This window comes from Corylus avellana, chromosome ca8 (assembly GCF_901000735.1).
Source record: "Corylus avellana chromosome ca8, CavTom2PMs-1.0".
Taxonomy (NCBI): Eukaryota; Viridiplantae; Streptophyta; class Magnoliopsida; order Fagales; family Betulaceae; genus Corylus; species Corylus avellana.
The window spans coordinates 21,755,749-21,816,194 of NC_081548.1; the positions used below are offsets into that span (position 1 = coordinate 21,755,749).

Genomic DNA, 60,446 nt, shown 5'->3' on the forward strand with positions numbered 1-60,446 from the left:
GCCGTTATGTGCGGGTTTTCATGAACAATTCTTCATGATTTCTACTTTTATTAATCAATACTAATTAAAGAGCAAAAGCTCTACAGTTTATGCTTTAATCTCCATTTTCTTTCTTTCTTTTTCCTTTTTCTTGTTGGTGCATGCAATTAAAAGCTGCTAAACAACAGCTCCTACAAACCTTTTTTATTTTTTATTATTATTATTATTATTTTTTAAATTTTTGTGTAGCCTTAGCTTCTTTAGAGCATCTACAATTGCTCCAACAGTCATTGTAAAATAGCATTTTTCTGTACAATTGCTACAGTTGAAAGTTTACTGTAGCAACTCTAAGTATTATATCATTTCCAAGGGTTTCATTTTCTTATTTTACTCTCTTCTTTCTCTCTCCCTCTTTTTCTTTCTCTTTGGTTCATCTCCAAGACTCCACCGAATTAAACACCATTCTTAGCATCCAAAATATTTTTTCCTCTTCTTCTCTTTCTCTCCCACTTTCTCTTCTTCTCTCTTCTCTGTCATTCTCGAGGGATACCTTTGTCTTTGAAACTCTGGAAGCAGTACTCTCTGGGAAATTAATTAGTCTAAATGTATGTTTTAGTTTTTTTTTTTTTTTTTTTTTTTTTTTAAGAAATTTTCATTTCGTTTGACGTTTTTATTGCTTTGGTAAACTTTTAGATTTTATGATTGATTTCATATATATGTTTATTTTCACTTTGATTGAGTGTTGGCAAAAATATATAATAAAAAAAATGATAAATAATATTTAAAAGGAAGTAAACTGTAAACTATAAAATCCGTTGAAGTGTATAGTAAAAAAGCAATAGATAAAGTTGTACTTTTTCAAAAGCTAAACTAACAACTATTTTTGGTATATATATTGCTAGCTAGGCAAAGGCCATATATATAATATATGCCACTATTACCTGTTGCTCGTTAAGTATATACATCAAAGATGGCAAGAAAAAATACATAGCAAAGAGATTTAATAAAAGGGTGGCTTTCCAAGTCGTGACATGTATATGGATAATGGCACAGAGATTTACAAGTACCATCCCTAGGAAAATCTAGTGAAAACATTCATAAGACAATACAACAAAATATAATTAATTAATTAATTAATACCATATTTCTTCTATTTTTTTTTTTTTTTTTAATAAGGTTTTAAGAATGATGTAAAGAGTCGGGAAGTGTCGAATTTGGATGAGTATTAGATCAAAACCCCAAATGACATATATTGTAGCTAGCACTTGTCTTCGTGGATTTGTTTCCGAAAATTATGGGGAAAAAAACCTAGTGAGAGAACCTTTGTGCCGGGACCCGGACATGAGTAGTCCTACTGACGAGATATTTGGACAGATTAAATCAACCCAACTTTGTTTGTCTTCATAACTCCTATACCTGATAGGGTCTTGTTAATGAGAGATAAAAAGACTTGTGCGGATGCCATTTTAGACAGTTTGCAGATAAGTCAGAGACTGGGCCACCGGCCCCCCCCCCCAATGCCAGCCATGGCATATTCATTGTGAAAACAACCCTTTGAGAAAGAAAGGTTTTCATTATATATATATATATATATATATTCGTACACTACAATTGCTTGTGGAGGCAAAGGTTTGTATAGGGCTTTAATTGGTTTGATGAGTCATTGGTCTTATCTTATCTACACTTTTTGATTCTTTCTTTATGCTCCATGTAGTTTAGCACCCATATTCTCAACGTTGTCTAGATTATAGTGGTAGCTGACAGAGAGACACAGACAGAGACGGAGACAGAGAGAGAGAGACGTAAAACTAATATATATGGCCTTTTTTTTTTTCCTGGGCAACTAATATGGATTTTACATGCTGTAAACTTGATTATATTAATTGTACTGGTTATTTGATTAAAACAAAAGTTTGATTGGAGTGAATTAATGGTAACCCTTAAAAAGAAATATGGAGCAAATCAAATTCATTAGTTGAAAACAAAAGTTACATCATATTATATATGTGGTAATTAACTCAGTTTACAGTTGGTTGACTTAATTGAGCATTAATTTTGATAGATTCCATAGAGAATCTAGGTTTCCAATTTAGTTAATCATAAGTAAGACCTAATGTGTGAATGCATTCATGTGTTTCCAAATATATATGGGATGCTCAAATCAAATTCTGTCATATGGTGTCATTTCCTAAATTTGTTCCATTTTTTTCTTATGATTGAACCATAATTAATATATATATAAGAACAGGGGCGGAACTAGACTTTTAGTTTTGGGGGAGGGGCAAAACTATATATATATTTTTTAAATTGGGGGGGGCGGTGCAAAAAAACATGATTTTAAGGGTATATTTAAAAAAAAATTAAAAATTAGGTGAGGGTTTTAAAATTTTGGGGGACCACCTAGGTCCGCTCCAGTATAAGAAAGAAGATAAGAGTTTCCAAAATGCTCGTCTCTCGATCTCCCCCTCTCTAGTGAGTTTTATCTCTTTATGAGTGCATTGATTACTCATAGTGAGCGCCAATCGGAGAGAAGGGAAGAGTTTTGCAACTTGAAAGCAAATCTACCTTGTATATATTTGCTTCCTCCGCCACCAAAGCACCACCTCATTGTCTTCATTGGCCTTTCCTCCACTTGTAGTCAACCTCATCCAACACCGAGTGTGTTTTGCAAGCATCGTCCCCCGCCTCTTTTTTTTTTTTTTTTTTCATGACAATTTCTTGGCTCCTCTACTCATTCTCTTATTGATCTCCATGCATGGTTGGTACCTTACTTTTGTATATGGAGACATCCTAATCTAGTTATAGATCCAAATCCAGTGTCCTCACTCCTCTACCCTTTCATCACTGATCGAGTACGTCATTTATCAGACATCACAATGGTGCTTTCCTATTTGGCCACTTCGGTCTAGCCACTACAAGTGCTCGCTTCCTTGTAATTGTCGTGATTCTCAAGTTTGCTTATTAATTATTACAGTAAAGGTTATTTAAGACATATTCGTCTTTGAATTGTCCCTACAAACAGGTATTTTAGGCAACTATTTATTGGTCAATGAGTCAGTAATCAAATGTGTTGGCCTATTCATTTAACCTATTCCAAGTAAATGAATAGGTTCAGAACCCATTCATTTAATTGTTGAGCTAGAAACTTTGTTGGGCTTTCCCACCCATCTTGTGTTTGTCTTTGATGTTTTTATTCCCCTTCCTTGTTCCTTGTACTTGCTTAAAATATTTTTTTTTGGAAAAAAAGTGGAAGAAACATGTTATCTATTTATTTGAAGGAAATTATGGTCCAAGTTCTTGAGATTTTTCCACATTTCTGGAAAAGGGCAAAAAAAAAAAAAAAAAAAAAAAAAAGAAGAAAAAAAAAACGTGGCTATTGTTATAAACTGAGCAAATGTTAAAGGAGAGCGTTTACTTTTCGTATTAAAATATGGTTTTTATTGAATCCCAACCCACCTGAAAAGGAAGGGGGGAGAGGAGGAATGATTTCCCTTGTATCATTACCTGGGAGATTATTTTTTATCCTTTTCGACATAATCATCTCCACTATTAATTAATTATATATATAATAAAAAATCAGATTTAATTTTTCTCATATTGTCAAAATATATCCCCATCTCGTAGGAATTAAGATCATTTTCATTTCACTTTAATTTGAAAATATTCTGTAGTGTAAGGGTATTTTTATCATTTCACTGGATATGATAATTGTAGTGGAAGAATATTTTTGTCATTTCAAAAAATGAAAATGATAAAAATACACTTTCACTATAACTAACTGAATATTCTCCAATTCATTTAAACGAAAAATGATTATTTTTCATCTCGTTATCATTTCCATGAGGAGATGATAGATTTAGATAAAGAAAGTGTAGGTTTTCTTTTTCCATGCATGCGCGTAGAAGCTAACTCCCCACTCCAATGTGGGGTCTTATGTTAGGAGGTGACCTTTTTGCACATATTCGATTTTTGCCTAGATTTGCCCTACTTGGATAAGGTGGGAGTGGGATATTTAATTATACATGTGACCAGCTTCTTCTCCTCTCCTGCACACAGGTGGCATTCCACAAATTCATCGTGGAACCTGCTTATCATTGACAAAGTGAATCTTACAAAGGATCTCGAGGTGGCCGAACTACCACCTCAACTTTTTTTCTTTTTAAAGGATAAATTAAATATTTCGAGTAAAATATTTGTACGTTAACGTCAATGCATAAGTTTCCATTTATTTTAATGCTAAACACTAATAAAGTGTGTCAATGGAAAAGAAATGATAATTTAAGGGAATTAAATATCATAAATGATAACGTCAAGAAGCTGGAGCTGGTTTGATTGGTAAATTACTTGACGTTGGTATCTTATGAAGTATCGGGTATAAGGTTCAACCATTTTTAAGTACAAACAATTTACTGGGACACGCCTGCGAGCAGAAACCTCAACTTTACCTAACCTGTGTGGAGAAAGGTATTTACATGGTGTCTTTGAAACTCTAGATACCCTGGTTATCAATAATTTTTTTTTAAAAAAAAAAAAATCACAAAAATTAGTTTTGAGAGCTATTTACAAATGACCTATCAATTCAAGGAACAATAGATTTTTGTAGTAGCTGTTTAAAACTTGAAGGGAGTATAGATAAAACGTAGATTGAGTCATTGACTTTGAAATCATTAAGATCATAATAATGTATAGATAAGGTTTTAAAGGTAATCAAATCACCTGGTCAAGTCAATAGAATGGTTCAATCATCTCAAAAAAATACAAATGAGGGCGGCTGATCATCCCTACAACTCTAAAATTAGTTCGGCCATTTTCGAAATGATTTTAAGAGTGTGTGAACCACCTCCTTGACCCTTTGTTTTTTTTTTTTTTTTAAAAAAATAAAAATAAAAATTATTGAAGGGTAATTAGATAATTGAACAAAACATTTGCGGGTGAGAGTTAGGTGCACAAGTTTCCCTTCGTGTTTTAATGTAAAAAACTAATAAAGGGAGTCAATAGAAAATAAGTGATAATTTGAGAGGTAGGTTACACAATCATATTTTAACCATATTTTTTTATAAATTTAATATATCGACCATTAAATTTACTTAATTCATCTATTCACTGTATAAAGATAATTCAAAAAAATTTATTTGAGGGGTCAAATATTAAAAATGATAGTTTTGACTTTTGAGAGCTATATACAAACCACCTGTCAATTCATAAGGATAGATATATACGGTCCCAATTTTTTTTGTATTAATTGTTTAGAACAACAAAGAAGTATATTAAAAAAAACGTAGATTCTATCATTGACTTTGAAATCACGAATGAAGATAAGGTTTCATATAATATTATATTAAAAACCAAAACGTAAGATGAGACTTTTGTGCACAAACAATCTTGTACAATTACCACTGTCGTGTCCAATAATACACACAGTGGGGTGCCCTACAGTGAGGGTGTCTTTTCAACCCAATGTCACAGGTAAGTTAATCAAGGGAAACAGAAAGAAAGAAAAAAAAAAAAAAAACTCAGTGGAAAATCAAATCTCCACCTTTTTATGGTATGGTAAGTATTGTCAAAACACAGATTCTCCTGAGCTTTATATAGCATTACCTCAAGCAGCCAATTAACTCCAAAAATGAACTCAAATCAAGTACCAAAAAAAAATCTAAGGATAAGAAGACAAGAGATAATCTGTAATTTTGCAAGGAATTTGATTTTTGATTAGATTGCGCCTGCACGCGTCCATTAACGTAAAGTTCCCATAATTAAACTCCCTATGTGGTGGGGTCCCCATCATGTCATCCTTTTTTATTTTATTTTATTTTTAATTATTTTAATTATTTTTTTAAGTTTTTACTTTTAGTCTTTAGATCGATGTCACTCGGAGCTGAATACCGTTCCATCACACTTTTCGGTGGGAAGCTTATTTGGTTGAAGTATATTCTTTCAAATCTTTGCACCGCTCATCCTTATTTCATTGATTTATATTGTGATAAAATACCTGTCTTGTAAGTTGCTGACTTGTTGTCGATCCACTCAATTGTTTACTAGCACTGTCGTAAAATATGAGTGGCCGTTAAATGCTTTTTATAAATTGATATGACAGTTCACATGACACTTTTCATATTAAATCATAAATTTAAATTTATTCGTAAAATTTATTGTTTAATGTTTTCATTATGTTATGCCACGTGGCATTCATGAAGATTGTCTCACATAAGTTTGTAAACAAATAGTAGTGTTAAACTTGTAATATTCTAAGCATTTTCCAAACTTTTAATCCTTGTATTGTAATTTTTTTTGTTTTTATAAGATTGCCCCTAAGCTCACCATATAATTTCGATTTTAGGATTTTACTACTTTTGATTTTAGAGTAAATTTTGTACCATTTAAAGTTTGTAGGATGTCCTTGGAGGGAAATTTAACTAATTAATCCGGAATATAAAAATTAAGCTCAAATTCGATAATAAAATAAACAAAATCAAACTTAAAAGGAGTTGGGCCACGTGTTTTCTGTGCCTGTCTACCGAAGCCACCAAGACTGCCCATGCACCTGAGCTGGGCCTCCTGGACTCCATCGAAAAAGGGCTTCACTGCCTCGACTTTGGTTGGGCCGTCTTCTTCTTTATTTCTTACAACACAACAATCACGCTACAAACTCCTTTCTCAATTGAAGTAAGCTGTGCAGTGAAAGTTCCATTTCTTCTAATTCCTCTTCATCCAAAGACCTAAAACCTAGGGTTTCTCATTCTCTCTAACTCACACTCACTCTCTCAGCGAACCGCTAAATGGCCGGCCCTGATATTCTCGGCGAGCGCCAGTCCGGCCAAGACGTTCGCACTCAAAACGGTACTCTCTCTCTCTCTCGGTCTCTCACAGCCGCCACTGAAAAACCTGCTTTTACTTTTTCTTTTTTTTTTCTTGATTTTGTGTAAATTTAATGTCGATTTTTTTGTTTGGTTTGTGACGGTGGTGCGTTTGGAATAGTGATGGCGTGCGGAGCGGTCGCTAACATTGTGAAATCCTCGCTAGGTCCTGTTGGACTCGACAAGGTATTGAAGCTGTTTTTGTGGTTGCAATGTTGGTTGTTCCTGATAGGATTTGCTTTACTTTGTTCGCGGCATTTGTAGTAGCTTGAAATCGTTGATTGTAGAGGTTTCCTGGTGGCATCACCAAGTGTTAGACATGGTGTTCCTATAATCCCTATGCTCGCAAAGATTAAGGACTATTTCATCTAAATGTTCAAAGTTTAGTTTTACATGCTATAAGAATATGCGAAATGCAGGGGTTTATGGACTTGATAATAAATGATAACTGATTGAGATGAGATGTGGTGTGTGTGTTTGGTACAGAGAACATGTAACCTAATGGAGGGATTGTCAAAATATTAGTTAGATTAAAGTTTTTGAGTGGTGTAACATTAGCAAAAGTTACACCACGTGTAAGTCTGTAGACTGTTGAATTTAAATGTGTAGGATTACGAACAAAGCGATGTATTTCGTATTGCATAAGTGGTGTGAAACTGAGCATATTGCTTGTTCTCAATGGCGGGTGTTGTTCCTATGTACGTGCATTTGTTTGTTGAGTTGTAGGTTGGACACTTGCATGTGTTGGAGTTAAATTCATGTAATGCAGTGGAGACTGAAGATAGAAGGACAGTTTGGGAAAGGAAAGAAGAGGATTTTCTTTTTGTTCATTTGTTTACTTGTGTGTTTTTTATTTGAGAGGGGCACCAATCCATGAAGACTATTTAACATAATTATAGTGATACAGTTAAAATGATGATCTGCATGTCAAAGTCTTACCTTGTTTTTGGATGTCATTTCAGAGAGGCATTGCTGACATACCTTTTCCCCAAAGCTTTATATTGGTCTGTGTAGTTCTATGGTAAGGGTTTAACTTGCTTCTTCATTGATTTATTGTTTCAGATGCTTGTTGATGATATTGGTGATGTGACAATTACTAATGATGGTGCAACAATACTCAAGATGTTGGAAGTTGAGCACCCTGCTGCCAAGGTTGATAAAGAGTCACATCTTGCCTTTTGCTTTGTTTTACTGTTATGTATGTGTGCGTTGTCCCACAGATTTTTCCACTTTGTTACATGTTTAATTTTATTTTTTGTGGTCTGTAGGTTCTTGTGGAGTTGGCTGAGCTTCAAGACAGAGAAGTTGGAGATGGGACAACTTCGGTAGTCATCATAGCTGCGGAATTGCTTAAGGTAAGTGTAGGCAGCCTGATCATTTAAGTTCTTATGGGTTTTAAAGGAATTCCCTTATGTTTTGATGAATGATGACTTAATTAATCATAATCCTTGCTGAGAGCAAATGATATTATGGTGAGGAATCATATTTATGCCACATCTATGATATGTGCAGCTAGTGTGTTCCTTTGAGATTTCATATTGGTTATAGAGGAGTTCCCTCAGGGTTGGAGCCAGAATTTTCCCCCAGTGGAGGCAATTAACAAAACATTAGTAATACAAATTATTCACTCAGTAAATGGAAAACCAACTTAACAAAACAACTAATTTAAAATGTTTTGTTTTTTATAACATCAAATTATTCACCCAGTAAATGGAAAACCAACTTAACAAAACAACTAATTTAAAATGTTTTGTTTTTTATAATATTGACGAGCACTGTTCAAGTTTTTTAAAATAATGGGTAGGAAGTAAATTTCTACCGAGCAGTTAGTTTTATAATGGCAGAATAGTATATTGAAGTAATACCAAACAAATCATTATAACCATAGCATAAAGTAAATCATTAAATTGATGGTTGATTGATGCAAATTAAGAAATTCATTCCATTTTAAATTATGTTTTTGTCAAATGGAATCAATTGTTTAATCATTGAAACTGTTTTAATTAGTTTATAAAAATCCTACCTTTTCATGAAATTTTAGCAGGCACAATCTTCTCCAGTGGGGCAACTTTGAAAACTTGACAAAAAATTTAACTTATCCTCACGAGCCTATGAAACTTAAGTGGGAGAAGTCACCCCCACTCACTTGAACATGGCTTCGCCTATGTACTTCCTTATGTTTTGATGGATGATGACTTAACAGAGCATTTAATCATAATTTTGCAGAGAGCAAATGATTTGGTGAGGAATAACATTCACCCTACGTCTATAATCAGTGGATACAGAGTGAGTGATTCTCTCTCTCTCTACCCCCCCAACCTTTTTGTTTTTATTTTAAGTTCCAACACTACATTACTTGGTGAGTTGCCTTATGGTTTTATTCTCTATATTTGCATATGTTCTTGATGTGAACAGCTTGCTATGAGGGAGGCATGCAAATATGTGGAGGAAAAATTGGCTGTGAAAGTAAGTCTCCTGTGAATTTTTCTTTGTATAGCCGTTGAAAACTAGATGCGTATGCTTGCGTGTGACGATGACAGATGTGGTTCATAACCATAGTAGGCATGAATGGCAGTTTGGTATGGATCATACAGTTGCCATGAAAGACCATATTCTGAGTTTTTCAGTTTTATCATTTGTGCTAAAAATGGGAGAGAGGGTTCGGTGTGCAATGTTGTTGTCCCAACTTAAGATGAACATATTGAATTGTGGTATTATAGGCTTTGCTAAGTTCTTTTGCTCCCATGAAATTTTAGGACATATATGTGATCTGTTGAAAGAAGTTTTTAATATCCTACATTAGATTGACTTGTCCTTAGAAGATCATTTTTATTTTTCTTTTGCAAAAGTAGCAAACTCGTTAAAAAACAATAGTACAATAGGTACAAGATCACCTAATATTATAATCTAAGATTAAAGGGATCAATAAAATCTGAAAACAAAGAGCACCGTGAATTGCCTGATGTATTCATCGAGTCAATAAAAAGATCTTAAGAAACAACATAGATTTAAGGGGATTTAAACGGAACTCAACATTGTTAAAAGTGTGATCATTCCATTCTCTCCCATGTAATTGACATAATGTGTGAAGGGACTGCACTTCAAATTTTGCTTCTTGTAGGACTACCGAATTTCCCTTTTCAGCAATTAGTACCTCAATAACCATTCTAGGTCATCAACAGGTGCACCCCAGAAAGAGAGAACACCAGAGCCCGCAACTGCATTGCTGTTGTACAATGTAGTAATAAATGTTCTACTAACGCTTCACTAGATATACACACACAACAACAGTCTACGATGAACATCTAAGTACTCTTCCAGGGGAACATAATGCTGGAGGACTCTCCCAAAGCACAATTTTACATCACATCTTCCATTGCCAGTTGACCTCCAGCCGATTATGTCGTGTCTTTGCTTGAAGGATAATTAGAGTACAACAACTCAAACCGGGAATCCACGGACTCTTAGCTGTCAATCTTGGATGGCTCTCACAAAGTGAAAATTCCAATCTTTGCCTTATTATCCTGAGTACACAAATATGAGCCTATAGAAACATTCCTTTTCTCAGCTAGCAAAACCAAATCTGGAAAAAAATCCTCCAATCCCATACTACATTCCATGCCAAGAATGAACTTTGATACCATCGCCTAGCACAAATTTAAACACTTCGTACTTAGAAAATGGTCCCTATTCATTTTGTGCTGTATGCCAATGCTTTGACTAAGCTGTAACATATTTGATGTATAATACTCTTGATAAGATTGTTTCCTTGATTTGTCTAGGTTGAAAAGCTTGGAAAAGATTCTCTAATAAACTGTGCCAAGACAAGCATGTCCTCAAAGTTGATAGCTGGTGACAGTGACTTCTTTGCAAATCTGGTACGCTTATTTGTCGTTAAGTAATATAGAACTATTTGATTCCAATAATCTGGATATTAGTGAAATTGGTACTTGTTTCTCTACGTTGTTACCAAGCCGTTTGTGCTTGTTGTGCCTTTGATGAGCGTTTTGTGTGTTTTATTTATACATATATTTGATTTGTATTTCTAGGTTGTGGATGCTGTACAATCTGTTAAAATGACAAATGCACGGGGAGAAGTCAGATACCCAATCAAGGTGGGTTGTGTATTCTACATATCTCATCAGTGAAAGGTTATGCAGTGTGCACGTATATCTGGAGGAAATTTGATATCTGTTTTAGTATTAGTATTTATTATAAGTTCCTTTTACAACTACTGGCAGAAGAATCATTAGCCTGATATGGCCCAAGCTCCTTTTCATGGTTTTTGTGATGTGCTAACATTTGTGGATGTGAAATTTGTAATGCCCTAGTTGCTCTTATCATACTCCAGGGAATTAATATTTTGAAAGCTCATGGCCAAAGTGCAAAGGATAGCTATCTTTTGAATGGGTATGCTCTAAATATGGGTCGTGCTGCCCAAGGAATGCCAATGAGGGTTGCCCCTGCCAGGATTGCCTGTCTTGACTTTAATCTTCAGAAGACAAAGATGCAATTGGGCGTCCAGGTCTTAGTCTCTGATCCCAGGGAGCTTGAAAAAATTCGTGAAAGGTGACAGATAATAGCAAAGTATTTCTTTGATATAAATAGTTGTAATTTACTTGATTGCTAATCAGCTTTGCACACCATTGGAACAATCAATACCGTTTTACTTTTCACTTCCACATGCTCTTTTCTTTGAAGTAATTGATTTAGTATCCAATTACCTATTTAGAGCAACCTGGTAAGGGCACAACATGGTTTACGTACTTACATTCGAATAAAATTGTGTGTTTGTGTACCTAGTCCAAATTCTTCTCACATGTTGTTTTATAAATCTAAGTGGAGATCTTATCATTTTTTTTTAAAGATGAGAAAGTCCATTTACAAATAAATTAGTCAGGAGAAAAAACAGGAAGGTAATTTATTTCCAATACCCTTTAAAATGAATCTACAAGTATCTTAAAATATATGTTTGCCATGCTACTGGTTCTTAGACATCATCTAGTCTTGAAAATGGATTTCATGGGAAGCAATTAATTGAAACCTTAGTATATAATTATGTTTAGTTGGGTTGTGAAGATTAGTGTTTTGCGTTGATGTTACTATCGGTTATGAGAAGAATGCAAATGCTGAACTGCCTTTTTTTTAAAAAAATATTTTGCTTCCTTAAAATTTGTACGCTAAGAGTATTAAAGTTATAGGCATATTGCTAGTGCTGCAATTTGGAGAAGAAATTGAAATATTTTCTTCTAACATATATGAAAAGAAAATTAGCTAGAGAAGAAAAGATAGCTGGATATTACAACAATTCTTGGTATCTTGGTGAATTGAAACAACTCAAGTTATATAATCTTTAATGGCAATCCACCTTGAATTGTTGATGGGAAGTGATAAAACTACTAATTTGGTCATACATATTAGAAGAGTTGCTTGTCTTGATCCTATTGACACAATGTACGTGTTATTAGCTGAACTCTGCAGCTGTACATGCTAGAGATCTATGATGGTGCCGTGGTTGTGCTCTTAGGGAAATGGTCACAAAAACAGAGATCTATAAGTGGAACATGTAGGACAAAAAAGTACAAATGTGCTTGTGGACTATGAAAACTGCTAGGGTGCCTCAAATATATTGATACTTATTTCCTTCATTTAGAATCATGTTGTGTGAAGGATGACCCTTAAGGAAGCATTCCCGAATTTATATAGCATTGCTTGTGTGAAGGATGCTTCTGTTGCAGTTCATTTTGATTATTTTAGTGGTTCCCTTTAGTAGAATGTAAGCTTTATTTAGATCGGCTCAGAGGTGGATGTTTTAGCTTCTTTCTTCACTTTGTTGTATTCTCATAGAGTTAGACGGGAAGGGGAAGACAAGCTTTGGTGGGCCCCTTAACACAAAGGGGTGTTCGATGTTAGCTCCTTTTACAAGGTCCTTGCATGTAAAGATTACTTTCATTTTCCTTGGAAGAGTATTTGGTAGACCAAGGTTCTTTCGAGAGTGGCGTTTCACTTGATTGGCAGCCCTAGGAAAGATTCTTACCATGGACAATCTTAGGAAGTAGCAAGTTATTGTGATCGATAGGTGCTGTATGTGCAAGAGGAATGAGGAGTTGGTGGACCATCTTCTTCTCCATTGTGAGGTTGTTTGCGCCTTATGGAATGCTTTATTCAATCGCTTTGGGTTGTTCTGGGTTATGCCTAGTCGGATGGTTGATTTGTTTGCTAGCTGGTGAAGGGGCCGGCTCTCGGAGTGTTGTTGTGTAGAAAATGGTGCCCTCTTTCGTTTTGTGGTGCCTTTAGAGGGAAAGAAACAATCAAAATTTTGAGGATTGAGAGAGGACGTTGGAGGAGTTCAAGTTCTCTTTTGTTATTCTCTTTATAGTTGGACAACTACGTTTTTAGCTCCCTTGGTGATTAGTTTTAATGATATTTTTGTACTTTTTTCTCCTATTAAGGCGTTTCTCATGTATACTTCTTGTGTACCCAAGTTTCACTTTTAATGATACTTTAATTACTTTTTTTTTTTGTTAAGTAATGGTACTTAGATTACTTATCAAAAAAAAAAAAAAAAAAGATGTGTCTTGTCAAGTAGCATTGGTTTAATAGATCTGAGGCTAAAATGATTGCATTTCCCTTTCTTTGGCCCATTGTCTCGGCTACTGAAAGAGTCGTTCTTGCTTTATGCTCTGTGTTGTGACAATTTTATTTACCTCTTCTTTATGGTTATCAAGACAAAAATCATTAGGTAATGTTTGTCTACATTTTTGCTTATGTGGAATTGATGTTACACATGCCTTTGCAGAGAAGCTGATATGACAAAAGAACGCATTGAAAAACTTTTGAAAGTTGGAGCTAATGTTGTTCTGACAACAAAAGGGATTGATGACATGGCACTCAAGGCAAGCTTCTATGGATATTTGATTCTGCTTTCAATCTACGACATGGCCAGTATTCATTTGTGGTCACCGAATTGGCTGGCATGATCATTAGCATTTTCTCCAATGCCATCATCCTAACTGAACTTGGTTGCATGTACTGGTTACAGAGTCATATTTTTGTTGGCATTGCTTAAATAGTCAGTTATCTTTTGGTTTTGGTCGTGTGATTGTTACTATGTTACAGGGGCTATGCTGAAAATATTGGGTAATGTTTGGAGATATCTGAAACACCATCATAGGAAGTGGGAAGGATAAAATGTTGAATTACTATTTCTTTCATGCTGCAAACTGAAAATTGAAGTTTATATAGCACATGACGTGATTGACCTGGAAGTATTACTTTGAGATATCCATATAACATAGGAAATATTTAAGGAAGTACCTAAGGACAGCGTTTTGTTTGATAGAGGTTTTCTTGATCTATTGAAGTGTCTAAATTGGTCGTTGTCCTTACAATGGGTCGTCAATGTTTGTATGACGATACATTGATGTCTAAGTTTTGAGTAAATTATCTTCTAGTTTTGGTCCAGTATGTTGTTGGTTGTGTGGGCTGAACCATCTTTTGAAATGGGTTCACTTTGATTTCAGTGAACTTTGCTGACAAGCCATCTTCTTAGATTATTCTTTTCTGGTTCTCCTTGTTTATTATTTACCTACTATCACACTTGCAAGCAGATTTAAATTTCTTGGGCATATTATGATTTTTTATTGTTCTTTGATGTTCTTTCAGTACTTTGTTGAGGCTGGGGCCATTGCTGTGAGACGTGTTCGGAAAGAGGATATGCGCCATGTTGCAAAGGCAACTGGTGCAACGCTGGTAAATTTCTAGCCTGCTTATGTTAATGATATCACTTTTCAAGGCTGCTATTTGCTTTTGACAGTGGCTAATAGTTAATGCAATTATGGATGTATGAAGGGCAATAGTTCTTGTATATAAATGTTGTGATTTAGATTTTTTGAATCAGCCGAGCTTAAAAAAACATTTTGGTGGTGAAAGAAGCAAAGTGCTTAGTTGTGCCTCTTGTTTTTTTTTTTTATAAAAAAAAACTATCTATAATAATAAAAAAAGGTATATTTTTGGTCCACATTAGGATATTTTTTGGTTAATAAGACAAATTTCCTACAACTGGGTTTTAGGAAATTCCTTCAACCTGGTCTCTAAAAGTGTTGTGTGTCCCTTAGCATGTGCTTCTCATATGCCCTTTTTTTTTTTTGTCATGTCATCAAATTTGAGGTGGAAGATGGCTCCCAAGTTCGAGTCTGGCATGATTTGTGATGTGGGGATATGGTCCTTAAGAAAGCCCTTCTAGATTTATATGGTATTGCTTGTACTAAAGATGCTTTTGTCATGGCTGACTTGGAGTTTTTTGGTGGTTCCATTTAGTGGGACGTAAGCTTTGCTAGAGCGGCTCATGATTGGGAGATGGATGTCTTTTCCTCGTTCTTTAGGGTGTTGTATTTAGCTGGAGTGAAATGGGAAAGCGAAGACAAGTTGTGGAGGGTCCCCACCAAGAGAGGGCTATTTGATGTTAAATCCTTTTATAGTGTTATGGGTTGTAGTAATGGCTTTCGTTTTCTTTGGAATAGTGTTTGACGGACTAAGATTCCGTTGAGGGTAACCTTTTTACTTGGTCGATGGTCCTAGGAAAGATCCTTACTATAAACAATCTTAGGAAGTGGCATGTTATTGTGGCCAATAGATGTTGTATGTGTAAAAAGAATGGGGAGTCAGTGAACTATCTTCTACGTTGTGAGGTTGCTTGTGATATATGAAATGTTTTCTTTAGTTGATTTTGGTTGTCTTGAGTTATGCTTAAACGAGTAGTCAATTTGTATGCTTATTGGTGACTGTTGGTAGCACTTAAGAGTGTTGCTGTGTGGAAGATAGTGCCTTTTGTGGTGTCTATGAAGGAAAATGAACGACATAAGTTTTGAGGACCGTGAGAGAACTTTGGAGGAAATTAAATCTTTATTCTTCAATACTCTATATCTTTAGACAATTGTTTTTGTTTATCTCTTGGTGATTAGTTATCATGATTTCCTTGTTCTTTTTCCTCTTATTAGCTGTATGGTTTCTCTTGTATACTTCCTACGTACCTGAAGGCGTCTTATGCTTTTAGGATATATCAATTACTTATAAAAAAAAAACTATGCTTTAATCTTTTAAGCTGTATTTCAATTGCAAGGCTATTTGTTACTCCTTTCATACCAGAATGAGTGTCTCGGTAGATAAATGCTAAAATTTAGCTCCTTTAATCCTAGTATGAGCAGCCCACCTCAATTAATGAATCATATGGAATATTGATACAGAGATTTCAGACCGATGGCTTTTCATGTAAAACAGTGTGTGGGGAGGGAATTCTGAAATCTATATTTTGCTCTTTCCTTCTTCAATTCTAGTGTGTCCATCTTATGATTGTTATGTATGAGTTTTTGTATTTCAGTGCATATTAATGATAATTTTTTCTGTAGTTTAAATAGGCTAACCAATATCATTTTGTTTGTGATTGTGTACAATTGATGGGCAGGTCTCAACTTTTGCTGATATGGAAGGAGATGAATCATTTGATTCATCACTTCTTGGATATGCAGATGAAGTTGTGGAGGAGCGTGTTGCTGATGATGATGTGATTATGATAAAGGGGACTAAAACTACAAGTGCGGTGGGTGATTTTTTAAAAAAAAAATTTGATTATTCTTTTTTGGATTTTACACTTCTCAACTCTGCAACCCAAATGCTTGAAATCCTTGTGGAATTCCTATTTCATGCATAGTCACCTTCTGATTTTTTTATTTTATTTCCTCTAGGTTTCCTTGATCCTCAGAGGTGCGAATGACTATATGCTTGATGAGATGGAGAGAGCTCTGCATGATGCCCTGTCTATTGTTAAAAGGACCCTTGAATCCAATACGGTAAACTTGCACTTTCTATAATACTTGAATCCAGTGGAAATAACTCATTTTTCCTATTCATATTCTTCATCATGACATATTACAATACAGGTGGTAGCGGGTGGAGGCGCAGTTGAGGCTGCCTTGTCCGGGTATTTGGAGTGCCTTGCTACAACTTTAGGATCCCGTGAGCAGTTGGCAATTGCAGAATTTGCTGAATCTTTGTTAATTATACCAAAGGTTTATTATAATCTATGAGCGCATGATTTAACCCCCCATCCCACTGATTGGAATTGTTGTAGAGACAATAATGACATGTATTTGGTTCAGGTGCTTGCCGTGAATGCTGCTAAGGATGCCACTGATTTGGTTGCAAAATTACGGGCTTACCATACCATAGCACAAACCAATGCTGATAAGAAGCATTTATCGAGGTATTTTATTTTGGAGCTATTTTGTGAGTGTCATTTTCGATTAAACCAACAAATGATTTCATTACTCCCATCGTCCTCTGCAATTTTTTCTTCTTTTTTGGATTAATTAATAAACTTTTTCTTCTTCACTCAAAGTAGTCACACTAAGTAAAATTCATTTCAAGACTGGTGGCTATGACACCTCTTCTAATGTGGGTTACAATTCATTCTAGTTCAGCTTAACGGTTCAGCAACGTTTGTGTGTGTGTGTGCTCGTGCAAGAGAGAGAGGAGTCTGTAACTAGTTTCTTTTGGGGTCTGACCTGAGTGCTCCCTAGTAAATTACTTACGTGGAAATTTTCATTTTATCAGTCACTCCATATTTAATTGGTTTGGCCGCCTCTAAAACTATTGCAGCATGGGTCTAGACCTTTTAAAGGGAACCGTTCGGAACAACTTAGAAGCCGGAGTCATTGAGCCTGCAATGAGCAAAGTGAAGATAATTCAGGTAAACATTGTAGAACATTCAAATGCTCTAACTTGTAAAGAGGATTAGGATTATTGCTAAACAGCCTCTCAAAGTTGTTTCCTGAATTTTCCATTGGCCAGTTTGCAACTGAAGCAGCCATAACGATTCTTCGAATTGATGACATGATCAAGCTTGTCAAAGATGAAAGTCAGAATGAAGGGGATTAGGATTGTGTTTTTGGTGTGGGAAAAGGAGGGGAGGGATTGTTCTTGCAGTTTGTTGCCAAGGACTTCCTGATATCATGTTTGTACCACCATAAATGCTTGTTTTTTTGGCCTGAGGCAATCTTTCTCTTTTTCAATCGTATGGTTTCTTTTTTTATTTTTTATTTTATTGTTGCAGTTTAATTTTGTGGATAGCTTGCTTATCAAAAAAATTTTGTGGACAGCTTGCTGCTGGTAAAATTTCAAAGCAAAGAATTTTTATCTAGATTTTGTTGTAGAAATGAAAGCACAAGCAAAGATTCTGAAATATGAGGTTGCACTAGAGACAGTTGTTGGCTTTATGGCTCAGGTCAGGCCCTCTTATATCACTCACTGTTTTGTATATTATCTATGCAGACAACGATGGGTTTCAGACAAATGTTTAGATAAAACTGCTTTTCTTAGCTAGTTGAGTTTTAGTTTCTAACAAGAACCATAGTAAAGGTTTATGGAAATTGAGACAGTTTTTACTATCCTATGAAATGGTCGTTTCTCCAATCTTTGCAAAGAAGTTTTATGTGAGAGTCTTCTTCTGTACGACCGTTTCTTTGGTGTCTTTTTTGACTAAGCAAGTCCAAGGGAAAAGGAAAGGGAGTACTTTTGTTTTGTTTGAAAAGAATTCATTCCAACGCCAAAGAATCCGGGTCTTGGCAATTCTCTTCAATTAGTCAAAAAAGTATTGGGTGTCTACGGATATATGTTTGAAATTAGTTTCAATTTTTTATTTTTGGTCAGAAAAAATGTAAAAGCAGTCCACATAGTTATATCGATATGCTATAAGTTTCTTATAGTTTAAAAATGTGATCAGGTATGCAATAACTAGGTTCTTACATTCAACTTCGGTTTAATTTTTTGATTGAAACCTTTGAATGTCATGTTCGTAATAATTAGATTCTGACATGTATCATTCATAATTAATATATATGGAACACAACCAATATGGCTACATCAATGAAGACCCAAGTTTGACCCAGTGGTTCAAATCCCTACTGTCCGAATTGTTGTTCGAGTCTAAAGCCAGGTGAAGTTGAGGAGGTCAAGTCCGAAGCCTTACCGGCAGTCATATCAGACTCAAACAACAAAGTTAGACTGGCAAATTCAGCGTGCAAGGAGATGGTGGGACACCAAGGATGTTCCTAGCTTGATTCGATGGTCGACTCGAGCAAAAGGATCAGTCGGGAGATGACGCTTCTTCTTTCTAACTCGAGCTGCCGGTGGTCTACTCTTGTCTAATAGCTTTTCTTCTTGGGTGAGGATAGAGAGGGGAAGAAAATATATTTGATTTTTGCAGGTGGCTGACCTAGGATGCCTGAACTACCCCTAGCATGCAAAAATGGGGACAGAGTAACAATGGTCAGACATACCAAATATGCTTTAGTCTAGTGAAAATTATCAAATGAAGTTCAGGCCAAATAATCATCAGAAAAATTCTGACAATTTTTTTTTTTTTTTTTTCAATCAATCCAGGCCATATCTTCCTAAACTTAATTTTGATATTGAGATCAAAGAGGATTTTTGCGACAACTACAATGAGATGTAAAACTCAATGAGGCCACATTGTGCATGCTAGGCAAACAAAGGTCTATGGATGGACCCACCCACCCTTTGCAAGGCAAATGCAACACTTAGAAGTAACATCCCTAAATCTCGTTATGAGACTCTTAAATATTAGAGTAATGCTATATATCACACAAATATTTCATAAAATTGATATGGCTCAAATACTTTGTATTACAGTAGAAAGATTACAAGATCACATTACATGGAATGCTTGCACTAATATATACTGCAAACTAAATCATAAAGAATAGGTACAACACCAACTTAAATTGTAGAATGGGTACATCACTAACTTAAATTATTCCTATATGAATTATAATAATAAATGGATGTTGACAGCATCATGTGACAGGTGTGTCCAACAAGAATCAATTAATATTAGCCCAAGCATCAGCCTAAGTAAGCTTACTACAAACTCAATAGAAGATGAATGCCCAAATTGAAGAACTCTTTAAGCAGACTGTTGGGTTCTAAGTCTATAATGGCCGACCCAATTAATCCACAATCTAAAGCATGTGGTTAGGCCTCTCTTGAAGTTCAAAACGTCATCTTTCCAACCAAACAAGTTTCAGCTCATTTGGAGTTGTGCACATAGAGTTATGAATGTTTTTAATTGGGGATCCAGCTTACATGCTGTTATTTTAATAACAGCATGTATGCTGTAGTCTAAGTAACGGTTAAGATTAAATTTCAAAGTTGACTTACTTTTGAAAGCTTTTAATAAGAGAGAGAAAATAAATTTTTTTTTTATAGATTTAATGTTAACCGTTGCTTACACTACAGCATACATGCTGTTATTTTAATAATAGCATGTAAGCTGAATCCGAGTGTTTGGTGCTTCCTGAATTTAAGGATTTTGTTTTACACTCCTTGACTTAAGGTGGCTGTTTTGTCCCATTCCCAAGAATTGAGGCTTGTTTTAAACTTTAATTGCATGCTTAATTTGAGTATATGTTTCGTTCTATGCTTAGAGGGTTATTCTAAGCTTCTATAAATATGCGTGCTTGCAAGTATAGGTCATATTAGAGTTTTGTGTTCAAAATCAACCTTGGGCTTGTGAGAGGAGAGTTCTCCTTGAAACTTTGTATCTCTTCGGTGTAACCTTTAGAGTGGTGAGTTTCTTAAGTCATGTATCCCTTGTTTTAATCCTTTTGGTGGTGATATTTTCTATCATTTTGGTGTTATCTCTTAGGTGGTAAATTTCTATCTTTCATTTGAGTGTGAGTTCGTGTAGTTGTTTCCATCTCCATTTCAATCCGGTATCATAATGTCTTGGAAAGGAAGAGATATTTACTGTCTGCTCTTTCCAACTAACAAACATTTTTTGTAGCATGTTCCAAGTTGTCACATAAATTTAGCTTAGCTGGAGAATATTTTGTTGAGCTTGAGTAACTGACTGGATCATGTATTCTAACAATGGCAAGGTCTAGTAGTCCTTTGAATCAACTCTTGTTAAGAAAAAAATATCCAATGGCAAATAAGTCTTACCACATAAACTTTGTAGTTACTCATAGTATTAATAGCCACCATCCACAACTACATTATCAATTGAATGGCTATTATGTCATCTATACACACCATCCACAACTACATAATCAATTGAACGGCAATTATGTCATCTCGTGGGCAGATGCCTACAATTTATTTCTATATTGAACACTCTTGGATAGTCCAAACAATGCCAATAAATATGCTAAAACGGCTAAATACAACTTGCTCATGTGGGCTTGATCTTTTTTTGACTCTTCGTATTCACCTATTTTCTCTTGTAAGTATACGAGACTGGTAAAATGATTCAGGCATCACTGTTTTATCATACTGTTATCTTGTAATTTGCTAAATGACAACCAAGTCCTTAATTAAAAGTTCCGATGGCAGTGTTTGTCAATGGCCTGGGCTGGTATTGTACTAGGCCCTCCCTTAATCCCAAAAAAAAAAATTTTCTCCTCAAAATTAATCTCAATATCTCTACTTTTTATGCCACATTAATCATTTTTATTATTATTCAAATAAAAAAATCACTACAAAACAAATTTTTTACATTTTTCCATATAAAATATATTTTTTCACTTTTCCCCACAAAACATTTTCACTAAAACTAATTAAACACATATTCCTAAAAAAGTGCTACAGTACCGGCCCTGATACAGTACCAGCCCAGGCCATTGGCAAACACTGCCAATGGTTACTTTACTAACAAAAACAAAAACAACAAAAAAAAAATGATTCAATTTGTAGAGATATGCCAAACTCCCAATGGTGGAAAAATGGAAAGATATATGATGTATGAGAGACTATTTTATTTTGAAGACAAATAAGGGTATTTCACTAGACAAATAATGTAGACCCATGGAACATACAATGTGTGTATAGTTGGGTTGTCGTACTTTGAAGACAACGCTAAAGTGGATTTATTGTTTCGGTTGAAATATTTTTCCTGCATCAACCATATAATATATAAGGGTTCAAAATCAAATCAACATTGTTTGAAGAAAAATGTCAAAACCTACAACTAATTTACAACTTGTTAACTCGTACTGGCATATGAGAAGAACGTGCTGATTTTTGTTTTTTTTGTTTTTAATTGACTTGACTCTAATTAGTACTAACATATACCAACAAATTGTAAAAAAAATTATAAAGGATTCATAGATCTATCATTGCTCTATTTGGCGCAAACCATTTTGAATTTGAATTACTCTTTCAACCAAACATGATCCCCACCCAAAAAGGACAAATAATTCTTTTCTGTTTTTTTTTTTAAAAAAAAAAAAATTGTAGATAGCATTGTTCGAAGAAAAATGTTAAACTTACAATTAATTTACAACTTGTTAACACGCATAAGATAAGAAAGTGCTAATTTTTTTTAGCGATTGGCTTGACTCTAAGTAGTACTAACATATACCAACAAATTGTAAAAATTATGGGTGTGTTTGACAAAGGGCTTGAAAATAGAAGTGGACTGGAACTGTAGCAGATTTGATTGATATGAAAAAAAAAAAAAAAAAAAAAAAGTTGTATAAAAAAGTGAAAAAAAAAATTGTTTATAGTGATTTTTTTATTTAAATAATAATAAAAAGTAATTGATGTGATGTAAAAAATCAGAATATTAGAGTTAATTTTAAGAAGTTTTTGAATTGGTGGGTCCGCTCCGGCCCATTCCTTTGCCAAATACACCCTTTGAAGTCATAGATCTATCATTGCTCTCGTTGGCGCAAAGCATTTTGAATTTGAATTATTCTTTCAACCAAACATGATCCCCACCCAGAAAGGCCAAATAATTATTTTTTTGAAAGAAAAAAAAAAATTGTAGATCCCACACAGAAAAGTCGCAATTTGTCAGCGTGCCATTGGCTGACAACCCACATGTGTCCAACGGGTATCACGTTCCCATCCAATCAACGAGCATAAAAAAAACATTTACTTTATTTATTTTTTTTTTAAAAAAAGCATAAAAAATTCTCACGCGGTTTCTACCAGAAGATTGAACTTTGGACAATGTATATTTCTTCAACTACTCCTCCACTATCTAGTACCAACTACTAAAAATAGCAAGTAACTCCCGACAGTGTACGGCTTCTCTGAACGCCTGAAGAGGGGTCACCACAACCGGCCGATCTGTCACACTCATCGCTGACCTTGAAAGAAGAAGACGCAAGGAGTTCACGCGCCAACAAATAATATCTGAAATTGAACAAGTCTTAATTGGCGGTCTCTGCGGTCCTGCCTTTTTCAAAAGCAGTTGGGTTACAACGGAATAAGTAACGGCTTTTGGTTTCAAATCAGATCAAAGGACACAGGATAAATATTCTCTTGTAAGATCGACGCGATTCCTTTGTTCCTTTCGTAGGCCATGTTTTGATTGATTTCCACGCACTCGCCTAAGCTTTCTCTACAATCCTTTCACTCTGGTTGAGCTTGAATGAGACGACGAAGCTAGGGTTTGTGAATATATATATATAGATAGGAGTGAAGGAGTAGGAGGAGGGCCTGAGATGGAGAACTACTTGAACGAGAACTTTGGGGATGTGAAGCCCAAGAACTCGTCGGAGGAGGCGCTTCAGAGATGGAGGAATCTCTGCTGGCTGGTGAAGAACCGTAAACGGAGGTTCCGATTCACTGCCAATCTCTCCAAGCGCTTCGAGGCTGAGGCTATCCGACGCTCCAATCAGGTTCCACTCACTGCGTTTTCTCTTTTCTTTCCGTTTGGTTCGGCACTAAATTTTTGGTGGCAAAGGGAATCCGCTATACTCTTTGTCTGTACTCTTTTAGTTAAGAGGAAATTAAAGATGGGGGCTAACTTCAGTAAATTTCTTTGCCATAGATTTATTTTGCTTACTTCTGCTAAATGGTTATGAATTTAAAATAATGCAAAGCGTTTGATGTCATCCTCCTACATATCTCTTGACCATCTCTTGTACGGAGATAGATAAGACAAGAGATAAGCAAAAGATAAACCCCTATCGCTTAAAAATCAGAAAATAAGAGAAAAGCAAAGAAAAAAAGAAAACGATAATCGATGTCGTTGAGAGGATTGGCCTTCGAGGAGTCAACCTCCAAATGCATTGGACAATTTTATCTTTCTTCTCTATAGATTGGCACCTACACGCTACACGCTCATATGGACGGGTTACAACTTATTATGGAATTGAAATGTTATGTTACTAGTGAGAATAAAGTCAGAATATTATGTTAATAATGACAATAATATCATATTAATATCAGAATAAAACCAAGGAAAATTAGGAACGTTGCAATGTAGGAGTTTAGAAGATGATTCCATTGTGCTTAATGTGGTGTATTTGGAGAGAATACAATAATTGAAACTTCGAAGACTATGGTTGTGGTTGGTCTTTAACTCTTGATCTTGCACAGTCAGCTTCACTTTAGATCATATACCTTGTCAAATACAAGATTCTTCCATCTACAAGTCACTTCAAACTTCTTACAAGGTTTCAGTGGAAGTGAAAATTGCTTTGTAATACCAATATCCATGAAATTGGTAGCACTACCGGTATCAATCAAGACCGTCATTTGTTGAAGCTTGATAAAACCATCGACCCGCATAGTTTGAGAGTTGGAATAACCGGCTAAAGCATGTGTAGTGAATGTACTTGAATAATTGTTCCTGTTAGATTCCATACCTTTTTGCTTCTCAAACGCTAAAAACTATTCTCAAATATCAGTTATCCAAACATGTTTCTAACACAATTTTCAAAACAAACACATTAGTTAGAAATCGAGGTATTCTATTGTTCATCATCTATGCCATATTATAGTACCATAATGCAACAGACGATGCTGGATTATGCATGCCGTAAATCATTAATAATTTTAAATTGACTAGGAATGAAAATACAGATTCCATTGGGTAGGTGATGTTCTTATCTTCTAGCTTGGCTTGAACTTAGCACCATTTAGTAAGTACATGCTGTACATTTTTGCCAACTGGATATCCCAGTCACATGAGTACTTCCCACTAATTTTGATACTAGTTGCATTTGACCCGGATTCTATAGTATTGAGAATCTCTAAGGAGAACCGATTCTCCGATGAGGTTTAAGCATGAAGGTGCATCCCAGTTCAGATTCTTTAATAATCATTCTTGGATTGTCCTTGCTGATTGGAACTTGTCTGCACTGTCTTGAAAATTATCATGGAGATGCATCTGTTTTGTAAAAGAATTATGCTGGATTAAGCATTGGTGACCTATTTTGGGGTTTCTAGAATGGCTATGAATTATGATTATACAATTTCAGAAGATTGGATTAAAACTCAGAATAATGATAAAAAAAATTGAACTTCATAAAATTATTGGAAGTACAAGTTGTCTTGAGAATTGAATGCATAAATTGTGTCATCTCGGCTGTGAATTTCCTTTTTGATTCTTGCCTTTTTGTTTTGAACACTATAGGAGAAGTTTAGAGTTGCAGTTTTGGTTTCACAAGCTGCACTTCAATTTATCAATGGTAAGAATCTTAACCTGCTTTGATCAAAAGTTTGTGAAATTATGGTTATAATTCTTTGCATTGACTCCAACTTCAATCCCTGTAGGTCTAAATTTGTCCAGTGAATACACGGAACCAGTGGAAGTCAAAGCTGCAGGTTTTGAAATTTGTGCAGATGAGTTAGCATCCATTGTTGAAGGCCATGATGGGAAAAAACTAAAAGTACATGGTGGGGTTGAGGGTATTGCAAACAAGCTTGCAACATCGATCCATGACGGCATTCTGACTTCTGAGCAATTGCTGAATCGAAGAAAAGATATTTATGGAATTAATAAATTTGCTGAAAGCCCAGTGCGAGGTTTTTGGCTCTTTGTGTGGGAAGCCCTTCAAGATATGACCCTTATGATTCTTGCTGTTTGCTCTCTTGTCTCTCTTCTTGTTGGCATTACTATGGAAGGATGGCCGAAGGGTGCCCATGATGGCCTGGGAATTGTTGCTAGCATTTTGCTTGTTGTACTTGTCACTGCCACAAGTGATTATAAACAATCTCTGCAGTTTAGGGATTTGGACAGGGAGAAGAAAAAAATTACAGTTCAGGTTACCAGAAATGGGTTTAGACAAAAATTATCAATATATGAGCTACTTCCTGGTGATATTGTTCATCTCGCTATTGGAGATCAGGTTCCAGCAGATGGGCTTTTTGTTTCAGGGTTTTCAGTGTTGATAAACGAATCCAGTTTAACAGGAGAGAGTGAACCAGTTAATGTTAATTCTTGTAACCCTTTTCTCCTATCAGGAACTAAAGTTCAGGATGGATCATGCAAGATGCTTGTAACGACTGTTGGAATGAAAACGCAGTGGGGTAAACTGATGGCTACTCTGAGTGAAGGAGGAGATGATGAGACCCCATTGCAGGTCAAACTTAATGGTGTGGCAACCATTATTGGAAAAATAGGCCTGTTTTTTGCCATGATTACTTTTGCTGTTTTGGTGCAAGGACTGTTCAGCCATAAGCTGCGAGAAGGGTCCCAATGGATCTGGTCCGGAGATGAGGCAATGGAAATATTGGAATTCTTTGCTGTGGCTGTTACAATAGTCGTTGTTGCCGTTCCTGAAGGGCTGCCTTTGGCTGTGACACTGAGCCTTGCTTTTGCCATGAAGAAAATGATGAATGATAAGGCACTTGTCCGTAATTTGGCTGCTTGTGAGACAATGGGATCTAGCACAACTATCTGTAGTGACAAGACTGGGACTCTAACTACTAACCATATGACTGTTGTGAAAGCTTGTATTTGTGGGAAAATCAAGGAAATAGGTAGCTCTAAGGAGACTTCTAACTTTTACTCTGAGATACCTGGTTCTGCTTTGAGTATCCTACTTCAATCAATATTTATCAACACTGGAGGAGAAATTGTTAAAAACGAAGACGGAAAAATCGAGATACTTGGAACACCCACTGAGACTGCTCTTTTGGAATTTGGGCTGTCGCTTGGTGGGGATTTTCAATCAGAACGACAAGAATTAAACATTGTGAAAGTTGAGCCCTTCAATTCTGTTAAGAAGAAAATGGGGGTGGTTCTAGAGCTTCCAAATGGTGGTTTCCGGGTGCACTGTAAAGGGGCTTCTGAAATAGTTTTGGCTTCGTGTGACAAATTCATAGACTTGAATGGTGAAGTTGTTTCCCTCAATGAGGCATCCATTAATCATTTGAAGGATACAATTGAAAGATTCGCTTGTGAAGCTCTTCGAACTCTATGCCTCGCTTATATGGAAATTGAAAATGAATATTCTGCTGCAAGTCCATTACCATCTAAAGGGTACACATGTTTAGGAATTGTTGGTATTAAAGATCCAGTTCGCCCAGGTGTCAGGGAGTCAGTTGCAATTTGTAGGTCCGCTGGTATAACTGTTCGGATGGTTACTGGAGACAACATAAGCACTGCAAAAGCAATTGCTCGAGAATGTGGAATTTTGACTAGTAAGGGTATAGCAATTGAAGGCCCAGAATTCCGTGAGAAAAGTGAGGAGGAATTGCGTGAAATTATTCCAAAACTTCAGGTGATTTATATGCTTAATAACATTGTTTTGTAAATATTTGGAGTGTTCAATGGTCCTTCATGGTCACTAGAGCTGAGTACACAAATTTCATAGTGTCTGGTCGATGGATCAGTTTGATTTAAATTTTCTTGGACTCTGTTGTTTAATTGATTCCTACAATAAGTGTGAGATTCCATATTGAACTCAAAATGAACACGCTTTGTTACTTGACTATATTTTTTGAAAAGATCCCCAGAGCACTCATTCTGAGCAGATTCCTTATTTCCAATTTGTAGTTCTTGTTATAACTTTTTAAAGTAGTTTATCTTAGGTTTTTATTGTCCTCATGTTCTCTTTCCTTGGAAATACTGAACAATCCCAACGTAGAAGTAATATGTAATTGCAAGGACTGGAGTAAACCAATGAGTATGGTAAATTACAACAATTCTGGGCGATATGGGCCCTAATGGATCGTTGTAAGTCACTAGCAATCATTGAGGATGAAATTGTTCAATAAATAGCTCTTTTCTGTGCGAAGAAACATGTCTGATAAACTAGATCTAATATTTCTTCATGTGCAGGTAATGGCTCGATCTTCACCACTGGATAAGCACACCCTTGTAAAACACTTACGAACCACTTTTGAAGAAGTTGTTGCAGTAACTGGTGATGGTACGAATGATGCTCCAGCACTTCATGAAGCAGATATTGGACTAGCAATGGGCATCGCTGGAACTGAGGTGTTTACTACATGCTGTTCCTTTATTCTTGCCTGAGAAAATATCTTATCTTGCAAAATATAGCTATGATGTGAACCTCAACTTCCAAAAATTTTAGTCAACTTTTTTAGTTTTATTTGAGATATATCTTTTCTCAAAATCCAACCCCTTCGAATTACTTGTGCCAGCTAACTCTTTTCTCCTTTCCTTTTTTGTTTGCTAATAATACATAGAATTGTAATTAAAATGCTTATGCAAAAAAGCAAGAAAAAAAGTCAGAATTGTATATTTTGATTTTTGATTATCATATATAATTAAGAAGTTTCTCCAGTGAAGGATTTGATTGGAAATTGGATTTGATAATATTTCTATAGTGCTTATATCAAAAGAATGCTTGGGGGTGGGATTTTAGGGCTTTTTTTGGGAAAGAAAAGCTGAGAGAGAAGGAAAGTGGGGTGGGGTGGTGTGGGGTGGTGTGGGTGTGCGGAGGTGGCTGTTGAAGCCTTCTGGAGAACAATAAGAAATTACGGTTTGGTTGGGCAGTACCAGGAACACACGTAATCTTTCATGGACCAGTCTATATATATATTCAATGAATAAGTTGAGTGCAAGGTATCAAATAATAGAAATTTAAAATATTTGAGGATCTTATATGAACATTAAAAATTATGAATCTTAATGCAGTTTCTTATCACGCTTAATCATTTTTTCACATTTTGTTTTCTGGCAAGTTTTTACATTATGGAGCTGTTATTTGTTGTAAAAGTGGACCTTGAAGAAGGGATTAGGATCTGTGTTATGTACCTTTAGAAAGTTGGACAAGTAAACATCTATAATCGTTGTTCTTATGCAACCTTTCATTTTAAGCATGGGGGATTTTGAGGCTTAAAACTCAAGACCAGAAGGCTTCTCTTTCTGTTATTTGGAGGTCCCAATGTCTCTCCTTTCACCTGAGTAACCTGCGGGGCATTTGTTGTGTGGACTAATCTTCTTGTAATTGCCTACTGATTGGAGGTGCTTAGTCGTTGATATTATTGTTTTTGCATAAAGGCCCCTGTTCTTGTATCTTGTGGACAAGTTATTATCAATATTGAAATCTGCTTACTTGACAATTTATGTCGTTAAACTTGTTTGTGATTTTCAGGTGGCAAAAGAGAGTGCTGATGTCATAATATTGGATGATAACTTCTCCACAATCGTTACTGTGGCTAAATGGGGACGTTCTGTTTACATAAATATTCAAAAATTTGTTCAGTTTCAGCTAACAGTAAATGTGGTTGCTCTAATCGTCAACTTTTCTTCCGCCTGTTTGACAGGTAAGCAGATCTTCATCTTCTTTTCCTTCTTTTCATATCAGATTTATTTAGCATAAACCTTTTCCTATAACATTATTCCTTCCTTCCCTCTTTTGTCCTTGGGAACGTGCTCTCAGGAAATGCTCCCCTTACTGCTGTTCAGCTTCTATGGGTCAACATGATCATGGACACTCTAGGAGCACTTGCATTAGCCACAGAACCTCCAAATGATGACTTGATGAAAAGATCCCCAGTTGGTAGGAAAGGAAACTTCATCAGTAATGTGATGTGGAGGAATATCTTGGGGCAGTCTTTGTATCAGTTTGTCATAATTTGGTTTCTCCAGACAAGAGGAAAAGCAGCTTTTCATCTAGATGGCCCAGATTCTGATTTGATATTGAACACAATCATTTTCAACTCGTTTGTCTGTTGTCAGGTGATTGTAAACTCATTAGGACGTTTCACTCTTATTTGAAATGATCCAAATATTCTTAGTTTTGATAGATATAATTGCATGTTTGGGAAGTAGTTTTTATCTACTAGGCTCATTACTACTTAATCCTTTGAGGCTTGTGCACCATTTTTGTTGTAAATAATAGTAGGAGCATGCTATCAGGATTCCCTCCATACAAGCAGATATTATGGATACTGCCCAAAAAAAAAAAAAAACAAGAAAAAAAGAAAAGAAGAAGATATTATGGATACTGCATCTAATTGGATGAACGTAGCTTTTGCTCAATGTGTGAGACCTTCAATGTGATTCAATCATGATGAACCCTTTTTATTGATATTATCACTTAGAAGTGTACAAGTGTCTTAGTTGTTTTATTTGTTGCGAGTGTACCTATGAAGTTTGTGCCGAACATTGATAAAATATATGGAAAAATAGTAGCTAATATATCTAACTGGACCCAAGCCTATTAGCTTAGACTTTTGAGCTAAAAATAGTGTCCTAATATGTATATTAATTTACTCTTATTTGGCTCCCTAATTGTTTCTCTCTCTAATATTATTGAACTAGTCACCATTCTTCAGTCCCTCGTCATAAGAGCTGTGCTTTTTATTTTGCTTGGATTATGTAACTTAACCTGGAATGCTGATGTCTTCTTCAGGTTTTTAATGAGATCAGCTCTAGAGAGATGGAAAAAGTAAACGTATTCAAAGGTATAATGGAGAACTATGTGTTCGTGACTGTGCTTACTTGCACTGCCCTCTTTCAAATCATCATCATCGAGTTTCTGGGTTCATTTGCGAACACTACTCCTCTCAGCTTGCGGCAGTGGTTCGTTTGTGTTTTCCTTGGATTCCTTGGTATGCCAATAGCAGCAGTTTTAAAGATGATCCCTGTATCATGAAACTGAGATCAAGGGCAAACTAAATAGGTACTTTCTGACTGGGTTTTCCAAACTCTTACCTGTGAGTGGCGGTTTAATTTTTGGTCATTACCTCATTATAAAGAGTGGAATAATCTGAACTGGAGTAATCCTATTTTTCACACCCATTTATCACGTCTTTTGTTAAACCGGCTGATACAACGTATTTTAAGTAGCTTATAAAGCCATTTAAAACATGCCGTATCTGTCAATGTGATAAATGGGTGTAAAGAGTAGTATTATTCTTTGAATTGATATGAGCTTTCATACTGTGAAGTTTGAAAGGCTAGCAAAACTCACAAAACTTACAACTCAAGATGGCTATTAGTCAAATATTTTGTAGGGACACATGTTAGATTTGTTGTAGACTTCTACCTTGAGAATTTGGTGTATGAATTGTACAATTTGTTTGAGCATGTAGTTGTATTGTAATTTGATCACTTACTTTCCTTATGATTTATCTTAAAGCTGATATCAATTATTTGCTGGTCCAAATATCCTATCAATAGAGACAGTTTTGCAAATGAGTCCCTAGTTGTGGATTGGTACTAGTGTATTAGCACCAAAGGTTTAAGTAAATGTCTGGGCTACACAATGCAGTTTTTCCAATGGCCGAAATATATATTGGAATCTGGTGTCTAATGCTAATCATTTGTGGCTGATAAATGATAACAAACGAGCCGTTACGTTAGTGGCTCTCATCTAAAATAGGGCGTTTGTTAATAAACGAGTCCATTCTCAGGAATGCTACAAAACCATTGTTTCGGAGATCTCTTTTCTAGCCTGCGTGACAAGAAGCCATAGGCCTGGATCATCAATTATTTGGCATATTGCTTACTTTTTTTTTGTTTATTATTATTTTTAGAACCCTCTTTATTTATAATGAAATTGAGAAGAGTCATTTCATGGTCAAGATTAATTATTCATGTTATCTAACAGTGTAGATGATGTCATATGATAAATATGTTAGCATGATATTCAAAAAAGGTTAAATAATGTGACATCATTTATACTTCTAGATGCAACATTAAATTTTGATAATGAGCGGACTCCTTTTCATTTCAAGTGATAATAAAGAGAATTCAATTTCCATTCAGGCCAGGGAATGGGTTTTTCTTTTGGGTTAGAAACCCAATTTATGTTGTGGATAAGAGGGGGAGAGCATCCGGACTCTCTCCCAATGTGCATGAATACCTAATTTATGTTGGTATTGATGGCATTGACATGGCAGCTTTTTTTCTTTGCTGGCAGCTTTTTTCCAGTATTGAATAATTAAAAAAAAAAAAAAAAAAGGAGAGGAGGAGGTTGGGTTACGTCGGCCTCTATGCGTATCGGCTAAAGAGTTTTGAGGAGGGTGGGCTTGACGTGTGATTTGCTGACATGTTCTAAATTTAATTTAATTGCGTGTGACAAATTCATAGGCTTAAATGGTGAAGTTGATATTATATATCTACTAAGAAATAATATATTAACAAAATATGAACATTAATATTTAATTACTAGTTTACTAGAATAAATATTTTTTAATATTTAATATAAGAATTATTATATTAACATTTTTAAAATTAAAAAAAGGCCTCATTTTAACTTTTTGCCTTAGGCCTCAATTTTTACTAAGCTGCCTCAGTGAATTATAAAGCCACTCATACTAAGTCTCACTTTGGTTTCTTACTTACGTGAGACTAGGCTTTACATTGATTTTAATGAGCTCTAATTGTAATTTTACTAGTCATTTTAAGATAATGTAGCTGTGTCTAGTATTTTTATTAAGTCGTTATAAATGGTACTAGAACATCATGTCACTAGAGCACCGATGACATATGTCCCGACAAGGATGTAGGGATTTGAATGAGATGGATTATAACACCTCAAAAAGTTAAAAGTTTCACATTGGGAATATATATTGTCCACGTTGAGTAAATTGATTATAAAAATGTTCATGGGTACTAAATTTCACACTGATTACTTATTGGGTGAGACTGGACTTCATAAGCGACTCTAGAAAATTTTAATTATAACATAAATAGTCTGATTAAAGTGATAGCGCAAATATAACTAATATTTTTATTCTGAGCAATTATTTAAGAGGACTCCTCCTTAAGATCACACCTCCAGGTGTGAAAAGCCAGCAATTTACCCACATGAACCAGGAAAATTTTCAAGGGTACTGGGCCACTGCTGGCATATAGGCCAAAGACCTAAGGTGAAAATAGTCAAATACAGTAGGATGTAATTTTAGCCGCAGTGAAGATGCCAATTTTCTGGCCAGCAAAGAAGGCAGCTGGTTGGGGCACCAAAGTCGTGACTCAAGGCGAAAGTACCGAGTACTTGACCCAGTTTTGACCGCTCAGCTATCAGCTATGATCTCGTCTGGCCCCTGACCAACAACAGATTTATTTACAACTGTATTACCCATGAAATCCTACGCACTGGAGCGTCAACATGATCTACCCAGATCTTGGGTTTCAGACAATTACTGCTTTCTATTTTGTTTTGTTTCTTGTGTTCTATGTCGTTTTTGTTTCAAATAATGCTGCCTCCATACGAGGTGCTTAAATCCACCACCCATGAACACCCCCAGCACAGAAGATAAGTGAAAAAAAATAAAAATAAAATAAAAAAAGTCAAGGGTATGAAGCCAAACCACCTAAGAAATGACAAGAATGTACCACAACTATTTGTTCGAATTGCTAACAGTTTTGACTAATAATATGAAAGACTCCATATGAAACCACTTGTTCAAATAAATTTTTGAGTTGCCCGATTGCCTACTGCATAAATAGATCCTACATGGAATCTCACATTATCTGTGAATCTCCGTCAAGCTAACAATAAGTACCATCGTTAAAAGGAGCCATAATCCCATCAAAAAATCAACATAGGAACTCAACTGGCTTGGAAAATTGTGGTGACAGTAAAAACAAATGTCTCATCAAAGTATAATCAACATAGAAATTCCTTTTGATTCCACAAACAATGTCTTGTGTTTCATGACCCCTCAACCTAGCCAAGCCAGTGCCTCACAAGAAAGAAAGAGAAAAAAAAAAAAAAAAAGAGAGGCCCACTCAAAGGCATTCCAAACATTCAAACAAATCCAATCACAGTTCACCTTTACACTACTTTTTTGCAGAGCTAACCCGCAGCACAGATGCATCAAATCAAGCAAACAGAGCCTCCTTACCCCTCTTTACCCCTCTGTCTACATTGCTTTCAGCCTTTCCAAAGACACCAACAAAGCATCCCAAGCATCCCATCAAAAGGCAGCTGGCTTAAGACATCACAAACCCAGAAAGAAAACCCAAATAGAAAAATCATTGATGAGATAAAAATATTGAACAAGAATGAAGCAAAGGACCCCACCTCCCTCCCTCCCTCCCTCCCCCTCCTACATGCCCTCTTTTCCACATTGTGGCATTGGTCTCCTAACAATCAGCTTTTATCCCTCTATCCCAAACCTTAGCTTTATATTTTTCTTTTCCAGCACTGTTTGTCCTTTCTCTGGCCGCTCCAAAGGCAGATTCAAGTAATCCCAAATCATGTCAATAAGAACTGATTAAAGAAGTCTCACTACACCAATAATTTTCATTGCGAAAGCCATGTTAGATCTTGTCAAAACCCTTTTAGTCAAATTTCTCTAGCACAGTTTATCACCCGGCAAGCCACAACTTCGATCACATGTACTGAATGTAAGCCTTCTCCTTTTATTGCTGAGAGCAGAACTAACAGAAGAAATTTCTAAAACATCAATCGGCCTCGATTGCGACGGTGAAAGATCCGGTGAATTTACAACCTTTGTTATCTTAAGTTTCTCCATATCTAATCTTCGCATTATAGTATAGCATGAAAACAAATCATCCTGTGACAAAAACCCAACATATGATATGGTATATAGTTCTTTCTTTGTTCAACAAATCTATATATATATATATGAGAAAATGAATTCTAGAATAACAACTCACAATCTCAAGAAATCTATAGTGAGAAATGGAATTCATCTTCAACTCCAATGATCTTCTTGTTAATCTATCATCCAAAGCCAACAAGGCTGCTGCAGCAGCTATAACAGACGGCCGATTATCTTCCAAATTGACCTCTACATTTAAAAACTCACATCAATACATAGATATATAAAATGAAATCAGTACAATAACATCAATTCAAAATGAAAAGTTCATAAGTACCTCTCATTATAGCCAAGATGATTTCCACAGTCCTAGAAACTATATTACTCGGTGGAGATTCCTTGCACAACTTTTTGATGAAGAAATGAAGGAAATCAAAAGGAGAGATGGAGCTCATCCGCCATTCCAATGTGCTCAATACCAGAAGCTCCATTCTCTGAATCACCTTGCTCCCAAAATTATAATCTTGTAATGGAAACTCTGACAACAGTGGAACTTTCACCTCCTCCATCTTTGCAGCCAAAGAAAGACATGCCACTGAGAGTAATCTAATAGCCCACAATTTCTCACTCTGCACAACATTTGAGGATTCAAGAAAATGAACAAGAACAACCATCGATTATCAAAAGGATTGTATTGAAGAAAGGAAAAGAAATTGAACTTACTTCGATGGACCGCCTTGAAAGGAATCGATCGAAGTATGTTAAGGACAAATAAATTGTTTTGAAGCGAAATCCAAATGCTGCTCTTGTCTGGATTCATTTACAAAAAAACAGAAATCAACCCGAATTACAGTTTGATTAAAAATAAAAAATAAAAAAGAAGAAATGGGGTTAGACAAACATTGAGAATCCATGTGATGGCCTCCAAGCGAGCACATTTGAGCCAGTTTCCAGTCGCCAAAGATTTATTTCTTTTGAACCCATAACAGATTTCTCTTTCAAATAACATCTCCATGTACTCATCTTCCGAGCCATCATAATTCTTAAATTCAATGAGCTTCGACTCGTCAACCTCCTCTTCGTACAAACAAGTCTCACTTTCCTGACAAAGTAAGCTAGAGAGAGAATCATCCATTTTTATCTTTCTCTTTTCCTTCACCTTTTCTCTCTCTACATCCAAACACAAAATCTAAGACACAGTGGGAGAAAGATATTAACTGCTAAATTCATGATTTGGAGAGAGAAAACGTGGCTTTCCACCATGACCAAAAAGGAGGCAGAAATGTGGAGATGGGGGAAGGAGAGCGATCGATGGGGAGCTAAGCTATAATTTAGCAAAAGATGCCGTTTTAGCGGTTTTTGATTGAAGCAAAACAATTCTGCATTGTCTTCAAGCGTGGCGAGATTGTAGAAAGCTCTGTTCTTTAAGAGCGTGTGTTGGGGAAGACTATTGTTTGACTGAGAAGAAAGGCTTTTGTTTCAGAGCACGAGCAGTTGGGGTGGGTGGGGACCGGTGATAATAGGCGAGTGGGAGCGTGGAGAACACTGTCCAATAGGAAGAGGTTGTGTGGCTGTCAGGTGGATGCCGTACATGAGGTCGTACCCAATGAAGCGTGAGGCGCAACTAAGATCTTCTGTGATTGGAGAGGCGTGAGGATTGAGTGAGGTACGGTCCAGATGGTCTCGTGAGTGGTCAAATTTTGACGAAGAAAATGATCATGATGTACCATTCGATGGGATTTTACATTACACGTCCAATTAATTTTGATTGAAATGGTTGTCGGCTCCTCTAATCTTATGTTTAAATAGTGTCGAGCTAAAAAAAGAAAACACAAGGGATCAACGGCTAGGGATAGGAATTCCAAATCAATGGTTAGATTATTAGCAGAATCTTTTGGACCCAAGTATATTTGATAAAAAAATCATAGCTCCTCATTAAGTACATCTTTAATGCCTTTTTTTGTGAATGTTGCTTTAGCTATTAACCATTAGATTTTTTGTGAAGAAAAAAAAATATTTTTTTTTATTGTTTTTGTGTTTGGCGTGGTTTACATTTCTTACATGCGTAAACAATTTTTCGCTGCTCTCTTACACCTTTGAAAAAGTATTTATAAGAGCGTATTTCGTGGAGCTTTAATGTCCAAAAAAGTCTCAACTGTTCAAATATCTGCCGGGCATACATGGCCCATACATAAGAGGTTGTCTAACAATTGCTTGTCCAAAATCACAAGTAATACGGACAAACAATTGCATTAAATCTTAATCCACTCTCGAAATCATTTTATTCTCGTACACTTTCTTCCTCCACAACTTCTCTTCGTCGTCTTTTTCTCTTCCTTTTAGTTCCTTAAATTACATGAAAATATAAAAAAATATTTGATGATTTTTTATATGAGCTAAACACCGAAAAATATTTTTCGAACACTATTTTAGAATTGCAAACAAATAGCATAAAATAGTACTTTTTCAAAAAAAAAAAAATCCAATAGAGAAGAATAGAACATTTTCTTACATAAAATATTTTATGCCGAAATAAGCAAACCAACATTAAAAAATAAAAATAAAATAAAAAGGTTAATAATCTCAACCACGCGGCAGAGTCATTGGGTGTTGGAGTCGGTTTGAGGCACATGTGGCTAAGCCCTACAGAAGTATTTGTTGCTAGGATTGAAGTGCAATCTATGATTTTTCTAATCCATCGACAATATTTAATATTTATGAAGTAGTATTTGTCACATTAATTGAAGCCTTCATGCAAGATCGTGGATTCGTGGGCTAGCTAGCTGGCAAATAAATGGCAATACTAGAAGAAAACTATAGCATATTAAATAGCTTCACCTTACAAGTCTTTTATTTTTATTTTTTAACCAAGACAACTAACCACATGTTTATATTGTGCTAACTCACTACGTACTTGACCTGTCACTCACACAATTATTAAGTCAATAAAAAAATTTGAACTTCGGTCAATAATGTACGAAGCATATCCACATGCTAGCTCAAATGACTCTAAGAAATCACAAGTCATAAATTACTTTTAGGGCCGTATTTGAGTCAAGTTGAGTTTGGCCTATTCAAGCTTGGCTCGACAATATATATGATCGAGTTTATACAAGCTTTGTTGGCGAGCCTAACTTGAGTTGAGTCAAGTTGAGCTTTGATATGTTTAGCTCATTTAATAAACGAGCGTGGAATTAGGGACCCATAATATACAAAGAAAAGTGTAAATACTTCGAGGTTCATGTCGTGTTCACACTAAACCAAGATTTATGGCATTAATAAATACATATTTTTTGCTACTTTTTTCCTTGTGGCAAAATGGGGGACTAATTAAATTTTTGAATTGGCACTTTTTCTATGGAAGTAGATATGCACTTGGTCTAAATAGCCAAGTGAAATTATATATAAAGGCTTTTTTGAGTAATTTAATTATACATTCAATAAATTAAGTAGAAGAAAATATTTTCTTAGAAAAAACATTTTTATAGAAGATGATAGATTATTAGAGCATTAGTGGCTAGCTAGCCATACTAATAATAGTATTTCTACACTTAAGTGTGCTTAAAAACAACCTTAAAAAGACTTCAACACACCTTGGGTCGAGGTGACTCCCTCTGTCTGTCTTAAGCTTTGTCTGTTTAATAACTAAACCGATTTCAAATCGAGCTAATCTGACTCAAGCTAGATCCTATTTACAAGCGGATCTATATATATTCATTGTTTTAGCATCAACCCCCTTGAAAACTCATGTTAATTAATTATAAGTTTCCATCATGTGTAATTATGAGGTCTGCTATATCATGTGGCAAATGTAAACACTCAAGCTGATTGATGACGCCATTGATGCTGTGTGAAAATATTTATATACGAGGATCGATCCCGACCATCCGCATTAATACGCGTCAAGGATTTTTATTTTTTATTTTTTCTTGAAAAAATGAAGGCATCAACATCAAGCTGGTGAGAAATAAATAAGAGGCTATATATATATATATAAAAGCATGCAACAAATGTGGTGGTTAAAACTTCAAAATGTATAATGTCCTTTTTTCTCTTTGGCCATAAATTATTTGACGACCAAATCCCTCATGGAGGGGAGTTATAGGAGGCACCGAATCTGCATGAGATTTTCAGATGCCGCCCCCACGTTATTTCCTGGGTATCATCTGGACCCGAGTTTTTACTCTAATGCCCATATGTCGGATGATATTTATAAACTACTACAATCCACTATTAATTTAAGGAGTAATATTTGTATTCCTTCTACGAGTTTGAGACGTGTTAAAATATAGTATAAGTATAGGACTATATATATATATATATATATATGGTCAACTATAACCTAAATCATTTAGTTAAACAAATCAAACATCCTCAACCCTAATCTGATAATTTCATGTTGGATTTAGTATCTTATTTACTTTGATTCTCTTCTTAGGCATAATATTTTTCTTGTGAAAAGTCCACATAGCGCCCCACAAACTATCACTAAATTGATAATGTTTTCTCCAAACTTTTAATAGGAAAAATGTCTCCCTTAAATTACCAAAAATTTGACAATGTCCCTCAAGGCCAAAAAAAGACAAAAATAACTCTGAATTTTTTCAACAAGACAAAAATACTATAATAAATTTTTTTTTTTTCAAAAAAAATAATAATAATAACAATTTTTTTTTTTTTTTTTTTTTTTGTCATTGGATAGACATTTGTTTCGATTGAAAAGTTTTGGGAAGATATTGTCAATTAAGTAGTAGAAAATATAATTTTTCCCATTTTTCTTTTATGTCATCAAAGGATATCTCCTTAACTGATTAACCCAATTAAATGTGAGTTTAGAAAGACCATAGGTGGGAATATGATACTCTCTATTTCAAATGAAATGGAGAATATCCAATTAGTGTTTTTTAGAGGAGTAAAATTGTCATTTTAATTTTTTAAACAATTTTATCATTCTAAAATACACTAACTGGATACTATCCATTTCATTTGAAACGGATAAGTGGTGGGGCGAGGTCCCAAGTCCCAAGTGATGAATTAATAATTGTATGTTTGTTGAGAGTTGTCTTCCAACAATTAATCTTTCGATCCGGCTGCTGAATATAACGTACGTATATCAATATATATGCAGCACAATTAATATTTGTTACACACATTGTCCATTTCTTTTTATCACTTGGATTTTAGCCCCTCCATTCAACATTTTCTCCATATGGGTCAAACAGTAAAACTGTACAATGGGATCCAAAGCCTTTTTTTTTTCCTTTTTAAGAGCCTGGATTTTCATCAGTTTTTACTTTCTCATTACTTTTCTTTTCTTTTACCTTAAGTTTTCCATCGTCGTGTCAAGGGATTTAAGGAGAAGAGAAAGGTTGACATGTCATAGGAGGGGATGACACAGAGGCAGGCCACCCATCTGATCAGACTAATGAATCTACCTGTTTGTGAAAGAGTCTTTGCTTTCTACTTTAGATTTTCTTTTGTTTTCTTTCTTCTTTCTCAGATTTTTTTTCCCTTTATTTCTTCAAAAAATTCTTTCTTGAATTCTTTCACAATGTACGTACTCGTGTTCCTTTTTCTCTTTGGTGCTACAATAACATTTTCATGAAAAACTTTCTATTTCCCTTTTCATATAATCATAGAAATTCTACTATCAAATTCATGATATCATGAAATAAATCACATTAAGTTAGGGCTCATGCCACCTTCTAATTAAACATAATGCAATTTTCTTTACGTAAAAAAAAAATATTTGATGCATATATAACTATTAACTCATGTTCCTAGCTAAGAGCTAGCTCAATTGATTGTGACCACGCTTAATGAAGCAAAGGTCACTAGTTCGAATTCTCCCCCCCCCCCTCTTCTTGTGCGGACATGTCAAACAAAAAAAAAAAACTATTAACTCATAAAATACATTTTAACCATTTCAAAGGGGCATTACTTGGTCTTTCCTCTAACATTCTCTTCTGACGTCTGCAATCTGCATGCATTGACGTCACTATTAGTTAGGAATTAATTATTAAACCATAAACTCGATCTACTTTAGTGAAAATTTGACGAAATTAATGAGCTAATTATTGTTACATGGTCAGAACCCAATCCTTAATTGTCAAAATTAAAATTCCCACGTACGTCCTTTTTCTGTCACATGCCAAAACTGGCAAAACTCAGGGGTATGCCGAAATGGGACAATTTTCTCTCATTAAAATTTAAAACTACTAAGACATTAAAATCAGAATAAGATAAAGGGTAAAGTCCACTTAACCCCCTCAAACTATCATTCTAATAATAATCTACCCCTCAAACTATCAATTGTAACAATTTATCTCTCAAACTATCAAAATAATGACAATGTACCCTCAATTTTAATAAAATAATGAAATTACCATAACTAAAATAAAAACAAAAATAAATTTATTTTTTTTTCAAATTTTAAGGGTATTTTTGTCTTATTGAAATTTCTATAAGGGTAATTTCATCATTTTGCTATCATTGGGGGGTACATTGTCATTGCTTTGATAATTTGGGGAGTAAATTGTTGTAATTATGGTTGGGGGGTAAATTGTCATTGAGATGATAGTTAAAGGGGGTTAATTGAACTTTCGATGTAGTGTTTTACGTCAGTCATGGACCCTCAAAAAAATTGATTAACTTTTTTTTTTTTTTTTGCCTTTAAATTTATTTTTTTAAAAAAAAATATTTTAGGTGTTCTCTCTTTACTTTGGCAGTTTGGCCCCTCAAAAAACAAAAAAAAAAAAAAAACAGTACAATCTGGTCTTTCTCAAGTTAAATATATGAAAAAACTTCACTTAATTACCACCTCTCATTTTTCATCAATTTTACAATTATACCCTTAAACTTTAAAAAACGTCAGTTTAAGGTAATCATCTTTTAAAAGTTTAGAATGTCAATCATCTCATCAAAATTCAACATTAAATCTAATAATTGATGAGTAAAATTTTCAAAATATCCTTAAGATGTTTATAAAACTACAAAAATATTTTAATTTAGAAGGAATATTTTGACAAATTTCACTATTTTCTGTTATTTCTGTTAGGATATAATGCTTTATTTTGATTAGTATAGTTGACACCTTATTTATTTGATTGTTTGAAAGGAGAGACATTGAGAAATGCCTCCAAATGGAATTATTATAAGAGGAACCGCACAATGATTAATTGATTATACTACGTAGTTTCAAATAGAACATTAAAAGGATGTTCCCTCGAACGGTTTTTTTTTTTTTTTTTCCTGTGTCGAATGAACGGGGTGGGAAGTCGGGGACCCTTTTCTTTTACACATTCACTCTCACCCAAGAAAACTTGCTTGAATTATTATTATTTTTTAAAAAAAATTTAGAAAAGGAAAAAGAAAAAGAAGAACACAAAAATGTCAAAGACACAACTGGAGTTTGGTGAAGAAAGTTATATAGAATTCTGTGCTGTCAGCAGGAAATTACACCAAATATAATGATGCCTGTAAGGGAGCAGAAAGATGGAGGGTACGAAACCAAAGCATGATTATGGTTTGTTGCCTTAAAATACTCCCGACACCCAAGGCTTATATACCCCACAAAAAATTTTAAAAAAAAATTAATTAACTAAAAAAATCATCAATAAACCCTAACTCATTCACCTGCCAATCTCTTACAATAGGAGTGCGGTCTGATAATCTTAAATTAGGATCTTTCTTTATTTAATTTGAACTTAATAATATTCAGTTAGTTATAATAAAAAAATATTTTTACCTCTTTAAAAATATAAATATATATATATATATATATATATATTTATTATAGCCAACTAAATATTATCCGAAAAAATTTGTTGTAGCAATTAGTAAGGTGGGGGCTGGGGGCATAGGAGTTTTTGATTCCCAATGTCTTGACTCCTGATTCTCCACATCATTCAAACTTGCTACTCCCAAAACCTACCGGGCAGTGTGCTCACATGGCTACATGCCCATAAGTTAACCCCACCCTTCAAAGCCATGTCTCAGGAGATTCAAACATCTCTCAATTTTGCTGTCAGGGTAGTTAATAATTTGGATAGCAAATATGAAATAGTTTTTATAAAAAAAATTTAAACTTTTACGTGTTTTGATATTATCACTCAAAGTTCAAATACTACTAATTTAGGGTATCGAATTTTCAATTTTTTGTAATGTCTCACATTCGTTAAGATGTTTTGTTAAATCTTGTCAAAATTTTCAAAATACTCATGTCATGTCGCCTGAATCTTTGCAATTTTGATAAAATTTAACGAAAAGGAGAAGAAGCATTACAAAAAATTGAAATTTCGATACCTTAAATTTGAAAGTTTTTAAACTTTAAAAGATAATATCAAAACACATAAAAGTTCAGAATTGTTAAGTAAAGTTTCATCTATAATTTATCTATCGGAGCAAGTCTTGGTCAACCCACCTACTTATTTGAACAGATAAATCTCATAAAAATGTTTATATTTGCTATCTAAAGCAATTCAAACCGCAAATTCCCAACAGCGATTGAGGTAGCATATAAAATTGGTGGTTTGGGCTCTTTAATAAATTACAACATACATGGGCCTCCCAAATTGAATGCAATTTTTTTTTTAGACGGTATGAGACCAATAGACCATAAAACAAGTAGTTCAAGACAAGGAAACGTAATAGATAAGAGAAGGATCGACTCAGCTTCTCGCCATGCCGTATTATTTGGCTATAATTCATGGACCCTTGACTGACGCTGACAGTTTAATTGTCAGCACGCAGCTCATCTTAGTTCCTGTCTGCTTGGCCCTTTCTTCATCATATAGTAATAGCCACAGCTGTATCTGGACTCAAGCAGTCAAGCTCATCGTCCTCGGGCTTCGAGCGGCCCTGTTTGGCAAAGGCCAAAAATTGGTAGATACTATTTTTTATATCACATTAATCAATTTTTATTATTAAAAAAAAAAAAAACCGTAAGACTAATACCAAATAGAGCGGCTCTCGGTTATTCATAGCTAGTGCTCATTCAATTTTTCTCGCTTGGGCATTCAAGCCTTTGCTATGAACTAGGAAGGACTCGAGAGGATTCGGTTCTTTATAATATGAGAATAAAATGGTCTTAACAAAAAGTCAAATTACTATTTTATTCACTGATTGGTTCAAATTGATAACCATGCATAAAAAATTAAAAATAATAACCGCAATAAGTTATAAAAATAATCTCTTCGTTCTTAGGAAAGTGCTAGAGAGCCAAACAAATGAACCTAGAAAATTTTTTAAACTGACGTGACAGACCGTGAGTGACAAACAAGGGAGAGAGAATTGTATTTTTTTTAATTTAAAAACCCTTATCACGTCAGTTTGAAAATTTTTCTGAATTTATTTGTTTGGCTCCCAATCATTTCTCTAGTTTTTTTAAAAGAAATGTGAACCTCTTGAAAAGTACAAAATTTATTCACCAAACGTGGGTTTAAATAATACAAATAGAGACTTGAATAACAACTGAATTTTAATCCCAATTCCCACATACTAACCAAACTTCTATTACTTAATTATATTGATAATAATAGAATAATTCTTAAACGGCAGTGGAGTAATAATACTCCTTATTAAAATAATTAAAATAGAAAACTAAACTACTGCTTGCACTCCATAAGATTTCTAGTTGCGTAACACACTATGCAGAAGAAGAGTCAGCTGGATTGATAAATTTTTTCGAAAAATTAGATTAGAACGGGCAATATAGTTATTTTTATGTCCCCTCCCAAAAAAAATCACTACCTACCATATTTTAAATCTAGAGGGTCGGGATATTGACAAATCCTGGAAAAACCTATGGGTTACTATCAAGCTCAAAACACTCATTTCGAATTCTCTTGAATTATTTGGCACACCAATCATTCAAAAAAATTGAGAAACTATTGTAGGGTTTTGATACCAACAGACTCTGGGAGAGTCCGTTCATCGGAAAGCTCAGCTAGCCTTCAAAAGTATGAAGGATTGCATGTCATAAAGGGCTCAACAACCTAACAGTATGGCGTCATATAGCCTAGCTAGCTACCAGGATCTGAGTACACCTTCACCCAAAATTCACCCAAAAAATGTCTCCAAGCAAACCATTCTCCCTCCCACCAACTTAGCTAACCGAACACTCACACCACGTTGCCCCTCCTAACAAATTGAGGGGGGAATCTCCACGTTAGGCAACAACCTCTTGGCGAGTATGCAATCTAACCCTTAACGAAACTATGCAAAAATACATTTTCACCATTCTCCTAGTAACTTGGGCGTTGAAGTAACTTCACCAGATCCCACTAGTAAACCCTTCTAACCCTTTCTCATTTTCATGAAAGCTCCTCTCTAAAAGACGGTCTTCAGTGTAACCGTATGTCCTTCCACTAACACATGACTTTGAATAAAGCTTCTTTTTGCCAATGTAAATTATGTATTTCAGATAGCTCTACACTAATTCATTATTATTATTATTATTATTATTATTTTGGAATTAATATGAGATTAAGTTCGTTATTCATTATTTCTCATTGCTTCCCACAGCAGCATTAAACGCCAGAAAATATCTTAACATCCTAGGTACGAAAGAAAATGAACTTCTACGACAATGGCTGCAATGCATCATGAAAGGGAGCATCTAGTGACAAAGTTTTGCAAGGCAAAATCAAGGTAGCTAAGAACTGCTGTTCGTCTTTTTTTGTCATCCTTCCGTACAACTTTTTGAAAAATCTACTAATTAATTTATGAAAACTCCTATTTGTCCTTTTTCCATACATTAAAAAAAAAAAAAACAAAAAAACCAGTCATTGAATAGATAAGACCCAAATGAGTAAAATGGTGAATCCTACAAATCCGATAGCTAATTATTTTATTTCATTTTTAAAAAAAAGTCATTAATAGAAAGAGACAACAAGCGAGCATCTCAGATTTAAGCTACACCAAAGTGCCCCTAAAAGCTTAAATCGAGATATTCCCTTGCAAGGTATAAAATCCAAATATTGGTCCACTTTGCTTTTGTATAAATCAAACCCACAAGTGAAAGCCAACCACCGATTCTAAAAACTCATTCAATGTGACAAAACTTCGAAAATGAAACAAATACCATACGAACCAAGGAGGTAATGGAGGGTGAAAAATCCCCCTAAAGTCTATAGATTGCTCTAAATGAACACCCAGAGGCAGGGGAGAAAACTACTCCTGCAACATCTCTAAAGAACAGGGAAAAAGCTGACTAGATTTATATCCAGGGAGAGAGAGAGAGAGAGAGAGGGAGGGATCACCCATGTAAAGCTGTGATAATCCAAAATAACAAGCTTTTTATGAAACTAAATATCAATTAATGCCTCAAAGAAACAATTGAGGACAATTATGGGAGAAACTACAGAGTATTAAATATCGAGGAGTGCTACACATCCCAAATTTTTTTCACAAAAGTTAGTTCCCAAATGATGTGTCACCATATCATGAGATTTATTATTTTATGAAGTGTGTCACCAACTCATGGGATGGTGACACATTATTTGAGAACCAACTTTTGGGAAAAAAATTTGAGATGTTTAGCATTTCCCTTAAATATCAATTAATGCCTCAAAGAAGAACGAGGACAATTATGGTACAAACTACAGTATGACAAATCTGATGTATGTGAATGCACCACCAAGTACACAAAAACATGCTCTCTACGTGGTGAAGATAATAAAGAAGAGTTGAAGCAAAGCATAATAACTAGATGGCAGAGATCCATGTGATTGATGATTACATCAGAGTTTTAAAGCAAGTGCAGATGGCTAGACCTCCTCATCACCCCCATTGACTGCATAGTGACCAACGTTTCGACCCTGTACAAACACGAGAAAAGGAGAATCAAGGAACTGAGCATCAAAATCGTAATCGAACAGCCTAGTGATACCAGTGTATGTAAACATGTTAACAGCAGTTGCATAAAAATATTTACAACAGAACTACTTGATGCAGAACAAAATTGGCCTGAGAATCTTTTTTTTTTTTTTTTTTTTGATAAGAAAAAGATATTAATGACTCTACAATCAAAAAATTGCTTTATTGGCCATATATAGCTAGCACATAAGCTACAGATCAGCACAAGCACATATTATGAACACAAATGCATCATCCCGACAGTGTTTCTCAGGATCCAAATCTCAAACAGTTGAGACCCCAGATCAGGATTTGTTTCCATAAGAAATCAAATGCATTTGTTTGATTATGAGCAGACTATTTTGGAACATTTATTTCTTTATATGTAATGTAAATCACTATTCCTTTACAAATACAAAAGAATGATGATATAATTCCAAGCCCAATCCACATCTTGAGATTTTGTCTCGAGCTCCTATGTACTGGATTCAACATTGGGTTCCACTAATATATGATTGGATGCAAAAGCTTTCCGCTATTTATAATCTAGATTCAAGCTTGGATGTGCAGGGGACTTCTAAATCCACACCTAATCCACCCAAGACAAAGTCACAGAACTAGCAGGTTCTGTAAAACCCAGGAACTACACGAGTGTTGGCAGCTGGTGTGACCTAGCCACTCATGCCACACCCCACTCACCAAGAAGAACAGAAAGAAGCAAGAGGGGAAAGATGCACAAAAGAAAAAGAAAAAGACACAGCACCCCAAAGTACCAACCCCATCCACATTATTAAGGTTGCATACGCGCAAGTAAAGTATGTCTAGCAATCTTAATTTAGATGACCTCATAAATATAATTTTTTAAGTGCGTTATTAAACCCAACCAAAGAAAGTCCTTGACGGTTGTTTTCTTTCAAAGAAACTCCTTGGCATACTAATAAAGGTGGATAAGAAATCATATAAACTTTTCATCGAGAAAAAACCTACCTCAGATAACATTCGCTGCTTGTTAAGTAGTTGGGTCCTAGCCTTGTTAACAACCGAGTTCGGTGACTTAAACATTCTCTGTAGAAGAATGAAGAAAAAGTTACACAAATAAAGTACATACAAGATGTGACAAGTAGCAAAAACTCAAATGGTGCTTATCACTCCAAAGATGAGGTAAATGCAGCTAGGAGAAACCAATACAGATAAGAACCAACCTTTTCAACGCTAGATACACGATGTTCATCCTCAAGAGGATTCTTCTTCTTTGGTTTGAACCCAAAGAAATCCTGAAGGAATTCATTTTCCTGTCTCAATAAAATTTCCCATAATCACTCAGCCAGCAAAGCAAGACTAAATTGAAAAACAGATAAGAATAATTTCCAGGAAACCAACCTGCATATGCTTAATAAAGCCTCCCCCAATAAAATGCTTCAAAAAGTTCAACTGTTACATTTTCAAATTAGATAAAACATCGGAAGTTGGTAACATTCACAAAACTAATATATATAAGTGGAGAAAGGTGGTGGTGGTGGTAATGGAAAACCTGTATTAGTTGAGACCATGATGATGTCTGTAATGATTCTCCACCAATCTTCATTGAAGTCTCAGGACAATAACCGTCCTAAAATAATTATTTAGATTATTATTACTTTTCCACAAACAATTGTCTTTTTTTTCTTTTTCTTTTTTGATAAATAAAAAACTGTTGACGTCTATATTTGTAGAAATCCAAAGAAGTACCTCCAAAAATTCCAACATATCCCGAAAGAAGTTCCTCTGGCTGTTAAGATCTTTTTTAGCAGATCCTTTACCACCTGCCTCAGCAGAGAGGCTTCTGACTTGATTTGTGATTTTCCCCTTCAATCCTTGTATATGTGAAAATCCTTCTCGGGGTTTGCTTCCTTGAATTGAGCCATCAGTTGAATCTCTAGCTTCACGAAAAAACTTGTCCAAACTTCCCTTCTCAAAAATTATAGCAAGCGCTTCACCAGCAGCAATGCGTACAGACCGGTCATCCTTGTCTAGCAGGCTAGAGAAATATGATATTGACCTGCATCATTACCCAAAGATGTAAGTTCGTTTTCATTAAGTTGGACAAGAGGCAGTTTTGGACTATTGAGGTCAATTGCATCTAGACTGTGCAGGTGTCATCTTCCTCAAGGCTCCTGCATCAGTTAGGTAGCAGCCATACCCATATAAAGCACCAAGCATAAGATGGTGTAGGTGGTACTGTGGTTGTGTGGTGTGCACAATCACTTTCCAGGAAGAAAGAATTGCTATCAACTAAAAGAAAAGGAGGGCAACCGAAAATAAAGTGCTGGACTGAAGTCAAGATCTTACTCTTGCCAATGTTTGGGATTTAGTTTAAATCCATCCATAGTTGTCAGAAGAAAGGACCAAGCAGATACCACGGCAGTTATGACATCTGCTGAGGGTTTGGATGCAGCAACCTAAAATGTGAAATAGCATCACGTTGCATAAAAAACCAGTGGCTAGGACAAAAAACAGCATAGCTTTTCTTTCAAGTTCAGATCAAAGTCATGTATGTTCTCAAAAATGAAGCCATAAGAAAGCAAATGGCAACTACACTAAATTGTCAAATCACTAGCATTAATAAGTTGATTTGTACAAAAAGCCAAAAGCAGCAAAATTGGCATGACTAAACACTTTCAAAAGTACATGTATCGAGCATAAATACATACATTGGGACCAAGTTTTGGATGAACCACTTGCCACATTACTTGCATTGACTTTTCTGTTTCTTCTGTGTCACTTCCACCAACAAAAGTGATGACAGCCAAGCACTCCAGCAACTAAAATTACAATCCATGGAATGTAGAAAACAACAGGTTGAGCATAAAATGAAGTCCTGATAATCGAGTAAATGAACATAAACCAATAGAATCTTAAAAGCCTATATACCAATTTCTTTGAAGATTGAGGCCCAGATTTTAAAGCCTGTGAAAGAGGAGTGACTGATTCCTCTAATATTTCATGTGCGTTATCCCCGGGGCCAACAGTCAATGCCAACAATCCTACAAAAATGGATTACAATGTTGAAATCTAATCCAATTTGGAAGAGAATGCAAATGAGTCAACATAAGGATAAGTGACTAACCAATGGCACGTGAAGCTAAAGATATCTCTGTAGAAGACCCACGTTTAATGGAGCTCAGACACTGATGCAGTAAAGTAGCAAATCTGCAGAACACCAACGGGTTGTGAGAATCCACAAGAATATTTATATACAAGTGCATATCTTCTGTCTCCGCATAATCACGTATGTTCAACACTAAACAGAGGCAAAAATGAAACTAGATGTACAGCCCGGCCCTGGAGTATCCCTTAGTTATCACAAATAATGACACCAGAGTTTCTTTAAGTTGTTCTCTGGTTGCCTTGTGACAAAACAACTAAATGGATTTCAGTCATAAGTGGTTGAAATTATTGGTTTAAAACTTAATAAACCGAACAGTGGACCCGCCTTAGCCCTAAAGAAGCAAAAAGAGACTAAAAAGAAGCAAATTTCAACAAAGAAACAAAAAGGCAATAAAAAGGTACTCACTTCTTTTCCAGAAACTGATGCTGCATGCTGCTATTGAAAGCCTCAATAATTGCTGCCAGAGCTTTCTCTCTTGTAGAGCCCCTTTATCCAAGAAATAATAATAATTTCAACAACAACAACAACAAAAAAAAAAAAAAAAAGGGCCAATATTCAGCTTAATTCATCGTCTCAAACTTAGCCGTTGAAGAAAGATAAATAATTTAAAGCACCTCAGACATAATTTCCATACAAAGATGCAAGCTTAACAAGATACAATTCTCTCCATAATCTAATTTTAGAAACTTAACACAAAAATTGCCCATTCATTGACAAGAAGCAATTCAACTGAAATAAAACAATACCTCTTCTCAAACAAAGCATCTAGAGCTTGTTCCAGCAAACTATCTTTATCTAATTGGACTTCTTCAGTCCCCAACACGGACAATCGATCCGACCGCGTAGTCGACGACGAACTCACACTACTATTATCATCATCGCTGTCCAACATCGCAGCATTCTTACGCTGAGAATTACCTGCCAAGTTCCAATAACATCAACACCAACGACTTCCAAGCAATATCAAAGGAAAATTATTTCAAGCCGAATTCAATTTACCCCCTAAATCTCTGCATAATTAACTTTGTTCAAACAGAAACCCTAAGATCAAACAAGATGCGTAGGGAAAAATAGAAGTAAAATGAGGAAAAGAGGCTTACGCTTTCCCATTGGTGACGGCCGCTCGTTTGTCAGAAAGGGCTACAAGATTGACTGAGAATCTGAGGACGCAAGAGATCGACGGAATTGAAGTGAATGGAAATAAGCGAAGAAAAGAACAAGAACAAGAAGAAGAGGAACAGCTGAGATGATTCGAATGAGGAATAATCCATTAAAATTCAAGGGTACACAAAATCAATCCGAAAGCTCGGAATTTATAAGGGGACCAGAGTTGGAAACGTAGATGAGGCGAGAGGCGAGAGGGCAATTAGGCGTTTCTCAACACGAACGAACTAGAAATTATTCATATTGCGTGGTTCGGAATATTCGCTGGTTCTCTAGAGGGGTTCAGTCGGTGATTGTTACGTGTGGGGGTCAGACTTGTTAGGTTTTTGACCGTTGATTCGGATTTTGGATTTTTTTTTTTTTTTTCCCTTCCGTATTACTAGAAGTACAAGTATAATTTTGTCATGTTTGAACGTTTGTTTGATCGGTTTAAATGTGCGTTTAACATTTAAAAAGTTTGTTTGAAAAAATATATATATTAGTTTGGTAAAATAAATTAAAAGCATTTTTAAGGGTTAAAAAATGACCAAAATGCACTTTTGGTAAAGGCTTAAAAACGAAGTTTTTTTTATTTTATTTTAACTTAAAAACTCTATTTCTCCAACACAATCTCAAACATGCTCTAATAAAGGTTTTAAGTTTTGGCAAAAAAATATTTTTAAGCTTTTATCAAAAATGTGTTTTTGACCATTTTTAAGTTTTTTGAACTTTTAAAAGCGCTTTTAAATTGTTTTACCAAACATGTAATTTTTTTTTTTAATAACTTTTTGAGTATTAAATGCATGTTTAGACTCCTCAAATAAATATAACTTTTTAAGGTAATTTTAAAAATTATATTTCTTTTGGAATAAATGACGACAAAAATCATATTTCTAATGTTACTCAAATTTCTTACCACACCAAAAATATCACTTGCTATTAAAGTAAGAGTAATTCTACTTTTCTAGGAAACAAAATGGATTTGCTTGATTCGTTTATCTTGTTGTTACTATCATATAAAATGTTTTTATATGTATGAAATTTGCTGACTATTTTTTATAAGATTATTAATAAATTTACTTGAAATAAAAAAAAAATTCATGTAATTAGGAACCTCAAGAGATCGATAGAGTTACGAAACTCACTTGTCCTCGATAGCAAGCGCATTTGCTTAATAGCATTCCCAATGGATGAGCTATATTTTTATATAAAATGACTTCTTAAAAATCACTTTTATCTAATTTAGCTAAGCCATTTTTAAATGTCTCTACATCCGATTAACTATATTTATATCTATTCTATTAAAATATTACTAAAAGTAATAAAAGTTTTGGGAAAAATATAACATGTGAGAGGAAAAATGGAAATTTTTTTGAGAAAAATAGAACATGCGGAGAAAAAGTAGGAAAATATTTGGGAAAAAAGAGAAAACATGTGAGAGAAACAATGAAAAATAAAATATCTCATTTGAAAAGTGCTGCTACATTTAGCTTTTTTTTTAGCTATTCCAATCAAATATCAATTTTACCTTCTTTTTTTTTTTTGTTAATCCAATGTATGAGGTTTTTTAAACATTTGAAGAGCTATTTTAGATAAAAATAACATTTGGTTCTTCCATTGGAAATACTCTTAGTAGGGTCGGTTTTATGGTTAGGCTAATGTGGTCAACACCTAAGATCTTTAATTTATAAAAAGCACCAAAAGACCTTTTATATTAAGTTTATCAAATAATAATAATAATAAAAGGCCTCAAGAAAAATAAAATAAGAGGATGTCGGCCTTGTTTGGTAAAGGGGTTGAAGTTGGCCTATATACTATTCATCACCATTTTTCAAAAAAATTAACATCAAAACATTTTAACTTTTTTACTTTTTATATCACATCATTTACTTTTTATTATTATTCAAATAAAAAGATCACTACAAAACAAAACTTTTTTCACTTTTCCATACAACTTTTTTTCACTTTTTTATATAAAATATTATTACTTTTTTTTTCACATCAATCTACATCAACTACAGTGTCTAGGCAAACCCATTTACCAAACACCACATTGACATGCTACGAGGGTTTAGAAAAAATTGAAAGCAAAAACAAAAATAAAAAACTGATGTAGCATATTTAAGATCTTTAAAAATCGATCCCAAACTAAAGCTAGACCCATTATATATATATATATATATATATATATTGTCTTATTTTATTTCATCACTTATAATCTTTTGCTTATTGATTTTATCATTCTTTATTTCTTTGATATTTTATATGTTATACTTATTATTGATTTTAATTGGTCTTTTTTATGGGTTTCGATCGCATGTCGTTAATTTTAGTACACAACTAATTAAATTTTATTTACAATCGTTTGTCTTAGAAGAAAAATAAAACAAGTTAAGTAAGAATAATATGCTAATAAAACTTGAACGTGCAAATTTAATTAGTAATTTTATATCACAAAAAGTAAAAAGAATGTTTTTTTGAATTAATTTTTTAATATATTAAGAGTTTAAAATAGAAATGCATCATTTAAACTTTAGGATATAAATTTCATATAAATTGGATTGTATAAATTCCTTCAACAAAGTGTCACGTGTCTTTTGAATATGTGAAAATCACTTCTTCTTTTTTAATATTATTAAAAATATATATTTTTCACATATTAAGGGACAGATGTCGCTTATAGAGATTTAATTGAAACAAATTTCTTAACCCAATTTATAAGAAATTTGTCCTAGCTTTTTTCTTTTTTGTTTTTTTTTTGGCTTTAATTCTCAATTTTTATTGAACCCTTTTGCTTAGACAAATAGATTTCCCAACCTTTTTTTAATGCAATTCGAATAGCCAATTCTACTTAAAAAAATAAGCCAATTCTTGAGCAATTTTTTTTCCCGTATTTCGATTAGCTTTTCTAGCGGTTGAAAATACGTTAGATAACGGAAATAATATGCTGTTTGGATATCGTTGGTGCTGGTGCCAGTTGGGAAGTTGAGAGGAAAACAAGAGAGCGCGTGGAATTTGAGAGGGACACGTGGAGGAAAAGAAGGTTCCAGTAGGGCTTAACGAAGTCAAAGGTCGCGTGGAAAAGTGGCTGCCCTGGCTGATGGGGTTCCCAATTAGGAGTCACACACATTAACGATAAAACTTCACCCCCGGGTGGCAGTTAGGTGATAACACGTCTAACACTACAGCACGTAACTGTCCGAACTAAATAACCTTCCAGTGGTTAAGTAAATTAACTCCCTACTAACTCCTATTATAAGATAACGGCAACTCCACGCCTACCACCAATAATCATGCAACGTGGGCCTATGACTGCTTTATAAGACAAGGTGGAGAAGAAATAGAGAAATATTATGAGTTAATAAATTTTTCATATTTGGTCATATTCTTTTATCATTAATTATTGGATTTGTAAGGTTTATCACTGATTTCACATTAGTCTATAAATCTAATAGTTGATTGTAAAAAATTATGGATCAAATATGAAGAACTTATTAATCCATAGCATTTCTCGAAGAGATATGTTACTATTTACAGTAATTTATCAATTTCATATCACATTAATATGACAGTCTCAACAAATTGTTATATATATATATATATATATATATATATATTTTCAAAATAATGACTTGTAAAAAATTAATTGAGCCTACGGTATTAATATTATAAAATAATTATAGGATGTAACATGAATCAATGGAGAAAGACCAATAGAAAGTTTCTAGGATGTTGTTCGGGAAAATAGTTGCATTGACTTCATATGCATGTGGGCGGCTCAATTTCAATAGAAGAGAGCACTAGCAAACAAACAAAAAAATCTCAAAAAGTTTCATGCAATAAAAATAATTACTCCATAATTGAAATTCAAAATGGAAGAGTAATCAATATTCCAACGAGCAATAAAAATTGAAAGGACAATCAAATTATTTAGCGATTATTATGATAAGTGTCACATAAATTGTAAAGTTAGTTTTTGAGAAAACTTTATTTGAGATTCCCAAATTATCGTGCGTTTTGAGAAGTCACATTCCCGAAATTTAAAAACTCTTAATTTATACCCTTGAACATTCAATTTTAATCAATTTACCTCCTCAGTCAGATTTTAAACGTTAAAAGTGATAAAATGACGTTTATACCCCTGCTTTTTTTTTTTATATAAAATTTCAAATTTATCCTTAATTACAAATTAAAAATAAAAATAAAAATAAAAATTGAAGGGTAATTTGATTTTTTTAGGTATTTCCATTAAAAGTTAACGACTAAAACTAACGGAATAGGGTAAATTAATTGAAATTGAAAGTCCATGGGTGTAAATTGAGAGTTTTTAAATTTGGTGGGAGTCTTCTCAAAATGCATTGTAGTTCAGAGGTTTAAAGTGAGGTTTCCCTTTTTTCTTTTTTCTCAAAAAAAAAAAAAAAAAAAAATTGTGAATTGTTACGTAGCGGACCTTAATAATATCGAACGAACCCATGCGAGGCTAAGTGGCCCTTCATCCAGTGTTTTCTACTTTTTTCGTAGAGCATCTTGAAGCCCAAGTATGGTCGGTGTCACCATGTAGCTCGGGCCTTGGGTGGGTGGTCTATGACTTCTTTCACTGGATGAGATGAAATTATTATTATTATTTTTTCATGATCCGATAAAAATAGTTTTTGGAAGAATTGTTAGGTATTTTAGCCAAAGAGACAAAATAAAACTTGATGCCTACACCAGACTTCTAATGATTTCCTAGAAGAGAGTTCTTATTTTCTAGGGTTTTCTATCTACCCTCCCTTTTCAATGTTCTTGAATGTTTTATTTTTTACAATATCTCTCCTAATTTATTATTTGGATTGCAATATCCCCCTTCCATCACCTAAAATAACAAAAAATACACTCTATTTTGGCTTCTTTTTTTTTAAAAAAAAATTACTATGAAATGTATTTTTGTCATTTTTTGTTGTCAAAATGAAGACATTGCAACCTCACTAGTAGATTCGAGGTTATTGCAGTAGTGAATGGCATAACCTCAAATCAACAATTGTTGATCTTTGACAAGTGTTAAGCCATGAATTGATGGGAAAATGTTAAATTTATCATAATTTTCCTAAGGTCGGAAGATATTTCGGGATAATATGGGTGAGATGAGAATCTCTATTTATCTCTCTCTAAGATTTCTTGCTTGAAAGTTTAGACCAATACCCTTGGATTGGTATGATATGTATTTGTCTAGCAGCAAAGAGAAAATAGGAAGGGAAAACGGAGTTTCCATGGCTAATCTAAAGGAGCAAGATGCTTTCTTCCCTCTATATTTTTTGACTTATGATGAATATATCGAGTTAGGTTTGTTGTGTTCTCTCTCCGGGTTATGTTTCCTTTATAGGAAAGTGAATCCCCCATCGAGCAATGACAAAATAAAATGAGAGAAAAGAGTGACGTGACATCCACTTTTCTTCTTGGGCATTGGCTTATTAGATGAATATGTGAGAAATAAGGCTTTTGCTTTTGAGTTTTTCACAACCTTTGCTTAATTGCTTCTCGAATACGCAAGAAATTAGACTCTCAAGGTATATTAATGGTTGAAAATACTTGAGAGAGTGACCTGTTAAGGCTCAAAAAACTTAATTAAGGTTGAACCATTCACTTATTACATACAAACTAAACTGTGTCACATTTCTTATGACCCATTTACTGTGCCAAGCCACACATTGTGTTGGTATACTCTTATCCATGATCGAAAAAAACAAAAGGTGAAATTCCTCCATTTAATTAGATTTGAACTAGGGAGTATATATATATATATATATATGGGCATTCACAATCCTCCTCACATTCTCCAGCTGGAGTCTTCAAACAAAGATTTTATTTTTTATTTTTTATTTTTTATGTTCAAAGATTAATCTTTAAGTAAGGCTAAGTATTGATAATTTGAAATATATTATTGTATAAATGCAATACTCTTGTTGTCATGGCTTGGCATCTATTCCAATGATTTGAATCCCACCAAGATTTTTAAGCCAGCTTGGGGCCGTTTCGTCTGACTGCAATGACTGGAACAACTCCAACAAATTTCCTTTCAAGTGAAGATCGTGGCCTCTAATTATTGGACCTCGACATCTCGGACTTCCAATACCCCGATATCTTTATCACTTAACATTGACTGTAAGGGTAGGTTTTTTTTTTTTTTTTGTTAACAACAGAAAAAGGTGCTTAATGCTACAGCGCAGACCTCTTTTTTTTTATATAAAAAAAAAAAAAAAAGACTTTTCATTATTGATGAACATCAAAAAAATTATGTATATACTTCCAAAAAAAAAAAAAAAAATTTGTCTTTTGACCATTCTCTGCAACTTTTCTTTATTTCTTTCATCTTTGGATTTGCTGTCAGAGATGGAAAGAGGGTCAAGGCGGCGGCTTCTTGTAGAAAAGGGTATTTATTTACGAACCAATTCTAGCCAAAGTCTTTATCTATTCAAAAAGAATCAGAACTGAAAGTAAAAGCTATGTCACCACAAAGCAAGGTTTTTGTTTTTTTTTTTAACAAAAAAGAGTTAAAGGGAATGACTCTTTATCCGAAAGGAAGAAGTGGGTTATTCTAGAAACGAAAATGGGTTGGCCTCCCCAAGAATAGACCTAAAACAAACTAAAGCAGTGCGATAATAATTACAAAATGTAAGAAATTGGTCAAATAAGTAACTCGGTCCTCTCAAGGCGGTTACAGAAGCAACATAGGCACAGATTAAGACAAATCTATCTGAACCCCTACTTGAAACCAACAACAACCACTAGAAAGGGGTTGAAGCCGAAGGAGTACTGTAGTAGTCAATTGTAGGGACTGCAGTAAAGAGAAGAACCAACATACATTCGGTTAAAAAAGTCTCCACTAAAAGATCAAAACACCTCAGAGCTGGGAGACAGCAACCCATAAAATAAACAAGCAGCAGAAAACACAAAAAGCTAGAAATCACAAGAAAATTTAAAATAAATGGAAAATAAAGAAAACAGTAAAAAAACACCCACTGAGCATCGGCTTGACCAGAGGATGGGTTGGATGGAGGAGCGTCTGGCAGCAGCTTGGATGGAGGCTGGCGAAGCTTGAGGTGCACGTGCCGGTGCGTGTGGTGGTTGGAACAAGGCAGGAAAGGCATCGACGGAAGGCTGAGAGGTTGGGGAAGGCCCTGGAGTGGCGCGTCGAAGCTGAGAAGGAACGAGGGCCGACAGATCGGGCTTGAAATATTCTGAAGCTGAGAACAACCGTAAAAATGTGAACGACGCGGCTATAGGGAGTGGAGGATGGCCAGAGGAAGCCGACTAGGCGGGGTGAAGTGGATCGAGGAAGAAGGGGCAGTGGTGCCGCTGCTCAGGGAAAAAAAAAAGAAAGAAAAAGAGAACTTGCGACGGAGAGGGGAGGAAAAACGGCCGCACTACGCGGAGAGGAAGAGGGGAGGGGGGAGAAGACAAGGTCTCTCCCTCCTCCCCCGGTGACAGCCGCACATAGGCGGTGAAAAGCCCTCACTGAAGAGGTGGAAAACCTCATTGAGGACGTGGAGAAAGTTGCAGGAAAAAGCTTCTCTCAGGAGAGAGAAGAGAGCTTTTATTCAAAAGCAAGCTTAGATGAATGGAATTGGTGATTAACATTGCTGCATTCTGGATTTGGCTTAATTGGCATAAAAATTTGAAAATTAAAAAAATTACAATGTTGTAAACTTGGATTGTACCAACAAAGTACATCACCTAATCCAAATCCGTGCAACTCACCCGTGTAAGAATCAAACTGGGATTATCCATCAAATCATGAACAAAATTTATATACAAGCTTGAAAGGATATATAGACAAACAAATAAGTTGTTGAGTTTCACAATTATGCCGAAGAAATAACAGGCAGGATGATGATCAAAACGATGTTATAAGAACTTATGTGCACTCATACTGAGGCCAAAAACCCGAGAAAAAAAAAAAAAATGATGAACACAACCCATTCTGAAAATTTCTAAATCCACAAGTAATGCTTCAGAAAATGAACATTTCAACTAAACACAGAATTAAGAGGAGTCCCAAATGAGTGATGTCAAAAAGACTTTCTGAAATCCCATTTGCTGCATACTAACAAAATTACACTTTACTCCCATCAGTTAAGGTAAAAAAAACACCTGAAATCTACACAAGTACATGACGACAACAACAATAACAATAATACCTACGAATTTCCCGAACCCCACGATCAACACCCTCCTCCTCCCCTCCATCCTCACCGTCCAACAGGAAACAGCTTTTATCATCACAAAACATGATTATCGGATTCATCTCCCCCTTAGACCCAACAGCTAATCTCAATCACACCTTTCTCCGAATTGACGCTTTTTGTATCGTTACCATCAAAGAAGAAAATGCCAAATGAACCAATCAGGCTTGCACTGGATGCTTCCGGGGCCTTCCTCTCTTCTTCGGGGGGAATCCCACAAACGAAACGTTTTCCGGCCGCGCCAATGGCGGTGCCGCACCGTTCCCACCACTCTCTTGCGGCGGCGTTTGGTGAAACAACGGCGGCATCCAATTCGGAAACCCCGTTTCAGCCGCGGTGGCGCTTTTCGGAACATTGGCCGAATTTCCGACAGCGAAGCCCATCGGAAAGACCCCCCAGCAGCAATAGTAGGCCTCCTGGCCCGGCACTTGCGGCGGCAAGGACGGGATGAGCACCGCGTGGAAGCCCCGCCGGCAATTCTGGCACCGCAGGCAACAGCCCTCGTAAACCCTAGGGTACTCGTAGAGGTTGTAGCAGTAGGGGCACATCGTCCAGAAGCTCGACAATCTCAGCCGTTGATCCTCCGGGCTCTCCCTATTCTGCTGGCCCCTTTTCTCGCTCGGGTGCTGGTTCCGGCGGACAGGCAATTTCGACTGCTGCGCGGCGAGATCGACCTTGGAGAAGAGGCTGAGCTCGTTGTCATAGAGGGACTTCTTGGAGCGGTCGTTGAAGACGGCCCAGGCGTCGGCGACGAGCTTGAAGGCCTGATCCGCGAGGGGGCACTTGTTCTTATCCGGATGGAGGAGCAGCGCGAGGCGGCGATACTGCTTCTTGATGAGGTCCTGGTCGTCGGAGCGGCGATCGAGCTGGAGGATCGCGTACCAATCGTGGTGGTTGTTTATGCGCTTCTCCGCCGCGAGGAGCACGTCCGCCACGGCCAGGATCTGGTCCGAGCCTTCCAGAAGGGGCTCCGTCTCCTGGGCGAGGATGGCGAAGTCTCTCGACCCGGTTAGATCTCGGCTATGCAGGAGCTTCTCGGCGATTCCCAGTAATCGCTCGGCTTCGGCTCGATTGGGATTCCCTTCCATTTTGCTGTGTCCGAAATCCGAATACTCGAGGAAATGAGACGGTTGCGGGTTGGGGGTTGGGTTTGGGTTGGTCACCTGGTTTTCTCACAAAAACTGGGGGTGGAACAAAAATGTGTTCGGTAACGTTTGGACATTTTTTTTTTTTTCCTAAAAAGTGTTTTTGGAGACAGACAACAAAAAGTAATTTTTATTTATCTATGTACAAGAGTTTTCTTCTAGACTGGTAGGAGAAATTGTCTTTAATCTATTCTATAAAAGTGACATTAACAAGCACATGTTTTTTTAACAACACGGATAAAGTTGAAATAAATCTTATTAAAAACTCATATGTGTATCTCACATGTTATTAAAAAAATTGACACATATTACTTTTATAGTCTAAGTTGAAGGACATTCCTCCGACCCAGTT

The 60,446-nt window shown here is 35.2% G+C and overlaps 5 protein-coding genes across 5 annotated transcripts; 2 read left to right on the plus strand and 3 right to left on the minus strand.

Annotated features, from left to right (window-relative positions):
- The first annotated feature begins 6,628 nt into the window (after window positions 1–6,628).
- Window positions 6,629–18,106, plus strand: LOC132190058 (T-complex protein 1 subunit alpha). Its single transcript, XM_059604940.1, has 17 exons — window positions 6,629–6,816; window positions 6,955–7,019; window positions 7,896–7,985; window positions 8,102–8,188; window positions 9,060–9,119; window positions 9,249–9,299; window positions 10,616–10,711; window positions 10,883–10,948; window positions 11,185–11,402; window positions 13,633–13,729; window positions 14,499–14,585; window positions 16,297–16,431; window positions 16,577–16,681; window positions 16,772–16,900; window positions 16,991–17,094; window positions 17,490–17,580; window positions 17,682–18,106. The coding sequence occupies exons 1-17, from the start codon at window positions 6,756–6,758 to the stop codon at window positions 17,766–17,768; spliced, it is 1,629 nt and encodes a 542-aa protein (XP_059460923.1). The 5' UTR covers window positions 6,629–6,755; the 3' UTR covers window positions 17,769–18,106.
- Window positions 18,107–22,855: 4,749 nt separating this feature from the next.
- Window positions 22,856–31,217, plus strand: LOC132189342 (calcium-transporting ATPase 1). The gene is made up of 7 exons (XM_059604047.1): window positions 22,856–23,536; window positions 25,279–25,333; window positions 25,419–27,370; window positions 27,931–28,089; window positions 29,213–29,384; window positions 29,501–29,799; window positions 30,476–31,217. The coding sequence occupies exons 1-7, from the start codon at window positions 23,360–23,362 to the stop codon at window positions 30,716–30,718; spliced, it is 3,057 nt and encodes a 1,018-aa protein (XP_059460030.1). The 5' UTR covers window positions 22,856–23,359; the 3' UTR covers window positions 30,719–31,217.
- Window positions 31,218–34,136: 2,919 nt separating this feature from the next.
- Window positions 34,137–35,863, minus strand: LOC132190511 (cyclin-D5-1-like). The gene is made up of 5 exons (XM_059605522.1): window positions 35,482–35,863; window positions 35,304–35,390; window positions 34,918–35,209; window positions 34,696–34,829; window positions 34,137–34,592 (listed from the first exon to the last, which is right to left on the minus strand). The coding sequence occupies exons 1-5, from the start codon at window positions 35,713–35,715 to the stop codon at window positions 34,371–34,373; spliced, it is 969 nt and encodes a 322-aa protein (XP_059461505.1). The 5' UTR covers window positions 35,716–35,863; the 3' UTR covers window positions 34,137–34,370.
- Window positions 35,864–45,944: 10,081 nt separating this feature from the next.
- Window positions 45,945–51,019, minus strand: LOC132190397 (uncharacterized). Its single transcript, XM_059605373.1, has 13 exons — window positions 50,685–51,019; window positions 50,331–50,502; window positions 49,990–50,070; window positions 49,543–49,625; window positions 49,347–49,459; window positions 49,127–49,237; window positions 48,765–48,874; window positions 48,165–48,474; window positions 47,968–48,045; window positions 47,817–47,867; window positions 47,639–47,728; window positions 47,424–47,501; window positions 45,945–46,399 (listed from the first exon to the last, which is right to left on the minus strand). The coding sequence occupies exons 1-13, from the start codon at window positions 50,692–50,694 to the stop codon at window positions 46,349–46,351; spliced, it is 1,338 nt and encodes a 445-aa protein (XP_059461356.1). The 5' UTR covers window positions 50,695–51,019; the 3' UTR covers window positions 45,945–46,348.
- Window positions 51,020–58,702: 7,683 nt separating this feature from the next.
- On the minus strand, window positions 58,703–60,186 carry LOC132189894 (uncharacterized). Its single transcript, XM_059604725.1, has one exon. The coding sequence runs from the start codon at window positions 60,035–60,037 to the stop codon at window positions 59,111–59,113; it is 927 nt and encodes a 308-aa protein (XP_059460708.1). The 5' UTR covers window positions 60,038–60,186; the 3' UTR covers window positions 58,703–59,110.
- Window positions 60,187–60,446: the final 260 nt, after the last annotated feature.

What these genes read in the sequence shown, in the direction of transcription:
- LOC132190058 (XM_059604940.1), top strand. Translation starts at nt 6,756, where the DNA reads ATGGCCGGCCCTGATATTCTCGGCGAGCGCCAGTCCGGCCAAGACGTT. An exon ending in TTGATGACATGGCACTCAAG is followed by an intron (nt 13,730 to 14,498) that starts GCAAGCTTCTAT and finishes ATGTTCTTTCAG; the next exon opens with TACTTTGTTGAGGCTGGGGC. An exon ending in CTTTGTTAATTATACCAAAG is followed by an intron (nt 16,901 to 16,990) that starts GTTTATTATAAT and finishes TATTTGGTTCAG; the next exon opens with GTGCTTGCCGTGAATGCTGC.
- LOC132189342 (XM_059604047.1), top strand. Translation starts at nt 23,360, where the DNA reads ATGGAGAACTACTTGAACGAGAACTTTGGGGATGTGAAGCCCAAGAAC. An exon ending in AAATTATTCCAAAACTTCAG is followed by an intron (nt 27,371 to 27,930) that starts GTGATTTATATG and finishes CTTCATGTGCAG; the next exon opens with GTAATGGCTCGATCTTCACC. An exon ending in TTCTTCCGCCTGTTTGACAG is followed by an intron (nt 29,385 to 29,500) that starts GTAAGCAGATCT and finishes ACGTGCTCTCAG; the next exon opens with GAAATGCTCCCCTTACTGCT.
- LOC132190511 (XM_059605522.1), bottom strand. Translation starts at nt 35,715, where the DNA reads ATGGATGATTCTCTCTCTAGCTTACTTTGTCAGGAAAGTGAGACTTGT. An exon ending in TTTCAAGGCGGTCCATCGAA is followed by an intron (nt 35,210 to 35,303) that starts GTAAGTTCAATT and finishes AATGTTGTGCAG; the next exon opens with AGTGAGAAATTGTGGGCTAT. An exon ending in CATCTTGGCTATAATGAGAG is followed by an intron (nt 34,830 to 34,917) that starts GTACTTATGAAC and finishes TTTTAAATGTAG; the next exon opens with AGGTCAATTTGGAAGATAAT.
- LOC132190397 (XM_059605373.1), bottom strand. An exon ending in CATGGTCTCAACTAATACAG is followed by an intron (nt 47,868 to 47,967) that starts GTTTTCCATTAC and finishes AAAATGTAACAG; the next exon opens with TTGAACTTTTTGAAGCATTT. An exon ending in GTGTATCTAGCGTTGAAAAG is followed by an intron (nt 47,502 to 47,638) that starts GTTGGTTCTTAT and finishes ATTCTTCTACAG; the next exon opens with AGAATGTTTAAGTCACCGAA.
- LOC132189894 (XM_059604725.1), bottom strand. Translation starts at nt 60,037, where the DNA reads ATGGAAGGGAATCCCAATCGAGCCGAAGCCGAGCGATTACTGGGAATC.